The 72089-nt window shown below is 37.2% G+C and overlaps 2 protein-coding genes and 1 non-coding gene across 3 annotated transcripts; 1 reads left to right on the top strand and 2 right to left on the bottom strand.

The window, feature by feature from the left end:
• Window positions 1–12797: 12797 nt before the first annotated feature.
• LOC132047717 (terpene synthase 17-like) lies at window positions 12798–38135 on the bottom strand. Its single transcript, XM_059438722.1, has 7 exons — window positions 38129–38135; window positions 37590–37962; window positions 37093–37311; window positions 36680–36826; window positions 20951–20959; window positions 14091–14322; window positions 12798–13094 (listed from the first exon to the last, which is right to left on the bottom strand). The coding sequence occupies exons 1-7, from the start codon at window positions 38133–38135 to the stop codon at window positions 12798–12800; spliced, it is 1284 nt and encodes a 427-aa protein (XP_059294705.1).
• TRNAP-UGG (transfer RNA proline (anticodon UGG)) lies at window positions 22247–22318 on the top strand. The gene has a single exon. It is a non-coding gene; the product is annotated as a tRNA-Pro (tRNA).
• A 7347-nt stretch (window positions 38136–45482) lies between the features above and the next one.
• On the bottom strand, window positions 45483–49470 carry LOC132048164 (terpene synthase 17-like). The gene is made up of 7 exons (XM_059439078.1): window positions 49360–49470; window positions 48977–49259; window positions 48317–48689; window positions 47078–47296; window positions 46649–46787; window positions 46024–46272; window positions 45483–45779 (listed from the first exon to the last, which is right to left on the bottom strand). The coding sequence occupies exons 1-7, from the start codon at window positions 49468–49470 to the stop codon at window positions 45483–45485; spliced, it is 1671 nt and encodes a 556-aa protein (XP_059295061.1).
• Between the last annotated feature and the right edge of the window lie 22619 nt (window positions 49471–72089).

Raw genomic sequence — 72089 nt, forward strand, 5'->3', positions numbered from 1 at the left:
AGTTTCAAATCTTGCAAACTTAAACTAAAGATGTATATAATGTACAAAAATATTCTTTGAATCTTGTGATTTTAATAATAACACGTGAGATGTTATAAACTACTAGAAAATCATGATTTTCCGACAGCTGTTGTAGTCGGAATGTAGTCATATATAAGGATTTCCGATGCCCTACCGACCGTTTTCAGATCGTTGGAAAATGGATGGTCGGAAATGTTTTTCAACTACTGTAGTCAGTCCGTCAATGTAAAATTAGGGACGACCACAGAAATTTAAATATCCCGACTACAGTAGTCGGAACATTAATAAAATAATTATTTAATAAATGAATATATTCCAGACTACGTATCTAGGGTATCACAATGCAATAAGAACTGCCGACTTCATTTGAAGAAGCAAAGTCGAGGGCATTTCAATCGAGAAAGATTACAAACTCATTACCGTACTAATAAACTCGATAAAAATGAAGTCAATCAAAACAAATCGAATCAAATATAAGAGTAATTTATAGAATCTAAGCAGATCAAATATATTCACAACTATCAAAGAAAAAACGAAGCAAAATACAAGAGATGATGAGTACGGTAATGAGTTTACGGTAAAATCAGAAACACAATAGCAGTTTTCAGTTATTTGAAGCAAATATATGAAGTACAAATTAAGCGGATGATTAAATATAGCTAAAACCAACAATTTTAGGTAGAAATTATCAAGCAAAATTAAACGAATCATCAACTTTAGGTACAAATTAGAATTATGAAATGCAGCTAAAAACTTAGGTAGAATAATCAAATATACCGAAGAGAAAGTGAAATCGATTTTAGGTAGAAATTAGAATCGAATACCTTTAAAAAGTTGATGCTTTGATTGGAGAGGAAGTGAACCCTACTAGTGTGGAGAGGACAGGAGAGGAGCGGAAGAGAAATGTTTTAAAGAAACCTAGCAGTGCTCCGAATGTTTTAAAGAGATAACTTAATTATTGTTTTAACTTCCCGACTACAGCTGTCGGGATAATAAATACTACTCTCTCTGTTCCAATTTATGTGAATCTATTACTATTTGGAGAGTCTACGAGGTGGTTCTTTGACCACTCTTTCCTTACACTTTTTCAAAATTATTTGAATTATAAATTATCATGACTTATAGTACTTCTTATGTAGTTTCTAAATATATAAATTTTATTTTTACAAACTTGAAAGATCTATGTCAAAATTTATGGTCAAAGTTATAAAGTTTGACCCTCGTACTCCGAAAAGGTTCACATAAATTGAAACGGAGGGAGATATAATTGTAACTACAGTATTTTTTTTTTACATATTCCGACTACGTCTATCGGAATATTAATAGTATTTTTAATTAATTATTTTTCAAAATATTCAAACTACAGTAGTCAGACAGTCATTGTATTTTTAATTAACTTTTAATGGTGTTCCGGCTACAGCTGTCGAGATGTTTGGTCAAAATTATGTTGACTATTGCCCGACTACCATGGTCAAAATATTTCATTCCCGGAATTTCCCGCCAAACTTTGCGATTGCAGTGGTCAGAAGTGGTGTTGGATAAGTATTTTAAAAAAAATAAAAAAGAAAATTTGAATTTTCTGGCTACAATAGTCGGAAAATTCCGACTGAATTTTTGTTGTCGAAATTGGTAGTCTGGAAAAAATGATTTTCTGGTAGTGATAATTAAAGAGTTATCAAATATAGAAAGTCACATCCTTTTTATAAATAAAATAAAAAGAAAAGTCATACAAATAAATTGAAACGAAGTAAAGGGAAACTTGTAAATTCCAATAGAAATATCAAAATTACATTTGATAGCCTCATTTAAAAATAAGAGCAATATATGGATAAGTTGTCACTTAGCAATAATAGCTAGCTAGCTTTGAGGAGAAGATCAATCTTTTTAAGATCCCACCATCTTAGAAAGATCTCTCTGTATAAATAAGCCGTTAAGTTGTCCAGTAGATAATCAGATGAAGGTATTTCGCAATCTTTTATCCAACAATGGTACCATTTGATATTTGATTCATTTCTAACTACGTTATTTTCTTCCAATTGTGCATATATTTGGTTGGCAATTGGGAACACTTGAAAAATGTTAAATTAAACTTAAAATGAAAAGTTCCATGGTTCGCCGAAAGAAACACTTTTTATTTTATTTATTATTTATTTATTTTGTGAAAGAGAAATAACAACAAGACACTAGCTCGAAACTAGGCGACGGAATGAGATCCCAACTACATCTCCTGCAGCACGCGAAGAAATGCTAGAAGGCACGTGTGAATGTCATTCAAAGCGTGACTCTTGACTAAACGCCAAATTGGCTAACCCATCAGGAACCGAATTAGCCTCCTTGTAAATATGGGCAACAGAGACCACCCAGTTCCTAGCCAAGAGGTGACGAATGCACTTGACAATATCACCATTCCGATGAGGCACAGTTCTTCTAGCCCGCAGTCGAACTACACTAGCATTATCAATTTGCAAGGCAACTCGGCGTCAACACCTATCCCAAGCTTCCTGAAGGCCAGTGAGGACTCCTCATAGCTCTGCCCTAAATGATGTACAAACTCCAATTTTGACTGAAAATCCTCCAAGCCACATACTATCAGAATCACGAAATACACCACTTGTAGTTCCCATCAAAATACTCCTACAAAGAGCTCCACCTGTGTTCAAAGCTACCCACCCAACGCTAGGAGGTGACCAGCCGAACGAAATTATGTGCTTGTTGTTAGAGACTTCCCCAAAATTCTTCAATGAAAGCCAAGAAGTAGCACAAGCTCTAACCATACTAACAAGGGCTTTTATCTTTTTGTCCACCGAAAGATACTCATTTCGAAAAAGAGCATTATTCCATCACATCCAAATTTTCCAGCAGGTGTATCCGAAGAAGATTCTCCAATCATCTTATGTAACTCCCTTGAATTTAGACATTAAATTGTCAGTAATCCAATCATGGATACCAAGAGCAAAGAATCGAAACATGTCATATGGATCAAGAATGCGAACCCAAGTAGCCCAAGCATGAATACAATCCCGCAAAACATGCAACACAGACTCCTCTTTTGCTCCACAAGCCGTGCAAGCACCCTCTGAAGTAAGATATCTGCGATATATCTCCAAATTTGTAAGGATTCTACCTGTGCCACCCAACCAAAGGAACACTCAAATTTTTTCAGGCCTGGACCAACCCCAGATTAATTTCTAGACTCTATCAAAAAGAAGATGTTCAGAATTGCTAAGAACCTCATACATTGAGAAAACTGTGAAGGCACCACTAGTATTATTTCTTCAGAAAAATTCATCTGCTCCCAGTTGTTCACTAGGAGGGGGAAAATTGTCAAGTAATTTCACTACTTGTTGTAGAACATAGAGAGAAAGAAGCTGCAAATTCCCGTCTTCATTATACCCAACAACATCCACTAACCTCCAATCCAAAATATGATCAGGAATATAATAAAATTAGCAACAACCACAATTGGAGGTTTATCCATTAACCAAATGTCACACCAAATGTAGCAATTCTTACCATTAGCAATTGACCAACAAAGATTATGACGGACAAAAGGCCAAAGCTTGCACATACGATTCCATAAGGCTGTACCCCGAGAAGAAGGAAAAATCAAAGGCAGAGGCTTACTTTTGATCCCATATTTTCCTTCTAACACTGAGACCCATAAAGTCTGAGGTTCTGCGATAAATCTCTAACATAACTTGGCAATAAAAGCATCATTAAATTTGCTCAGACTTTTGTCGCCAAGACATCCTTTCTTCTCTTTCAAGTCAAGTTGGTCCCAATTTACAAGATACACTTTTCGAGAATCCGCGTTACTTCCCAACACAAATTTCCTACACAACTTCTCAATTTAGGGAAGATAGTTATGGGAATGACACAAGATTGCATGGCATAAAAAGGTACTGACATAAGAACCAAATTAACAAGATACGTCATGCAAAAGTGATGGAGTGAGACTTCCAAGCACTTAAACGACTTTTAACTTTATCCACCAAGTAATTAAAGTACCTACAACCAGCCCGACCATGAAGAATGGGTACACCTAAGTAGTGACCCAAATTGTCAGAATGTTTAAAGCCAGAAAGTTTTTGAAGGCTAGAAATAAGCTCAGGAGTGCAATTTTTTGAAACACAAAACGCGTCTTTTCCACATTAATTTTCTGACCAGAGCAAGTACAAAAATCCTCCAACACACCCAACATTACCTGTAACTGATCCAAAGAAGCCTCCGCAAATAAGACAAGATCGTCTGCAAAGAATAAATGAGATAAAGGGGGCCCGTGTCTACCCAAACGAATAGGACATCAAACACCATCTGTGACCGCTTTATTAATTCCATGGGACAACCTTTCCATGCAAATCACAAAAAGATAAGGTGATAATAGGTCACCCTAGCGAACTCCTCTAGAAGGAATAAAAGAATATGTGAGTTTTTCATTCCAAATTAAATTCGAATTACTTACTACCCAACTTTAAACAATCACATCAATCATGGCAGTAGGTAATCCAACCTCCACAAGTGTATCATAAATAAAATCCCAACGAAGATGATCATAAGCTTTTTCTAGATCGACCTTAATCATTATCCACCCCGTATTGCCTTGTTTCCTTCACATAAAGTGAACAAATTCTTAAGAAATGATAATATTATCCACAATTTGGCGTCCCGGAACAAAGCTAGTTTGTGTCCTACCAATCAAAGTAGGGAGACAAACTTGAAACCGATTGGTAAGGACTTTCATCAAAACTTTAAAGATTACAGCAAGCAGACTAATAAGTCTGAAATTAGAAATAACAGAGGGACTATCTTTGTTAGGGATAAGAGTAATGATAGCCTTACACATTTTATCTTCAAATTCCTTTCCATCTAGAGCCTCCTGCACAAACTCACATATAGAGCTTTTAACAATCTCCCAATTAGATTGGAAAAAAGCTGCACAAAATCCATCAACACCCAAACACAACTTTTTTGATATGTCCGACAATCTTGATATCAATAATTATCTAAGAAAAGGCAATATTCTATATATAGAAAGAAATCTCGATAGAAAATATTTTGATTGGAAAATTATCCATTTTTCTCTTAGACAAAAAAAGAAGATATTGAGGCTTTGGGTTAAGATCGATACCAACAGTAATCCAAATACTAAAATTGTTATTAATAATTATCAAATAATTAAGAAAATCAATAAAAAAAGGCCTTTTTTTTTTAATCTTACAACTCATCAAAATTCAGAAAAGACTCAAAAAAAATTCGAAATAAGCCTCTTTTAATTGTATGGGAATGAATGAAAAAATATCTAACCGTTGCATATCCAATCTGGAATTTTGGTTCTTCCCAGAATTTATACTACTTTATGTTGTATATAAAATAAAACCGTGGATTATACCAAGCAAATTACTTCTTTTAAGTTTGAATACAAATGAAAATCTTAGTCAAAATAAAAACATGAATAAAACCAAAAATCAAATAAAAAAAATAAAGAATCGAATTCAAGAAGCAAAAGAACCTGCAAGTCAAGGAGAAAGATAGCGCGGATCAAATATAGAAAACAAAGTAAATCTGTGCCCTATTCTCTCACTCTCAAGCCCTGTTCTCTCAAAACATAAAAAGGATCTTGAAAAAGATTACGCGGAATCAGACACAAGAAGGGTAAAAAGAAAAAATAATACAAAAGCAACACGGAAGCAGAACTAGATTTGTTCTTGAAACATTATTTGCCTTTTCAATAGAGATAGAACGATGCTTTACCTTGAATGGTTTCATCTCAAAAAGAGCATTATGAACTTCATCAACCGAAACCTCTTTATTAAGAGATATCATGTACTCATCAGATATAGGAGGAAAACAACCCCTAATAGGATAAGGAGAGGCAACGGTCATATTTGCCTCTCCAAATTAATTTTATCAAAGCATCACCCAAAGTCTTCAATCTTTAAACAATCCACAATAGCCTTTTTGCGTCGTACCTTAAAACGAGCTTGAAAGTATGACGTGTTTCGATCCCCAGAGACCAACCAGTCAGCATGAGATCTTTGTTTCCAAAAGATTTCCTCCTAATTCATAATAGTTTCATATTCAAGACGCAAATTAATTTCAAGATTGGAGAGATACCTTGGGTCCCTAGTCGCTAAGTATCTCTCAATACCTTGAAGACGAGCTAAGATGTGCTTCTTCCTTTTAAAAATATTTCCAAATGCATTTTTGTTCCAATCAGAAACTTTATGAGCAAAAAAAGAGAGAGCCTCATTGATATCTGTAGAAGAATCCCCAGTCGCCGCAGTAAACCTATGAAAGTCTTTATGAAGAAGCCACCGAGCTAAAAAACGGAATAGAGTAGGACCAGATCACGACTGAACACCATTCAACTGTAGCAGGAGGGGCCGGTGATCAAATAGAACTCTTGGCAAGTGAACAATCGAAGCATAATCAAACATCAAATGCCAATTTAGGACAAAAGACACCAATCCAATCTTTCCTAGACTAGTCCCATGTGCCAAGTCCAAGTGGGACCTTGAAAATCCATGTCAATCAAGATTGAAGAATTAATAAAATTCTGAACATACGAGCAAGGAAGACTCCCTCTAATTGCTCCACCAATATTCTCATGAGAGAATAAAAAAGAATTAAAATCTCCAGCTAAACACCATGGCTATAACACCTCGTACCTTCTAACTAAGCCTTATTCATGATTCAAGGACTTACCCCCTGTTTGGATGGTGGTTTCTCGTGGTTCATTAATGTATGGTTTTCTATGAAACCATGTTTGTTTTCATTGTTCTTAAAATTATGTTGTATGGTGTTGTAAACACGTGGTTCATTCCATGGTTATATAACCATGAAAAGTCCTAATTTTTGAAACCACCGATTTGGTGGTTTTTTCGTGGTTATGTATTTAATTTCTCTATTATACCCTACCCTCCACCATCCACCCCACCCTACCACTCACCCTCACCCCACCCCTCGCCACTCACCCCTGCCCTACCACCCACCCCCACCCCCACCCCCAACTACCCCACTCCTCTGCCATCCACCCCCACCACCCACTACCCCTCACTACCGCCCACCCCCCCATAACAACTCACCCCCACCCTCATCCCACACCACCCACCCCTTCACCACCCCCACCCACTACCCCTCACCACCACCTAACCCCACACCCACCCTACCACCAACTACCCCCACTCTCACCCCACAACCACCCACCTCACACCATCCACCTCTCCACCACCCCCACCCACTACCTACTTATTTTTTAAAGTTCCTAATTTATTCTTTACCTGAGTTTTATTAATATATATATATAAATTAATTTCTAATTAAGAGTTATGGGTATTTTAGTAAATTTACAAGTTATTATACAGTACCATACAGTCAAACAAAAAAATACAAATGTTATTAAACCACAACAAATGATACAGTCTATCCAAACATTATGTTCATTAATACAGTACAATACAATACAACACCGTACTGTACCATACCATACTGTACATTAATGAATCACGGGAAACAACCATCCAAACAGAGGGTTAGAGACCAAGACGGGGAGTGTTGGGATTGAAAATTTACCTTAGATCGATAAATTGAAGTTTTATGTTATTTATACAGGTCGTACATTTATGTAAGGGCCGTACTTTGAGGATGTACCTCACGAGGGAAGAATTCGAGGTTTCTGGAATTTGACATTCGTACGGCCAAATTGTACGGGCCGTACATTTATGTACGGACGGCCCATGGTGTCCGTACATTTCCCGACGCAGGCTCAGTTCTAAATTCTATTTTTCATATTCCCAAGCCCTAACACGAAATTTTTTTTCTCCCACCATTAAAATACACCAAGGTAAGCCTGTTCCAAGCCTTTCAAGTAAATTCTAACATATATCCATGAATTCTAAATAGAAAGTCATTGTTCCTAACAAGAAAATCCATCACAAGGATTCAAAATTAAAGCTTTTGGATTTCTTCTCAAGTTCAGACCTTTTCTAAAAGTTTTGGAGTTATTAAGGTATGTAGGGTTTCAATCCACGTGCAGGAACATCATTGTTCTTCCCCACACCACGTTCATCCATGAAAATACAAAGATTTACAAAGCCTATGGTTCTAGTCAAGTTCATGAAAACCCTAAGTACATGTACCATGATATACCATGTTCGTATTAATGATTTTTTATTGTGTTCTTAATATTCCGTTTTGGTTATTGGGAATCCTTCTGCAATCCATGAACACCAATGCTTTGCATTCCGTGGGTTTTTAAATGCAAGATATGAACTATTATGCTTATTTTCATGAAATTCTACATGCTTCCATGTCTTCATACCAACATATACTATATATATCCATGTTCATGCTATATATATTACTTACAATCATGTTTACAAGTCACGTTATGAAAACCATGGGCTTCTAAGCTAATTATATCCATGTTCATGTTTTGAGAGTTGCACATATTACCGAGAAGGTTTAATACTTGAAACTACGTATGCCAGCGTAGGATAAGGATCGCACCGCCCAGTTAGGACGATACCTTCATGTTACCCATTGTGGGTTATTGGATTCATTCATGTCATGTTCATGTCTCATATCCCGGCAAGGTATGAGATGACTTAGCTGATCGGGAAGAGATGAGACGCCACGTGCTCACATGGTGGTTACATGTCGGTTATACTAAGGCTCTCTCACTTAAAATGTTTTACTTATGTTATATATCTATATTCATGTCAGATGATGCTTATGTTCATGTTCAGCTTACAGTTTCAGTTTCAGTTCTTATTATTTCATATGTCATGTTTATTTTATTCAGTTGCTTTACATATCAGTAAAATTCAAATGTACTGACGTCCCCTATTATTGCTCGGGACTTGCATTTCATGACGAAGGTATTGATTTACAAGACGACAAATTTGCTCGTTAAGACTATTCACATCTCAGCTGTTGGTAAGCCCTACCCGAATTCATTCCATTCGAGGTGTTATCTTTACTTTATTTTCATGTTAGTTATGCAGTCAAGGTATGCGGGAGCCTTGTCCCGGTAAACAGTTTAGCAGTCAGACTCATGTCAGAGGTTTCATAGACTAGTCAGTTATGTCATGTCAGATGTTCAGTTGAGTTAGCCTCGTTGGCTACATTACTATATTTTCGCATTCATAACATAATAGTATTTTCAGACTTATGATTATTGAACTCCGTATTTTCACAAGTCATACATGTTTAACTTATATTCCGCATCAGTTCATGTCCCATGTTGATTCGGCAAGCCATGTGGTTCGCTCAGTCACATGCAGCAAGACACCGCGTACCGCGTTCTGTCCATGCCATAGTTCGGGGCGTGACAACGGCAAAGTGAAACAACTAGAAATACGAGAAAGCTCATCCCAAAATATTCTACAAATACCTGCTATTGGACTTGCATAAATAGCAGTAAAGATAAAATCTGATAAGCCTAAAATAGAAATCTTAAAATTCTCATACTAAAACGTGAAAGATAAAACCTCAATATCCAACCAGCCCACCAAAGAATCCAAATATCGCTAGAAATCCCTGTGCCTTAACCCGAAAAGAGCGGAAAAACCAATTCTTTTAATGGCTTTATCCTCTTGAACACCACTGATTCTGGTTTCTAGGTGAACCAAAAAAAGATATAGAGTATTGACTAATCATATCCCGAATATAATTATCTTGGTGGCTAAGCCCAATCCTTGACAATTCCAAATAAATAACTTACAATCCGTAAAAAAAAATATAGAAAAGAAAAACTAGCACATATGTGCATCAACAAGTCAAGTAGAGACTTTGCTTCCAGATGATGAACCTTCAGGAGCAGAAATACCATCAATGACCATATCAATATGAGACTGCATAACATCTGTTATCGAGACATTCTCTACACCAGCAGAGTTAGGAGGCCAAATTTGGTGGGAATGACCAACCTTTTTAGATCGCAGGTCAGGAGGTTTGCTACCGCTCAATTTGGAAGTGGCCAATTTAGTGGATTTATTAATACCTCAGTCACGAACTGCAATGTAGTTATTCTTTGACTAAGGTAATGGAGGGCGTGGAGTTGTCAATGCTTTATCCACTGAAGAGTCTAGGACCGAAGAAATTAAATTTGGCACTGTGGAAGACCTAGGCAAAGCATTGGAGTTGTGCTGATTATGGTCCACCACATTGTCCTTAGAAATCAAATTTGTGTCAACAATTGTCTCACTCACTTCAACATCAATCGGGCTATTTTCATTTAGATGCTCAACCACCCTAGGAGAGACTTGGAGGGACCCTTTTTGTTGCCTTTTGGTGACTTTTGCGCAAATTGAAATAAATGAGATTGCTTTGTATCACTGGAAAATACTTCATTTTCAAACAATGGAATCTTAACAGTTTGATCTTGTACCTCCAAACCATCCAGAGCTGCAAATCGAGAGGTGTTAGAATCATATTTAGTTCCTTTGTTAATTGTTGCTTGTTTTTCACTATTTCTGCCATTAGATTTCCATGGACGACATTGCACCATCATCCAGGGACCATAAATACTATCCTCTGTAGGGCCAATTTCTCCACCACCTTCACCAGAATTAGCAGCTTTGTCTGATTCTGGGAAGCGGCATCCGTTGATGAATGGTTATACAACGGTGGTCCTTATGAACTAATTGTTCTACACTTCTTTCTTGGAGTAGCTTGTTACATGGGTCATCGTTTGGAGGCTTATTCACATAAGTAGGATTATCCCACAAAGATTAATGGTATGCCCAAATTTACCATAATGAAAATAAATATTTGGTAGTCCTTCGTATGCAACTTTTTGAGTTTTTCCTTTAACCTCAAAATAAGAGATTAAGGGTTTAGTCAGACCTCCACCGCAATCTTAGCAAAACGTGCCCTATCACATTAAGCAATATTGTAGTCGATTTTAACAAGACGACCAAATTTATTTCCAAGCGCTCTCAAAATCTTCTTGTGGTATAAGTGGATGGGAAGCCCTGGAAAGCTAACCCAAGCTACAATAGAATTAATTCGATTGTCTATCACAGAAAAATTTGGTTTCCATGTTGAACGACCAATAAATAACCTAGAACAATCCACGGTCCATCCAACAAAACATGCATGTAGTCATCTTTGGAATCAAACTGTACTAGGTAATAATTTCGTTCAAGATCAATCACTTTCCATCCCTTTTTAGGCTTCCATAATTTTCCAGCCTTTTCTAGAAATTTAGAAAGCCAATTTCCTTGTCCGGCATTTTCACCACTACAGATTGTTGCCAAGGTTTTGCAATTTTCTTTTCGAAATCCTCATCCACTTCCATGGTGAAAGAGTGTTTCTTATCGTGGAAAATTACTTCTGGATTCACTTCGTCACCATTAGTTGGGACGGTGGGAGTATAAGCTAAGGTGGGCTATTACTAGAGCATCAAAATTGTCTAGGCAACTAAGCAAGCAAAATATTACGAGCCCAAGTATATAGTTGTTCTACCAATACACTTTCTATCCGCTTCAAGTGTAGCTTTGAGCAAAAGGGGGTGGGGGTAGGCTGGTAGGTGAACAAAAATGAAGCACTAGAAAAAAAAAACTGCAATCATATTGGCAGGGGTTTTACTACATAGGTTACTATTAGTACTGGTGGCAATACACTTTACTATCCACCTATTTATAGAGATAGTTACAGCTAGATGCTCTTCAGTGATCTAGTTTATCATTTTTAGCTCAATTCTTTAATTAGTAATTACCTTGTAGCCTATTAACTCTTCAGCCCCCTTTTTTTTTTTTTTTTTTTTTTTTTTTTCTCCTTTATCTCTCTCTGTCTCTCTAAAGATAGTCTCTTTTACTACTAGCTATTGTCAATTGTCATCTAGTATCATTATTCTTTCTTAACATAGCTCGTGAAGTATAACAACTGATAAGCGTACATAACAGTCATAACAAAATATTCATGTACACCCATATAGGTTGAAAGTTTAAACTAAGGATCGATTTTGGGAGAAATTTTTCTTATAAGGTGCGCCCCTAAATGGAATCAAGAGCACTTATGTGGCAGCATGTATAGATTACGTCGTTAAGTTCTCTTATATGTCGTAATTGTCCAAGATAAACCCAAATAACAAGATGAGATAATTACTAGCTCAGGTCATCTTCTCTCTGATCTCCCTCTCTCTCTGCATGTTCCATCTTTTGATCTCGGGTTAGCAAATTATTATCATATTAATTTCGACGAATTTGGATTGTTCCATATAAAAACTTATTATGTCTCGAACGGGAGTTGTAACATTTTGTTGGAAATAACTCAAGAAAGTCGATTTTGAAGTGTGGGTTTGATCGGTATTCAATTGAGTTGGGTTTGGTGATTATAGTGTATAATAAGGGCGTATATGTATTGTCTATTAATGTATAAGAGTGTACATACACTGTTATACGTCATGTTAAACATATTTAGAATTGGATAATGAAGAGATGAAGAGGGTTCTGTCGTGGCTCGAGGGAAGAAGGTAAAAGTAAATATTAAAAGAGATTTAGCTTTCCTAACATTCAATATAAACATAAGTTGGTTAGTTCAAACATAAAATAATTATAAAGCTATGTAAGGTGTGAGCCTAGTAAAAAGTTCTCTGCAATTAGTGAAAATTAAGTTGGATATTTGTATGTTGTTAAAACATAGGCTAATAATTAGTTAGAAAAGAATACTATAATCAATTAGCTGATTGACCTTAACGACCAAAGCTCATAATACATTTAGTGAGAAGTTAGATCTGACGCACCAACTTCAGCCATTTATATATGAAGTCCTCATGCTATAATACGATCAATTAGCACCATAGAAATGACGTCTTTCAAGTTATATTTGGAAAAACTATAAGCAACTTCATCTTTATAAACGAATTCTGCCGCCCTTGTAAGGTTGAACACAGACATGAGCAAAATCCTCGGTATACCGACTGTGTGTTTGAGGTAGTCTTGATTCAAATCCTTCCAACAATTCTCTATTATTTTCCTAATCCCCACTCGTGCTTCTTCCTTTGTGACTCCATATTCATTCATGTAACATTCGATAGCAGAAGCTGCATCTCCTCTTTCCTGTTCTACCTGCATCCACAATACAAATAAACAAACAAAATAAGAGACATAATTAATTACTTCATATTAAATGGTATGAGATAGATGCATCCTAATCCTTGAGCTACACTTGCAGAATTTGTTTAGTCCAACTTAATTAATTACTCTAATATATTAAGAGGAACCCATATATTTCTACATATATTCAAGGATTTCATTTTAAAAAATTAAGTTTAACTTTTATGCACTGACAATGTACAGTGCGGGTAATAACGCTCATCCCGTAGTGGCTATATGCTCGTTCCTGCGGGGCCCAACTTATCTGAGACCAAGTCAAAGAGATTAACGACCTGGTCACCAAGTGAGGAGCCATATTCTACATCATAAATTTTTAAGTTACATATACAATGGCAGTCAATTTTGAGCATTTCCAAATCAACCACTGCTATAGAGAAGGCAACAAGGTTGCAGACAAGCTTGCTAACTTTGGTGTGCAATGTCAAGATATTACTTGGTTCAATTCTCCGTCTCAATGCCTAAAGAAGCAATTGGAGAGCTTAATGTCGACAGGCTGCAAATTCCATCATTCAGAAGGAGAATCATTCAAAATTCCTTCTCTATAGATAGGAACATGGCTAGAATATATAATTTTGATGTTCCTTAACTTGTTATAGATAGAGGGGTGATATAACCTCACATAGTACATATCTGATTTTTGAGAGCTGTATTGAAATCCTACCATAGTGTGAATGGAGTGTGTTCCATTCGGTAGGTATCTGGGTAGTTAATACCCCCTTTTTGTGTACTCTACTTTGCTTAATAAAATGTCCCGCCACTATGATGGGGGAAAATTAAATTAAAAAAACATATACAATAGCAGCAGGTAACAATCATAGCAAGTCTATATGGTAACCTAGAAAATAAATCTATAAACAAATTGTAACAGGTTAATATATATACACTAATAGTATAGAAAATATTTACACAACTGTTAGTGTAAATAAATTATATACTTATATGATATACCTCGTGTGATACAATATCATTAAGTAATCTTGCAATGATACCGGAAGCAACAAGTATTGTAGGTTCAGTTGCTATCCAATCAAATGCATCCTTAGTTGCTACTTCTCCCATGCCTAAGCAAAAAGTAGTTGCAAGCAAATTATAAGTGCTAGATCGAGCTCCATTCTTCACATACTGCTCCATCGTTGGCACTTTCTTCCCATGATACCATTTTGCCTCTTGGAAGTAAGCCCTCAATAAATTAAATACTACAAAAGAAGTACATTCAACAACAATAGTACTGTACACATCCCAACGTTTACTTTCAACGGCTAATAGTTAAGCAAGTCTCCCGCACGCGCCTCCCATGGAACCGCCGGACAGCGCCGCCACGGCGCATCTGAAGGCTATTCCACCCCCCACAAACACCACGAACCCCCCCCCCCCACACCATCAATTTCCTCTCAACCCTCGTATGCACACACAATTGTGTCCCCCCCTTCTTCATCTACCACCCCTTCTCCCCATGGAAAGGAATCTGTGCAAGCTAAACAAATCGCTCACAATGGGGTTCCGGCCGTCATCTTCAAACATACAGAATACTATGGATTAATGGCTACAGAGTGCAAGTTCACTCTTGTAGGTCGATTTCTTAGAGCAAGACCCTAGATTGACCGCCTTAGATCGAGATTCAAAGAACTTATATCAGTAAAGGGGCAAGTCATAATTGGTGTCTTTGATACTTACAATGTTTTTCTAGATTTCACTAATGAAAGAGATTTGAATATGCGTTTGGTACAGGAGAGTCATTGATATTGAAGGGCAACAGATGTGGCTCCAAAAATGGTCGCCGAATTTTAAGCCGGAGGAGGACTTACCGATTGCTCCGGTATGGGTTCTCCTTCCTACTCTCCCGTTTCATCTTCACACTTGGCACTATCTCAAACAGATTGTTAGCAATGTGGGAACCCCATTGGAGCTGGATATGGCGACAAAAAGTAGAACAAGACCCAGCATGGCTAAGATTAGAGTTGAAATTGACCTCCTCAAGTCTCAACCAGATCAGGTTTGGATTGGAGTCGAAAAAGAGACCTCCCCTCTTAAGGGATTCTACCAGAAACTCGAGTATGAAGGAATACCAAAATATTGTAAACACTGTAAGAAATTGGGTCATATGATGGCTGACTGTCGTGTACTCGAAAGGAAGAAGGCTGCTGAGGCCAAGAAAATCGAAAACGACAATGCCAAGAATCAGAACCAAGAGATTAATACGGGTTCTAGAGCAGAGGAAGTTACAGCTGGTGCGGATGAGGAAAATGATAAGTCCATGAATACTAAGGAAGACAACATTAATAAGGGACAAAATGAGAAGCAGGGCGAACACTGCCCAAACTGGCATGAAGAAAGCTGTTCATAAGCATGAGCAGCCCGATTGGAAAGAAAACAAATCTGGGACAGGGAAAAAAACCAAAAAAAGGAGTAAGACTAACAAGAAACCCAGTGTACTCCTTAAGGTTATTCAGTCCACCAAGAGGAAAAAGCAAAGGAAGAAGGACAAGGAATCAGGAAAAGTCTCTACTGTTGAGGAACAGGTACAGCAAAACATGGGGGGAAATTGTTACATCCCGTATTCTCGTGCGTTAAGTTACATCATAGGTTAGTCACATAAGCTCAAAGGACAAGATTATGTGTGAAGTTATAAGTGTTTATGTTATGTTCAACAAGTGATAAGTAAGTGCCGCGAAGGTTGGAGGTTAAACGAATCGGAAAAAATAAAATAAAATAAGTTTCGCTGAGTTTGGGATGTTGAATAACTTATACAGACTGTATGGAGTTTTGGACATATCCAAGTATGCAAATAAAGAGATCGGTGTATAAAAGTTTTAGGTCTCGAAATAATTTTCGCGGATGAACAGTAACTGCTACAGTAGTCGGTGAACAGTACTGCTACAGTGACTTCGGAGCAACTATATAAAGGGGATTAACCCCTCATTTTCAGCCAAGAAAACAGCCCAAAAATATTTCCCAACAATTCTAGAAAGTTCTCCAACCTTCCCTCCATTAAATTTCAACGCGAGTTAAGTAAAAATCTCCGGATTCGGGTTCCGGCGTATAGTTACGATTATAATATTGTGTTGCGGTGAATTTGTGGCTTGGGAGTAAGGCAAGTATTGGAGATATCGCGGTATTAGCGGAAGTAAGGTATGAATCTTTCTCTTTTGGTATCATTTAAGGCTTATTTACGGAGATAAATTTATGGAATAATTATGTAGCGAATTCGTTTGTGGAGGAGTTGGAGAAAATATCATATGGTGTATTTGATGGAATATTTTGGTAGTAATGAGGTTGTTGTTGTTTGTTGTTGTTATTGGTCGTTGATTGTTGGTATTGAGAATTCGGGCTAGGCATATAAATAGGGGAGATGCTGTCCGAATTTCGGCAGACCTTAAAAGGAATTTATTTAGCGACTTAAGATAAGAGTGTCACAATGAGCCTAATGATAATACGAATGGTTGCCTATGTAGATTATGAGATGACGAACGATCCTAAATAAATCGTGCGACAGGAAGCAAGTTGGAAAGTCGGAGAGTAAGTTCCAAAGGTATGTTAAGGCTAGTCCATTTCTTCTAAAGGCATGATTCCTTTCTTATGAATCCAATAGGTGTTTTCCAAATGTCCCATGATCCCTTTATGTGAATCCATAAATGTTTTCCAAGAATATTCTTATTCTCAAAAGCTAGAAATTCATGATTCATAGAGTTCATGATTCAAAGGCATGACTTCTTTCTTGATAATCCATAAATATTTTCCAAAATGTCCCTATTTTATGAGTCAAAGATTTATGATTCTATAAGCTTTTATGACAACAACGGCGGACATATTTTTACAATATGAATGACGATGTTAAAGATGAGAATGTTTCTATGATGATTATGATGATGATGATCTTAATTCTAGAAATTCCAAAGCTTATGATGTTAACGCTATTATGAGATTATTGAGCTTATTTCATGATTGTCTCGATTTTATTCATTGTTGTTGATCTCACCTTATAATAATTGTTCCTTCAAGGTGGGATAAATGATAATGATTGATCCATAATATAATCGGAGGCTACCGACCTTACGTCACTCCGATATAGTTGTGGCTTTGATTGGGCTCTCATGCATGCTTTATATATATGTATGTATTTTCTCACACCGAGCCGCGCTATAGTCGGTCGGGTACGGCACCTATTGTGCAACCACTGATCAGTTGGTATTACACACTGAGTCCCAAAAAGGCTGGGTACGCTACACACCGAGTCCCGAAAGTGTTACACACCGGGTACGTTACACACCGAGTCCCGAAAGCGGCCGTACGTTACACACCGAGTCCCGAAAGGGCCGGGTACGTTACACACCGAGTCCCGAAAGGGCCGGGTACGTTACACACCGAGTCCTGAAAAGGCCGAGTACGTTATGATGATGATATTATATATATGTATGTAAGAAAAAGTTTTTTTCAAAAGCTGAGCATGCATGACATCCGCCTTACGAGGCATCTAGATGTACGGGTTATCTCTCTTATTCCAGGTTACCTTCCATATCTATATTATATTATTCATGCCTTACATACTCAGTACATTATTCGTATGCGACGTCCCTTCTTGTGGACGCTGCGTTTCATGCCACGCTGGTGTATACAAATGAGTAGAGGATATTAGTAGAAGATGTTCCAAATGGATTGGCGAGCTCCATTTCCTTCCGAGGGTCTTTGCCGAGTCGGAGTATCTATGTTATGGTATCTTGATTTATGTTAGAGACTTTGCGGACGAGTCACGTATATAACATGTCGGTTATTGTAAGTGGCTCTGTAAGCGATGTATCATTATGCATTATGTTACAAATTTCATATGATTCTGATTTTAATTGATTTGAGAAAGACGAAAAGCATGTTTTTGAAAAGCTTTCATTATGCACTCATTTCATGATTTAAGAGTCCAGTAAGATTATGAGTATAACGAGAACCAGCGGGTTCGCTCGGCCCTAAGTAAGGGTCGGGTGCCCATCATGCCCTAATAAAAGTTGGGGTGTGACAGAAATCTCTGTTGAATTTTCCCATCACTAGTGTTGATTTTAACGATGAAGAGAAGGAGAGTAGTGCTAGCTGTCAACACCAGCAACATGGAAATACTAGTCAACCCGATCCCAAGGAATCAGAATATGTTAGCAACGGCAACATGGATACCAATAACAACACCAGCAAAAGCCATCAAAATATGCAACTCTACCTCTCGGATATTGATGGAGGATCTGTTAGTATTCTCGCAGAGATCAAGGCGCTGCCAGGGATACAACTTACGGTGGATTTGACTACCACTCAAGTAGATAAAAGGCAAGATGAATAACAAAATCAAGATCAAGAAATCCAAGTTGAAGCTAATAAGCAGCAACAGCCAAAGACCAAACAAAACAAAGTATCTCATCACAGACAGATACAAAGCCGACTCTCCTAACGTAATTACAAGTTGATACCGAGGCCCAAGTACAATCAGAATCTTGTGAGAATAACGACAACGATGGTTTTTCTCCTGCTAGGAAAATCAAGCATAGAAATAGAAACAACAACAGCAACAACAACAATGCCAACAAAAACAACAACAACAACAACAACAAAGACAAAGACAAAGTTTCCTCCTTAATTAAGGGGAGAAGAAAAAATTGATCCCCCCCCCCTTATGTTTTAATGATCAGTTCCATACTTTGGAATATAAGGGGAGTCAAGTCTAGGAAAGCTATACACAGACTAAAAAAACTCATTCAAATGAACAAGGTCGATCTCACTGTCATCATAGAACCCTTTGTCAACATGAATAAACTCAGCAAATACATGAGATTCTTAGGCTACCATCATAGCATCTCTAATACCAATGGTCAAATTTGGTTATTCTGGACTGGGGATCATCGCACCTCGGTAGTCGATAGCTCAGATCAACAAATTACCATCAAAAAGCACTACAGCCCGTATAATGGTGATCTTTACATTACCGCAAAGATATGCCAAGTGTACTTCAGTTGAAAGACAGAAGCTATGGACCAACCTGATCAATGTGCATCAGGTCATTCAAGGGCCTTGGTGCATTGGAGGCGATTTCAATATCATCCTGGACCCGGATGAGAAATTAGGTGGTAAACCTCATAGGATGAGAAACAGTTTTGATTTTGGCACCTGTATGGATGAATGTGAAGTTTATGATTTGGGTTTTGTGGGCCCTAAATTCACTTGGTGCAACAATAGAAAGCCAAGGAAAAGAATCTGGAAAAGACTAGACAGAATCTTCATCAATGATGATTGGGCTCAAATTTTTCACAACTGTCAAGTCACTACTAGAAATTTGGTCTATGGTAACGGTGCCGTTACCGTTGCAGTTGCTTGTTTTCCCATTGCTATAGTGATAATGCAACGGTTTTAGTTACTGTTACAACAGCTTGCGTTACAATAGGTCTATTGTGACGGTTAATTGTGACGGTTTGTAAAACCGTTGCAATATATTATCCTACCGCAACGGTTTGCTCTTCACGATTATTGCAACAGTCATGTATCTACGGGAAGTATATGAACCGTTGCAATATAATTTTTGCATCGGTTATTCAACGCTATTGCAACGCTCATTTCGACTATTCAACTACTGCTTCTTCCTATTGCAACGGTTGTTATAGAGCTAATGCAACGGCTATATAATATTGCAACGATTATTTTTAGGACTATTGCAACAATTATTAGAATTCTACTGCAACGGGTTTTGTAGGTCTACCGCAACATATATTATGGGGCTACCGTGATGCTTATTGCGGTACTCGCAACGAGTATTATGATGCTACTGCAACGGATATTATGGTGCTACTGCAACAGACTATAGAGGGCTAACACAATATAGACCACATATATATCCGACATCACTAAAATAATAACTCAAGATCCGACATCACAACGAAATAATAATTCAAGATCCAACATCATACCAAAATAATAATCTAAGATTCGACATCGTATATACCAAAATAATAATTCAAGATCCGACGTCATACCAAAATACTAATACAAGATCCAACATCGATCATACCAAAATACTAATACAAGATCCAACATCGATCATACCAAAATAATAATCCAAGAGGTCAAGTAATATACATAAAAGCAAAATATCAAGATAATGTTTGACCATTCAAGAGGTGGAACACGAAGTCTTCAATTTTCCAAAAAATTAACCCAATCCTCCTTAGTCGATCACGTATCTTCACTTCTTTCATCCCCTTGTTCAATTTCACCACCTACAAAAAATTGATAAGGAAAAATGATTTAGAAAAGCTTTCATAAAAGAATTTAATCTCTACAATGCATACATACTAATGATGACAAGACTAGAAATGAATATACTCTTAGTCATATTCAAAGGTATTAGTGTTCACTTGACAACCATATTCAAACACACACCCTATTCAAACACACACCCTAATGTCTTTGATGCAAATGTATCTCTCCGAGGTATAATCAAAGGTTGCAAAATGAGAGAATGGATGATATATGAATATTTCTCCGCTCAGCCAGCAGCCCGCAAATGAGCAGCCGCAGCAGCGATCCGGCCCGGCGGCCGCGACGGCCAAAGACACCGCGCAGCCGGCCAGCCCGAATACGCAAAATAAATTTATCAAGAATAATATCGAAGAAGCACAACCAAACAAGTTGTTTGTGGCCCGATGCAGCGAAAGACACCAGCTAATAAAGGAGGGAGTGATAGGCATATTATCATAGTTAGTAGCTATTCTAACAACACATAGAATCGAAAACTTTAAGATGCGCAAATAGTCTTAGTCATATTCAAAGGTATTAGTGTTCACTTGACAACCCTATTCAAACACACACCCTAATGCAATTTGGACGGACCATATCTCTGGTATAATCAAAGGTTGCAAAATGAGAGAATGGATGATATATGAATGTTTCTCCGCTCGGCCCGATGGCCGCGGCGAGCAACCACAGCGGCCGCCAACGGCGGCGCAAAAGGCTGCAGCCATCAAGAAGAAGACCGCAAAAACAAGTCATCGCCAGTGGCCATAGCGGACACCGGTAAACAAGTCATTTGTGGCGGTGACCGCAAGCGCACCAGCTAATAAAGGAGGGAGTGATAGGCATATTATCATAGTTAGTAGCTATTCTAACAACACATAGAATCGAAAACTTTAAGATGCGCAAATAGTCTTAGTCATATTCAAAGGTATTAGTGTTCACTTGACAACCTTATTCAAACACACACCCTAATGCACTGGACAGCCATATCTCGGTATAATCAAAGGTTGCAAAATGAGAGAATGGATGATATATGAATGTTTCTCCGCTCGCCAGATAGCCGCGACGCAAATAGCCCCGTAGCAGCAACAAATAGCCGCAGCAAGAACAATGGCAGCCGCATCAAGAAGAACCATCGTGCGACCCACCGGCCAAACAAGGCGTTTGTGGCCGCAGCGATAGCGGCCTTAACCAAACAAGCTGTTTGTGTGGCAATGACAGCGCACTTACTAATAAAGGAGGGAGTGATAGGCATATTATCATAGTTAGTAGCTATTCTAACAACAACACATAGAATCGAAAACTTTAAGATGCTCAAATAGTACTACACATTCAGGTTAGACCAAATAATATATGCCATTCTTCTTAAACATAATATTAAAAACATGATGACTATTCAGATACTTAAAAACACCGAACTATCAAGAAAATCAGTTAAATTCATTATATAGCGAGATCTTATATGAGGTCCCCTTTAAACATATACTATTTTACTCGAATATACAAATAGGTATGCACATAGTTATAAAACGGGGCACGTAACATACATATACAACCGAAACATGATTCGAAAGAGGATTAGGACATACATTTTAAGACAAATGAACACACATTTTTAACATAAAAAGCAAAGCATAACTTTTTCTTTCCTTCACTTTCCTTTTGTCAATACCTTCATATCAACCTTTCGGCCTTAAAAAAAGGGAAAGAAAAGGGGACCCCCGAAGACACCGAGAGAATGCTCATCAGTCATTCCTCCTAGAAAATTAATTCATAAAATGGTACAAAGCTGTAAAAACGAGATGAAACTTCCAACTATTGTTTAGACTGGGGTACCAACAAAATCAGGGCATTTGGTCTAGTGGTATGATTCTCGCTTTGGGTGCGAGAGGTCCCGAGTTCGATTCTTGGAATGCCCCTAGTTAATACAAGTTTTTACTTCAATTTTACTACTTGCAACTTGCGGCTACGATCCTTCACTCTATATTCAAATAAAGCGAGCCATTAATTGCTAACCTAATTCGATTGGCTAGGGATCTCTAAGATACACTTCATATTTCCTTTTAACGGCCTTGGAATTATCAAAAAAATGCTATAATTTATCCTTTTTAGTTTGCGGATATATATACAAGCAACACACGGATGTGCATGCAACTTATCGGCAACTTTTTTTTTTTTCCAAGTTTTAGTTTAATTTTACCATGTTCATTGTATAGCAATTTGTAGAACCAATATAAGTCGGCTATATCGCAACGGAGAAGAAGTGAGACTAACCTTAATTGTTGCTATCTACTTGTGGGGCGACGTAGCTTCTCCCGGTGAAGGCGCACACAATGCTGCTAGCATGTCCGGACTAATTAATCCTCGCACGTTGGAGTTTTTCAATTACTTTTGAAGTAATGTCTCGGTAACTTCGCAAAGAACTTCGCTCGCATAGTTCTCTTTTGTTCCTCCATTTGTTCCTCCATTTTTTGGATCCTTTCTTGCATTTCTTGCACTACATCATTTGTGGCATTTGAAGTTGGTTCAAAAGTTCCAAATTTTCCTTTCAAAGAAGTCTTTGTAACCCCCCGTCCATATAGTCTTAGACGTCCGGATGTTCGGACCCATAACGGTGAGTATGCATCAACACCGACTACCATCCGCGCTTAGTTGTGTTTCAATTTCCTCCATTTCAGCCTAACAAAGACAATCCAACAACCGCACTCAAGCAAACAAAAACTAACAATAAATAATAGATTTCAATAAAAACTTGCAATACATAATATACATACAATTTTACTAGTTGTGTCTTCATTTGACTCCTTGTACAAGCGCCCGGTTTCCTTGTTCTTGTTTCCACAAAAATCTCCTTAAGTGATACATTTCCCTTGGTTTTTTTCTAGTCACATCAAAATGGATATAAAAAATCGCTTAAAATGACAGGTTAAGACTTAATAAAAAAAAAATAAGAGAACACACCAATTTATTGCGGACTAAAGCGAAACTTTTTTTGCCGACTGTGTGCGGATTCAACAACTTCTTCCGATTCTCAGCATTTGTTTTAGACATTTTCTGCAACAGAGACAAGAAGATAAGAAGAGAAATTACAAGAAAAAAGAAAGCGATGCGATACGATTAGAGAAGAGAAAGGTAAAAAAAAACCTACAACGACAGCCATATCGCAGCAACGAAAGAGAAGACAGAGAGACAGAAGGACACTTGCACCAGAGAAGACAAATGTATTCTGGAAATATATTTTACCTGGAATTTCTCAGACTTCCAATATTCGAGGAGCTCTTTAAATTGACATTCCAATATGACCCGGCCTTTTTGCCATTATGATTTCATCAGTAACTTTTGGTTTGTAACAAAGTTTCTTCAAGTCACTTTTATGCCTTCTCCAAGCAGCATGAATTGCATTCAAAGTCCACTTTTTGCCAGCTTCCGGAATATCATATTTCTCCTACAATTTTGTGTCATTTTGTTAGCATAAACAATACTTTTAACAGATACTTAAATATTGGAAACTTCAAACCTTGGTATATATCCATAAATCATCTTTTGTGTCCATTTTCCTCCAATCAAGTATATCAAATGGGCAAAGGGTCGCGATGTCTCGCTAATGTACCGAGGAAGCTACCAAACTTTATTACAACATCTTCAGTAGGACCAACAGGTTGATTGAGCCTATTCAGTAGGATCAATTTACGCTCATGTCGTCTATGCACACTATGCATTTGCGTTTTTTTTTCTTTTCTCGAGTCGAAGGGCCTAAAGTTAAAAGAAAATGTAAGAAATTAGAAGTCATGGATGAATTTAATAAGTTCGTAAGCTATGTGTTACCTTCTTCGATTGTTCATTTGTGGGAGGAATTGTAGAATCCATTTGCATTTCGTCCTCGACGGGCCGTTGCTCCTCGACGGCCGTTGCCCTCGACGGCTCCTCGACGGGCTATTCTACATGTTGCTCTTCTACAAGTTGCTCATTTTGGTTAGCTTGTGGTGCTACCGTTGTCGTTCTCCAATTAATTCTAGCAGATGATCTCTCTCGACCTTATAGCTTGAACGAGCTTTCGTTTGTGGTTAATAACCGCCGTTTTTTATTTGTCAAGTATGACAATGAACCAGGTTTAGCATATGCTCGTTTGAGCTGTTTTGCTTCTTGTTGAAGGCCCTTGTTGATTCATGACTATCCGTATCCGTGTAAATCTAAGACTGAACAAGTGAGAAAATCGGACGACAAAAATAATAAGCATGATACATATTATTAAAAATCGATATAACACATGATGAAGATGTTGAAGATCATGATAAGATCACTGATCATGATAAGGTTACTTACGATAAGTACAATCTTATTATTGTTATTGTTAAGTAGTTGTGATAAGCTTAAGTAATAGAGTTTAGTTAAATGTATAACTCTATCATAGACTAGTTTCCTTCATGCATTAGAAGTGTGCTATACGAGTGGTGCATGTGTATAAACTATCACAGGGCAGCAATGGTAAAAGCAAAGGACAAAAGCTAGTGATAAAAGTTGTGAGAAAGCCGTTGATAGTAGTGATGATTGGGAACAAAAGGATGTGTTCGAGAAGTTGGATTTAATTCTATCGAAAAAACCATGAGCCAATGTTTCCAGTCTAAGGTGATCACAACACCAACATCTAGATACCATGCTATATCCCTAGTGATGTTTGGCATGCCAGACTTGGGCATCCAAACTCTAAGTTTTTAGAAGTTTTAGACAAAAATAAGTGTATCAATATCACTTGTTAGAATAAAAGTCCTACCGTTTGTGTTAGTTGTCAAATAGGAAAAGGTTGTAAATTGCCTTTTGGCTTGAGAAATAAGATTGAAAAGGAACCTTAAGAAAATCGTAATTGTTTGAGGTGTTTGTCAAGTTCCGGAAAATGGTTGACAAACAGTTTTCTAAAAGCATTAAAGTGTTTCAAAGTGATGGAGGGGGGTGAGTTTTCTAGCATTGTAGGAAGCCCCGCAATATTTGACACCGACTGCACCGATATAACTCATGATGTCAACCTTGCTAGCCGCCATGCGTGAATCCTAACTCGTGCACTTTCGATATATAAGAGGATACTAAGATATGTACAAGGAACTATTTCTCATGGGCTATGTATTATATCTCAATCCTCATTCGACCGTATGGCTTCTCGTATGCGATCTTTGGTTCTTTGGTGTGCAACAACAAGAAGATCCACCACGGCTACAGATATATGTTGGTGCAAATTGTGTATCCCGGTCCTCTAGGAAGCAAAAGACAGTGGCAAGGTCAAGTGCAGGGCGTGGCAAGGTCAAGTGCGCGAGGCCGAATATAGAGCCTTAGCTGCCCTCCGCATAACGTTAGTTTTTCCGAACTCACATGGATAACTTATATTTTGCGGATATTGGAATCTACCTCAAGTCCGCTCCTACACCGTCTAAGAAGCCCAAACACATATGTAGGATCAAGCATGGTTCTAAGAAGACATATAGAATAATCAAGACAGACTTAACCACGAGTAGTTTAAGCCCTTTCAAACAAGTTCTAAACTTAAAACAATTTCAAACACTACTTAAACAAAGTTGTAGGTTTAACAAGCATTCCGGGTTTCAATCAAGGTTTGTTGTAATCAGCTTTAGTCATTTTTTTATTTCTTCAAAATCACCTCGATATAGCAAGTTTGACGTACTAACAAGATGGGGTTCTCTAGGACACCATAAACTTGTTCTATTTCCCGGAAGTTGCACAACAAAAAAAAAAAAAAAAAAAAAAAAAAAAAACATATACAAGTAAGAACCTATGGGATCATAATGAGTGCATGAATGCTACCCTAAGCTAGGAATGAAATGCCAAGTGTAACATGGTTGAACAGTTTGCAAGGAGGAAAAATGTATGTGAGACAATTCAAATTTCCTAAGCAAAAGAAAGGGGGGGGAGGGAGAAGGATCACCTAAGCATGGTGCCGCTATAAACTATAAGCAATATCGAGTAAGACACAATGTCAGCTAATACGGACACTATAATCAAAGTTGCAAACGGGACGCGAGGAAGGAACAGATAAAATCACCAACAACACTAATCCTTTGGTCAAGAACATAAGCCCTTCCCCGACAACCTTGAAATCAAATGACAAAGGTAAGAAGTTAAAGCACATTTTAGAAATTCTTAGCATCAAAAGAGGCTCTATTTTGTCTCTCGATTTTAAGACTTAGGGTGAAACAATCGTAGCTACAAGTTCCAAAGTGTCTTATGGCCACGAGCTGAGTATCCTATGGTCAAAACGGTTCATTTTGCAACTTTTAATCCTCAAGGCCATGCATTGGCTAGTTACGTGCCTCAATCTACACAAAACAAGTTCTATGGAGTGTCAAATTTTAAATTGAAGCAAATAATAACATTAACAGGCCATTATCATCTCTGAGCATCTATTTACGCAGAAGAAAAGAGATATCGTTTATCAATAACATGATAACAAAGTTTTGCTTCTTGTTCTTAGATTTGAAGGAAAATACCTAAGAGATAGAGTGAAAGACTAGAACCGAATTTTTGTTGGTCTCTGTGAAGTTAAAGATTCCTCGGGGATATTGCGAAATATGGATACCGCATATGAATATAAGAAAAAAGACTTAATAAGTTTGTCATCAATAAAAATCTCAAACATAATATACGAAAGAAAGATAACATAATGTATCATACGTGTGTGCACTAATTTAGAGACAAACATGAAGGTAAGCACATTAACGAAAGAGAATAAGAAATAGTAAACGGAGTCCACTTTTCAATTCACATCATTATAAAAGGGAATTTATTATTCACTACCATAATTGATGAAGGGTATATATTTGTACAAGTTCAAAAGATCCTTTGTCAATCATCAGGCTCCATCCAATCCCAATCGGTATCATCGAAGTCGCCTCTCTTCCGATGTTTCCATAGATACATCTTGTGAATGTTGTGCAAGGGAAGACACATCAATGATATCAACGGAGATCTTCTCTCGACCATCCGACATCGACATCTAGTAATCTTTCGATGAGCCAATGTCATCATTAGGCTCCCTCCAAAATGTTTCTTCAATATTAGGACAATTCTCTTCCTCCAATTCATACAAATCAACGGGACTTTATTTCTTGAATAATAAACCCCTTTCTCAATTGGATCCTCCACATAAAAACTTGATGCACTTGAGATGCTTGCTAGTACAAAAGGGTCGTCGATCCTTTGCATTTTTTATTGAAGTATACCCGAGTCAACCCATAGCCATCGACTTCATTATGAAACCAATCACATCTAAATAGTACAACACTAAAACAACCCCAATAATCAATCTCAATGATATCTTGAATAACTCCATAATAGGCAACCATTCCATCAACGGGATTTTGGTCTCTGGCACTAGCAAAACTATCAGTTGTTGCTGACAAACTCACTCCACTATTTTGAGTCTTGCATGAGGCATCCCGTTTCATCGTATGAAATCGATCCATTGATGAAATATCCGGTATCTTTTGGCCACTACATTAGGCCCATAAGATAGCCATATTATATCATTGGGCACTTTAACTCGTTTTAACTTTCTCTTTTAACCAATCACCAAATTCTCGACTATGAATTCGTGCTTTTGCCCATACATTTCCTCTACCACGTTTATCAATTATACTCTTATGTTCCCTGCAAGCATGTATGTTATATTAATCATTAGGTATATAAAAATGAAATTTATAACACATTATCATAATAAATAAAGTTCAAAATTCAAATGACTATTTTTTCTTACTTGATAAACGTCTCTACATGTTCATCTCCAGTATTGAACAAAGCATACCGATGTGCTTCAACCCACTGATGACTATCCATGTCAAATGTCTTGCCTTTCCTTTTCTTCTTACTTCCAATTGGATGGCTGTCTTAGGAAATATATGTGAAAAATCATTTCCCTTTCTTTGAACATCTTCATCCTCGGTCGATACCTACTAAATCTTGTCTTCACCCCATCATGTAGGTATCTTGAACAAAATGTCAAACACTCTTTCGGCCGAAAAACTCTCCGCTATTGATCCTTCGGATTGGATCGATTCCGAACGAACCCCTTGTACTTACACATGTTTCTCTCATTAGGATACATCCAACGCAAATGAACCGGACCCCCAAGCCTAATTTCATCTACTAAATGGATAGGCAAATGTGTCATTATATCAAAAAAGATTGGAGGAAAAATCTTTTCAAGGTCACATACTATATCTATGATTTCGAATTTCTTCATTTTATCAAGATCTCTTCTTCTTATAACCTTACTACATATGGTTCTAAAATAATTCCCCAACCTAATCAAGGCCAAAGACACATTCTTGGGTAACACTTTTCTAACCGCAACCTGAAGCAAGTACCGCATTATGAAATGAGCATCATGGCTCTTATAACCGATACTTTCATCTCCTCCATTTGCATACGACGTGATATATTAGAGGCACCCCTTTGGTAATTTGACATTTTTTAAAACGATGCAAAACAACCTTTTCTCCTCGGTTTCATAGAGAAACAAGCTTTAGCCGTATGAATTTTACCATTCTTATCATCTTTAAATGGTTGAAGCTCCTTGCGTATCCCCATCTCGTGCAAGTCATAGCGAGAATTTACATGATCTTTGGACTTTCCGGTACATCTAACAAAGTCCCAAGCAAACTATCACATATATTCTTCTCTATGTGCATCACGTCAAGATTGTGCCTCAATTTGTTATGTGCCCAATATGGCAATTTAAAAAATATGGATCGTTTCTTCCATGGACCATCACTCTTCCGAGCCCTTTTCTTTCGACCCTTCCCAAAGACATTATTGAATTCACGTAGCTCTTCAAGCACTTCTATGCCTGATAACGGAGTAGGTGCAGCTTTATGCTCCTCTTTACCATCAAATGATTTCTTATCTCTTCGGAATGGATGATCAGGAGGTAAAAATGCTCGATGACCCAAGTAACACATCTTACGACTATGTTTGAGATATTGAGAGCAAGTATCATAATTACAGAGGGGCATGCCCATTTCCCCTTGGTGCTCCATCCGAAGAAAGCATTGCTAGTGCTGAAAATCACTAGCTGTCCACAATAAAGCCGCACGCATTAGAAATGTTTGGTTAGTTTCAGCGATCGTATGTTTCCACTCCCATTTCCCATAGTTCCTTCAACTCGCAATTAGCGGTTGTAGGAACACATCTATATCGTTTCCGGGAGACGATGGACTGGAATGATCATTGACAACATTATATACTCCGACTTCATGCAAATCCATGGTGGCAAATTATAGTTCATTAACATAATCGGCCATGTACTATGGGAAATGCTCATGGTTCGGAATGGATTGAAACCATCACTTGAAAGACCCAATCGAACATTACGAGGATCTTTAGAGAAATCCGGTGCAATGAATCAAAATCCTTCCAAGCTTCCCCGTCGCCAGGATGTCTTAAATTCCCATCTTTGGGTCGTTCAGTAGCATGCCATCTCATGGCTACAGATGTTTCAGAACACATAAATATCCTCTGAAGCCTAGGCTTTAAAGGGAAGTACCTTAAAACCTTTGCTGGGATTTTAGTGTTCTTATTAGTCAAATCATCACGAACATTCTTCCATCTAGAAGAACCACACACGAGCAATTATCTATCTTCGCATCGTTATTCCAAAATAGCATACAGTCGTTAGGGCATGCATGAATTTTCTCATAACCAAGACCCAAATCTTTTATCACCTTTTTTGCCTTGTTGAAAGACTCGGGTAGCTGAGCAAAGGGAAATGCCTCTTTTATCAAGTCTAATAAGTCTGAAAAGGCTACATTACTCAACCCGTGAATGCATTTAAACAAGTACAACCGGATGGTGAAACTCAACTTAGAAAAATTCTTACACCACAGATACAACTCTTGTTTCCCTTCGTCAACTAATTTGAAAAATCTCTTTACATCTTCAGATGGTCCCTCTCTCACTCCTTCATGCAGCAGATCACCCTCTACATTCCTAAAAGTATCATAAAGTAGTCCATCGATATCGTCATGCATGTCGGAAGTTTCATCATCATTGGTTGGATGCGGCATATTTGTTGAAGAAAATCCTTCTCCATGGAAAACCCATTTGGTGTATCCATTAACAAATCCATAACCAAACAAGCGATTCTCCACCACCGTTCGAGTATGCCAATACCGATTAAAACACCTTTTACAAGGGCATAGTATTTCATTTCCTTGAGAAGCTCGTTCAAATGCCTTATCAAGAAAATACTTCACTCCACGATCATACTCATTGGTGGATCTTCGAGATCCATCCAACTTTTATCTATAGTATCCATTGAATATCCTACGTGACACGAGCATAACATCAAAATCAAAATTCAAATAGCAAATTTCAACATAAATGCATACAAAAAGAGAAAAGTATCACTTTTCCCCATCAACCCAATGTTTTGCTTTGAAGAATGATCCAAGAAAAAGAATAATTCCATGGTTAGACTACATAGAGATCACATTTTTATCAAATCCACAAACAAATGCAAATGATTTTTTTCCCATATGATAAATATGTGATTTTTTGGTGGTCGATGATGGCAAAGTAAGATGAAGAAGAAGATAAAATAAAAATTAAAAAGGAAATGCTTAATTAGATTACCCTCCTCACAAAAAAAAAAAAAAAAAAAGGTTACCCTCCTCACGCGCTTCAACTAAGTGCAACACACACATTATACCAACTCGAAAAAAGTATTCAATAGGTACAGGTTTTGAAGAGTTCGAGTGTCAAATTGAAACAAGCTTAGGTTTAGGTGGCCATGAGGAATTTGTGGACAAGTTTAGGGGGGCAGTCTATGACTTTTGCCTTAAAAATAAGGAAATTGGGCCACTTCTATTTACAACTCGAAGCTACCTAGTCAAGAAAAACATACTTTCAATATAAGTGACGGAACTAAAGTGTTTCAAACATCAAACTGATTAACAGATATATCATGAGCATAAAAATTCAGTACTTCAGTTGTTGCAATGTACAGCTCCAACAATTTGAACAAAACAATTTAAATCCACTTTGAAATATCCCACATTTACTTCGACATGTCTCCTAATATTGCTCGGTTACTCGTACTTCACCGCCGAATAGATTTCCCTATCGGATATTTATCATATCCAAACTAAAATCCACAAACAAATGCAAGATATTTTCTTTCTACAAAAACCTAGACTTTCAAGAATGATTCAACAAAATGGAAGAAAAACAACAATTCCATGGCTAGACTACATAAAGTTCCCATTTTTTTCAAATCCACAAACTAAAATCCACAAACAAAAACATGCAAATGCAAAAGACCCTTTCTTTCCTTAAAAATCCAGTTCTGAACTTTGAAGGATGATCCCAAGAAAATGGAAGTAAAGATCACATTTTATCACACCCATAAACTAAAATCCACAAACAAATGCAGAAGATTTTTGTTTCCACAAAAACCCGCTTCACAAATTTCAAAAATGGTCCAAGAAAATGAAAGAAAAAGGTAAATTCTACAGCTACACTACTTAGATATCCCATTTTTTTTCACACCCGAAATTAATTCACAACCAAATGCGAGATATTTTGTTTCCAAAAAAAAAAAAAAAAAAATGCGAGCATATAGATTCAAGTTGTCACGAAAATCAACAATTCCATAGCTACGCTACATAAAGTTAACATTCTTATCACACCAAGAAACTAAAAATCCACAAACAAACTCATAGAATTTCTGATTTTTAAAAATACTACAACAATAATACATGTTAAGAGAGACAACGATGAAGACAACGATGATGCAAACCTGTTGATGCAAAAGGCTAGAACACTAATTAGCTGAAGACAACGATGAATTTTGCCTGACAAGCTTCAAATCAGAATAAATTAGTCACATTGCTAAAGAAAACCCATTGTTAAAAGCTTCAACTGAGAAGAAATATTAGATGAAATGTTTCCACTGATATGTTTATTCAGATACGGTCAACTTTTTAGTCAATATTTTTTATTTAGTTGGCGGGTCCAATAGAATAAGTGGAGGGAAAAATATTGGGGGGAAATATTGGGGGAAAGAAAACTGTCCCAATAGCTAAATTTTCTTATATGATCGTTGCAATAGAATTATCTATTGCAACGGTTCCAATACCCGTTACTAAATGTACGTCTATAGCATCGGTATCCGACTAACGCGACGGTTTAATTTTAAAAATGTGCTGTTAGGTCAAAGTGTACTTGCAACGGTTAAAACCGATGCAAAATACACTCTATTGCGACGGTTTATTAACTGTTGCTAAAAAACCGTTGCTATAGGCCTATTTTCTAGTAGTGAGTTAAGCATCTAGCTAGGACTGGCTCTGATCACAGACCTCTCCTCATTAAATGCAACCATGAGCAACAAGAAGGCATCAAATATTTCAAGTGTTTGGATTTCTGGACAAGTCAACCTTCTTTTCTCCAAGTGGTTGAACAATCCTGGAATATAAATGTTATTGGAAATCCAATGTGGAGACTTCAAACCAAGCTCAAAACTCTTAGCAAAAATCTCAGTAAATGGTCCAGAGAGGCTGTTGGAAATGTCTATGATCAAGTTAAGGCCTGGGAGGAGAAAATGCTCAATTTGGAAGATCAGGATATTAACCACAACAGTGATCTTACCAGAGAAGCCCTTAATAAAGGTCAAACAGAATATGTCAGATGGATGAATATGCAGGATATATTGTTGAAACAAAAATCCCAAGTAGATTGGTTCGAAGAAGGGGACTGCAACACCAAATACTTTCACAGTGTTATCAGAGACAGAAAGAGAAAGCTTCACATTCACAGAATCAAAAACCACAATGATAACTGGATTCAGGGAGATGACAGAATAGCCAATGCCGCTATTCACCACTTTAAACACCTTTTCACTCTACCTCACTCTTTTACTGACACTAATATAGTGGATTATATTCCTAGAATTATTACTAATAGTGATAATTCACTCCTTGCAGGTGTGCCAGATTATGATGAAATCAAAAGTGTTGTTTTTAGTATGAGTGCCTCTAGTGCTGCTGGCCCTGATGGATTCAATGGCACTTTCTACCATAAATGTTGGGACATCATTGGTAATGATGTCAAAGACTTTGTCCAGAGTTTTTTCCTTGGCAAAAAGCTCACCAAATATTTCACGCATACTTGTCTGGTACTTATCCCCAAGGTGAACCCCCCTATCACTTTCTCTGATCTCAGACCTATTAGCCTCACTAACTTCTCCTGCAAAATTATTTCCGTTAGGCTTAACCCTCTTGTGGATAAAATCATCTCTGAAAATCAAAATGGCTTTGTCAAAGGTAGGCTTATCACTGAAAATGTCCTCCTTGCGCAAGAAATTGTCAATGGTATTAAGAATTATAATTGGGGGGGGGGGGGGGGGGGGGGGTAATATGATTATTAAACTTGACATGGCTAAAGCCTATGATAGAATGTCCCGGGATTTCTTATTGTTTGTCATGGAAAAGTTTAGGTTCTACGATGATTTTCTCCATATCATTAGTAACCTGCTTGCTGGGGTTTGGTATTCCATTATCTTGAATGGCACCAGAAGTGGTTTCTTTACCTCGACTCAAGGGCTTAAACAAGGTGACCCTCTCTCACCCTCTCTCTCTCTATTATTGGGGCCGAAGTATTGTCTAGGGCTTTAAATAGTATTAATCAGCATGATCACTTTAACCCTTTCTCCATAGACTCCAAAGGTCCTATCATTAACCACCTTGCTTATGCTGACGACATTGTTATTTTTTGTGGTGGTAACAATAAGTCCATTAAGCTTATCATGCATCAAATCAGGAGATATGAGAAGGCTTCTGGGCAAAAAGTCAATAACAACAAAAGCTTCTTTATCACTATTCCTAACACTTCTGTTTATAGGATTAACAGGATGAGAAATATCTCTGGCTTTATTGACAAACCGTTCCCTTTCACTTATCTTGGCTGCCCTATCTACTTTGGGAGGAAGAATGCTCCTCTCTTCGATGGCATGCTTTCTAAAATTGTTAAAAGGTTAAATGGATGGCAAGGGAAAATGCTATCTCATGGGGGAAAATCACTCTCATTAAGCATGTGCTCCAATCTCTCCCTGTCTACATTATGTCTGCTATGAATCCCCCCAAAGGAGTTTTAACTCTTATGGAGAAGCATTTTGTTAATTTCCTTTCGGGGTCCAATAATGGTAAGAACAATTACCACTGGTCTGCCTGGGATAAACTATGCCTACCCGAGGAAGAAGGTGGAATTGATATAAAGAAAATGGAAGATGTCTCCAATACTCACATAGTGAAAAGATGGTGGAGATTCAGGACTCAATCGATGCTCTGGGCCAACTTTCTACAAAGCAAATACTGCAACAGAGCTCATTGCGTCACTAAAGTTGCAATCTCAGCCGATTCCCACACTTGGAAAAGTCTTGTAAAAATTAGAGCCAAGATTGAATCACACATTGTTTGGAAGATTCGATCAGGCAACTCTAGTTTTTGGTGGGATAATTGGACAGGTAAAGGAGTTTTAGCTAAAATCTTCCCTGGCATAGGAAGATCAGCTAAGCTCCTAGTTAACTCTTTCTTTGATAATAACAATTGGAACTTTGCTAAACTTCTAAACGTTCTTCCTATACAGGCTGCCCAGAGCATTGCTCAGATTAACATTGGTGAACAAAATGGAACAGATTTTCCAATTTGGCAACTGTCAAAGGACGGATGTTTCACTAACAAAAGTGCTTGGCACTCCATAAGAGCCTCGGCACCAAGCTCCCCTTTCCTCAACAGCCTGTGGCACAAAAGAATCCCTTTTAAAATTTCTTTCTTGAACTGGAGAATTTTTAAAAGAAAAGTACCATTTGATGACACTATTGGCAAGTTTGGAACTGATAGAAGGTCTATGTGTGTGTGCAGCGGGGTCCCTACACACGAGACAATACAACATTTCTTTGTTGAAAGTGAAGTCGCCCATCAAATCTGGAGCTTCTTTGGCAATCCTTTGGGAATTCGACACACCGACCAACCTGTCCCTGTAATATTTAAAAAATGGAGGGATTGTAAATACACTAACAATGTTCAAAAATTGTTTCTGCAGGTCACTCCCCTCATCATATGCTGGGAATTATGGAAGCAAAGATGTTCATGCAAGTATGGGAACCAAAGGAAGATACTCATAGGGAAGATGCTCTATCAAGGAATTTGGACCATCAAATCAGCTGCAAGCAAACTTTTTCCCTCCATCAGAGACATGACCAGATGGACCGAGATCTGTTACACCATAGAAAAACTAAGACCCATTAAAAAGTGGTGGCAAGTCCTTTGGGAAATGCCACCTGTTGGCACCATGAAGATGAACACGGATGGAAGCTATATCGCTGAAGAAGGAAGAGCTGGAATCGGAGGCATCTTGAGGGACTGGCGTGGAGACTTGATCATGGCATTTTCTATCACTATGCAGTGCAGTAGCAACAATGTCGCTGAAGCTCTCGCGGCAGAATTTGGAGTGATATGGTGTCATCAGTTGGGGTACACTGATTTCATCCTGGAACTAGATTCCATGGTGATAACAAACATGATTGATAGACAGAATTCCAACATGAAGCTAAAGCACATCATCGACAAGATTCTGAAAATCAAACGGGAAACAAACTTCCAGGTGAAGCATTGCTTTAGAGAATGCAATCAAGTAGCGGATAGTTTGGCAAAGCTAGCCTCTAGTTCTAACCAAAACTGTCATGTACATTAGTACTCTGACATGCCTAGACTAACTAGAGGCCCTTTCCTACTAGATAAGAACCAAATGCCTAGCATTAGATCCAAGTTTGATAAAGCTAATTTTTATGTTAGTTAGAATGCTTACGACACCAGAATTTGGCCTTCTTGTCTCGGCCTATTCTGGAATTTTGTGGTGATGGGATCACCAAATAATGTGTTGTAATGGAGGTTAGGTCCAGCCCCCCTCCTTGTAATATTTTGCTAATACAACACTGCCCAGAGAAAGACTGGGCAATTTGATTAAAAAAAAAAAAAAAGTAAGCCCTCAATAACTTTTTCATCTGAAAGATCAAATAATAATAATAATAATAACAACGGATAAATTTTGTCATTAAATAGCAAAATCAATCGTTAGTACTATTTAGTGATGGATTACCAAAAATCCTTTATGCTACTGCAGGAAATTTAAAAATATGTTAACAAAAGATTCATATAGTGTTTTTTTTTTTTTTTTTTTTTTTGGTTGGGGTTGTTATCACTACATAAGTAATTGCTAGCGACTTTATTACCTCATTTATGGAATAGTTGACTAGAAATGATTTGTTTTCATTTGCCAACTCTTTCTCTATTTCATTGTAGAGATCTAAAAGAGCACGGTAAGTAATCTTCATATATGGTGGTAACTGTTCTGAAGCATCAATATTCCACCTACATAAATGAGAAACATCACATTCAGTCAAATTATATTTTACTGTGTAAAAGAGCGTTGACAAATTGCTTACTTTCTCAACCTAATTCTTCTAGCTTCTGAAATATAAAAATGTTGGAAGCTATAAATAACAACAATAACTATGCCTCGTACCCAACCAAGTTGAAATCGGCTATATGAATCTCAACTTCTTCATTTAAGATGTCATCCTCGAAGTAAATAAAATAAAAGTGAAAAAAGATATCAATATGACCCAAAAAAGTACCTTTCAATTCCCTCCATGAGGAGAGTAAGTTCCTCTAGTGTCCCATATGTATCAAATGTATCATCCATAATAGAACAAAAGCATAAAACTTTTGTTAATATCTCCCTCGAAACGCTATATTGGGGCTCAAAGTTTACTGCTAAACTCCAGAAATATAACTCAACCAATCTGTCCCTTGCATAAGGTACTACCTTCACGATTTCCAATTCCTTCCACCACCTAAAATGTCAAACCAACAAATTGTGTGTTTATTTAGTAGACGTTTGAATAATATTTGGTTGAACTTGAAAAAATAATACTAAATTAAGAAATTGAAATGGAGTATATATATTTGGAAGTAAAAGTTGTGTTTCAAAATAAAATTTAATTATTTGGAAAAATTTGAAGATTAACTGCGAGTGAAAATCATTCTTTTACTTCTCAAAGTTGAACTTCAGTATTGTAAGGTTATGTGTATAGGTGAATCACTGTGAATGTCTAGGTTGCCAGTTAGTTACCTTGTGATATCACATAGCTCCTTTTTATGCAACCTCTGCAAGATGTTGTAGTCCAATATGGCAAAGTTTAATAATACTTCATTTCGTGATTCATCGTTTTTGTAAAAAGATATGTACTTCTGTGTTCCTACCCTCACTATACCATCTCTAATTGAAAACTTCAATGCACTACTGACTTGTTTTGCAAGGGAGTTACTCAATTTTGGCAAAAGTGGTTTCAATTGGGTGGTGGTGAAACTTAGTGCATCATCCAGAATTTGTTCACCATGTACTCTAAATTGTGCTGCCTCATACAAGCTCAACATTCCTTGCAAGTCGCTAACCAATGCTTCGTTGAAATTTCCTTGATCGTCAGTAAACTTCCTAAAAGCATCTGATCGCTAACCATTCTTCATAGTTTTCACCTTTCAATTGGACTTGTGTCACTACAATTCCAAGGTTATCATTCGACGTAATGTCATAAGGAGAGATTGTTTTCCTTTGGGTTTTGTTTTCTTCACCGGCAATTCCTTTGCTTTTATCGCCGGTTTTTCCGTTACCTGCCATTGTTTTGGAGTTTTTGTGTTCTTTCTAACATGGCTCTGATACCATGTTAAGATAGAGACAGGGACGTGATTAGAGAGAAGAAAATTGGGAGAATTCTTTCTGCATTTCATTCATCATAATGACCTCTTTATATACAAGTAAGGTCTTCCTTACCCTAGTCCAATAAGGTAACCCTATTCCAATAGAACTACAAATTCTATATTACCATTAATTATAAATTCACCATAAATAAAATCAAACCTATTACAATTAGACTAGAATAAGATTTCCACCGACTTAGGGATTTGCCAACTTCATCGACGTGACCGGACAAACTGGTCCGGTCACACCCGGTCTCAATAGCATACTGTTATAAAAAATGTAAAACTATATTGTCTAGGATGACTAGATCTCAAATAGGAGTAACAAAATTGAGAAGGAATAATTTATGTCAGAACAATATAATGGCAAACAGAATCTAATACTGATATATTAGACCATCAATCGGAGCTGATAGAGAATTGTAAATTCAGAATCTAATACTCTCGCTATCCTAATTATGAGACACTCTTCGCTTATCAAGAGTCAATTTGACTAGTTTTCGAAGCTAAATTGAATTTGATCAACTCAATATTTAAAAATAAAATTTTAATATTCAAAAACTATATGAAAAATACGACAAGTTGCAATTCTTCTCATACCAGTATGATGAAAAAAATTATTTTAAATGTTGGTCAAAATTTACATAGTTTGAATTTCGCGAAAAGTATCATATAAATCAAGATGAAAGGAGCCTTCAAGTCTTCAACCATGATCGGCGAACCCAAATTAAAAACTCAAGAGTCAAAGTCGGGCTTTTAACATTTTTAGCAGCAGAACGATAATCCACTTAGGGCACGAGAGTGACATGACCTAATAAAAGATTTAGAAATTAGTGGAATAAATACACCTAGTTTTTTACGGGGAAAAAAATAAAAGAATTTTGAGCCAACAACAAAAAGATTCTATTTTCGGAAAACTTTTTTTCTCCCTTTGTTTTCTTCTTCCTCTCAAAAGAAAAAAACTTGCCCCTCATCTCTTTGCTGCTCTCTTCCACACGACCCGGCCATCTTTTACTAATTATTTGGCCAAGACAAATAAATCAAATGGCCTAACAATTTGTATTTACATTAAATCATGTCACTTTCCAAACGCACATAAGAACAAACGTACTATGTCGAAGGTACTTCATATTATTGGTGGTGTGCAAACAAAGCTTTTACGAATGAAAGAAATTTGTAGAGACTGCAAGGATAGAAAGTGTAAGAGAAAAGGAGCAAAGTAATTTCTTCCCATTGATTGGTTTTGGGTGGAATCCGCGAAAAGAAAATGAAAGCTATATAGCTCTCTTTTATACGATTTTAAGTTTATAGATAGGAGAGAATCAATATTATTTTCTACTAAAATCAGACAAGAAAGGAGAAAATTCTGAACCTATCCTTCTTTTATCTCCGTTTCTTTATTTTCAAGACAAAAAAGAGAAGAGAAAGATGAAAGGTCGCATAAATTTTACTTGCTTTTTCCTCCCGAAAATACCTTTTTTATATATACGTCACTACTAAAAACAAACGGTTTTCCCATCGACATAGATTTTCCATCTCATTTCCACCGAACCAGTTCACTAGCATGGTGAATTCATTAAGAATAATTTTGCATACTCCGACCAAATGATCTATGAATTAATTAAGATAATTTAATTTCATCCTGTAAAAGCAAATTATCGATAAATCTAATAAGATGTTCTTGTATACTCAAATTGAATCGGGTTTATAGACTTGAAAGGAATAGAATCTCATCCTTCTGTTCAATCTAAGGGTAGAGCACCCGAAATTACTAAATACTATTATATGATGTATATAATATGAGTTATTTTAAGTGAAATAATAATATTTTTCCAGTGAAATTCAAGTCCAAACATGATACATTCAGATACTCTTTTTCAATTTTAGTTTCAAATATGCATTTTTTAAATTTCAACCAAATATTATCAAAATGAGCTGTAAATAATTCAAAATAAACATTCTTTTGTTCTTTCTTATGCTTTTTGACAGATTCTCAAATTATATAAAAATACATGTATGAGTTTACTCAAAGAAGTAATCTCTTTCTCAATGTATGTGTCTCACTTTTTTTTCTAATATATTTGAAAAAATTACATATTTCTATATTAGTAAGTTTCTAATCCTACTTTCTATTTTAGCATAATAACATATATAGTTTTTTTTTTATATAGAAAAGACGTGTCATATTTAAAATCACAAGATTCAAATAAATTTTTTTATATGGTATATATACCAACTTTAGGTTAAGATCACTAGATTTAAAAAAGATAGTGTATTCTCAAACTTCATATCATGTCAAATTAAAATACACACAAGAAAATGAACAGAATATATTTAAAGGCTTTTGATAAGGTTTTAATTTTAAGCCACAAATTCTGTTAAGCCACCCCTGCTCATAATTTACACCCTACTGGTTCCCTCAACCCTCCTTTCTTTTTCTTTCAATCCCCACCCCACCCCACCCCCAACCAACATTATCTGTAAAATGAATTTGAAGAGAATATGGTTAAAAAGATTTGTTTTTTTAATTGGTGGTATAGATGGGCTGTTTATGGCGAAGATCGATGGACGGAGATGATGGAAATTTTGGAGAAGATGGTGGGGTTCGCATGTTATTCTAGAGAAGTATAAAACTAATTGTAAGGGTCTTCATACGCTCATAGATGAGTAAAAAATAAACATTTTTGATATATCAATATCAGAGATTCACGAGACACATATTTATATCAAGTAAAGATATCTATCTGATCATTATGTATTTAGCCTTGTATAAATGTTAATCAAAGAAGAAAACTCAAATCTGACTTCAGAAAAAGAAAAAAGAAAAAAGATCAAACAGCATACTATTATCACAAAAAAATTATTCCTTCTCAATTTTATTTACCCTATTTGAGATCTAGTCATCCTAGACAAAATAGAAAAGATGTCGAATAATAGAATGGCAAACAGATCTATTATCGAATTCAAAGGGCATACTCTACAGATATATTGAACCATTTTTTTTTATTTTTTTTTTTTATTATTTTTTTTTGGTTGGTAATGATCTATTGAACCTTCAATCAGAGCTGATTGAAAATTTATACTTCTAAAATTGTGAATTCAGAATCTAATACTCTCTTTGTCCTAATTATGAGATATCTTTCGCTTATCAAGAGTCAATTGACTAGTTTTCAAAGTTTAAATTGAATTTGATCAACTCAATATTTTTAAAATAAAAATCCCTATATTCAAAAACTAAAAAAAGGTTGCAATTCTTCATAAATATATTTAAAACATTTAGTCAAAATTTATATAGTTTGAATTTCACTAAAATTATCATATAAATTTGGATGAAAAGAGCCTTCACGTCTTCAACCATCATCGGCGAACCCAAATTAAAGACTCAAGTGTCAAAGACGGGCTTTTAACATTTTCAACAGCATATCGAACACGATAATCCACTTAGGCACGAGAGTGCCATCACCTAATAAAAGAAATTAGTGGAATAAATACACCTAGCTTTTTACGGGAAAACAAAGAAGAAAGAACTTTGAGCCAACGACAAAAACGTTTTATTTTCAGAAAAAAAAAACTCCCTTTCTGTTCGTCTTCTTCCTCTCAAAAGAAGAAAAAACATGCCCCTCATCTCGTTGCAAATAATGCATGAAACGACCTTTGATTTTTGTGGCTCAGAGTTGATTACTTACTACTTCCTCTGCGTCAAATTATCGGTCATGATTTTGATGTCTCAAATTATTTATCATTTTAGAAGTTCAAGACAAAATTAATTTTTTTTTTTTCATTTCACCTTTACTAATTATTGTTCTTGCAAACTGCAAACACTTCAATTATGGAGTAATGTTATGATGGTTCAAATAACGAGAGTAAAATAGCTAAAAAATCCTCATACTTAATATTTTTTAAAGAGCTTGCAAAAGAGAATCACGACAAATAGAATATGAGACGATAGATGAAATGAATGGTTTATGTATCTCAACGTGTTCACCAATGAGGCAACGCGTGAGAAGATAGTAATTAATCATGTTTTCATGTTTAATTCACGAGGGCGGCTGCTTATTTTGTTTCTTTCGAATTCGGAATTATTTGTGAAGGGGGCCATATACCTAGCAATAATCTGTGGATCATACAAAGCTTGAGATACGAGATTGAGAAGATAAAATACCAAAAATATGAAAGATGTCACATCTACCTTTCAAGAAGTTAATTTCGAAAAATAATTAGTAAGACTTTAGGTGCATGAACCATAATAAGTTCTCTCAAAATTTTAAGGCGATCCTGAAAATTTTCCATGGTCTCCTAAAAGAAATAATTTCTTTTGTTGTTGTAACATGTTTGTCATTTCCTAAAAATCGGTGTTACATTTTACACCTTAAACTTAAAGATTTGCATGTTAATTAAAAGGCCAATATTGAAGATATATATATCAGATTTATCTAAATGTGATGCTCTTAAAGTCCATAATGTTTCAAGGTGGGTAAGTGTATACGCTATGATTTGCTTAAGAAGTTAATAATTTTTTTTTTTGTTATAATATTGAGGGATAATACTCAAAATACCCCCAACGTTTGACCAAAATCCCAACTACACACCTAACCTTTGCGTTGGTCCTATTACCCCCTGGACAATTTTTTTCAGTATTAAAATACTCCTTTTTTGCTGATGTGGACAAGAGCGTGACTACACCGCTTAGTGGCGCGTTATAGCCTTTAAAAAAAGCATCTGACGTGTTTTACAATGCCAAGTGGACTGCCACATAGATGCCACATAGATAAATTTAAATTCCCGTCATTTTTAGGCTACTTCATCTTCTTCTTCACCCTATTTAATACCCATCTCCATTTTTTTTGTCAAAATAATACCCATTATAAATTTAGAGCTAAATAGTGATTATTCGATAATCCTTGTTTTCCCAAATCAAATTCAAAAAAAAAAAAATCAAGAAAAAAAAAACGAAAATCTGGAAAAAAAAAAGTTGAAAATCTAATCTTGTTAAAGAAAATCTGATTGGAAGTTGCTTGTTTGGAGTTGTTTAAGCACTAATTCTTTGAGTTGATTTGGGGAGAAAATTAAACTCCATTGCTAGGAATTTGGAGAAAGCTATGAAGAACACCAAGTGAGTTTCTTTAAATTCTTGATTGTTTGATCAAATTAATGGATGAACTTTATTCTACTTGGTGTTAGGAAGCTTCCTTTCACATTTGGATTTTTTTGGATTAGATTTGAGGAAGTTGGTGTGATTTTTTTTTTTTTTCAACTCCTAATGAAGATGATGATGATGATTTTTTTTTTCAACTCCTAATGAAGATGATGATGATGATGATGTTGATGAAGATGAAGGAGAATTGGGTATGGGTTTTCGGATCCTCATATTGAAAATGGAGTATGGAAAATTGAGAGATTTTTTTTTTTTTTTGAAGAAGAGTAGATGGATGGAGGAAGGGGGGAAATTAATAAAAAATGGAGGGAAATTAAAGATGTGGCACGTGGGCCAGGCTCGTGTGGACAAGCACCTGTTAATAATTGGAGGTTGTCATATTGGACTGCCACATCAACAAAAAAGAGGCATTTTAATATTGAAAAAAATTGTCCAGGGGGGTAATAGGACCAACACAAAGGTTAGGTGTGTAGTTGGGATTTTGGTCAAACGTTGGGGGGTATTTTGAGTATTAGCTCATAATATTGACTATCGAATTATCAAATTCCAGAATTAGGTTCTATTGTTCTAATAGCTTGCTATTCTCTTTTAATTTCTTTCCCTTTTAATTTGAAAATTTTTACTCGCATTTTAATATACGTGACATACTTTCTTTATTAGTCCATTCTGAAAATAACAACTAGCAACTTTGCATTAAAAACCTAGAAAAATACACATCAAATAATATATGCATGTTTTTTATTAAAAAAAAAAGTTAAGAACCTCATGTTGAAATTTGGCTTTAGGCCACTAATCAAGTTGAGCCGCCTATCAAAATGTAGGAGCTTTACAGGTAAATTATAAATTTATTCCAAAATTAATACGTATAGCCAATATTTTATTTTCATCTTACTATTATTTTATTCCATTTTCAATGAGAGTTATTTCTATTTAGTTACTTAATATTCTTCGTCACAATTTCCAGTTAAAACAAATATAATGAACTAATAGGTTTTTATCATTTGTTTTTTCATTATGTGGAAGCATTTATGAGTTATATCCACAGTACTTAAGAAATGAAAATTAATTATTCTGTAAGAAATAAGGAGCTTTTAGCTACAGTAGAAGTGTATATGATTAACATATTAACGTATATTTTTGCCAGGCAAGATAGATCCTTTATCCGCGTCTCTCAACACGACCTCCTTGATTTGTAATTTGTTCAGCGGACAATTCAGTTGATGTTCCAAAAGATATGTAAAGAACTGATCTTTGGGGACTGTTTGTTTAGCCAACCCAAACATTTGTTTTCCTTAGGACTATGATGATAAAATTTTACTATCTATGAGGCATGCACCGTAATATTTCTGTGAGGACTCATTCCGTGACAAGTGGACTGTGGGACCCTGAATGTCCATACAATTTCACCAACCAGATCCTCAAAAAAAGACGCTCAGCCTAGCTATCTCCTCACTGATTTATCAAGTTTGGTTTCATTTCTACATCCATAAACACTAATCCAAAAAACCAACCGACCCTACGTTCCATAAAAAATAAAAATACATAGGAATCACCCATTGTCACAATTTCATACAAGAACAACATCAAAAATCAATTCACCTCTAAGGAACTACCTTTCCACAACGAAGATCACCTTACAACTACTCCATGGTGACACAACCGTAATAATGGTTGTTTAATACGTAATTTCAAGTTTAATTTTCTTTTTGGCAGTGAAAAGGATTTTGGGGGTGCCCTGGTGAGTCTTTGGACTATATAATTTGGTACTTTTGCTTTCTGAAAAAAAAAAAAAAAACATAATCATGATGAAATGTAAATAAACTATGAAGAAGAAGAACAATAGTAGAGAAATTGGGAGAGTGATGATTGCTTGTGGGCCCACACACTTGTCAAGAATAGAATATGCCCTCACACACTTTTTGTTAGGTTATGTCTCACCGATAGTAAAAAAATTCAAGATTAATACAAAGTTTAACATTGAGATATTTTATAAGTAATACAGGTAACTAAACAACCATTTATTAACTTATATCCCAAATATACAGATTCTAGAGAAAACGAAATCAAATCCTTCTTTTAATTTCTTGTTCCTCGTCTTTCTCTATGAAGTTCTCATGCTATAATTGGATCAATTAGCACCATAGAGACGATGTCTTTCAAGTTATTTTTGGAAAAGGTATAAGCATCTTCATCTTTATATATGAACTCTGACACCCTTGTAAGATTGATTATAGGCATGAGCAAAACTTTTGGTATGTTGACGGTAGGTTTGAGGTATTCTTGATTCAAATCCTTCCAACAATTCTCTATCACTTTCTTCATCTCCCTGTGTGCTTCTTCCTTTGTGACACCGTATTCTTTTATATAACATTCGATGCCAGAAGCTGCATCCCCTCTTTCCTGTTCTATCTGCATCCCACAAAATAAATAAACAAACAAAATCGAGTAAGAGGCAAAGTTGCTACATACTAAAATGAGCTAATATGTAAAACCCATTGATAATTGCCTGTGTAAATCTACTAAATTGGGTGAAAGGAAGTAGGTGCTTGAGCACCCACAGCTCTATGTAGGTCGATCATTAGTGATAGTGTAGAAATATTTATATTATCAGTGTGAACAAATTAAATTTAAAAAGTTTATATATCATATATACCTCATGTGTTACAAGATCATTGAGTAATCTTGCAATGATAGAGGAAGCAACAAGTATTAGAGGTTCAGTTGCTATCCAATCAAATGCATCCTTAGTTGCTACTTCTCCCATGCCTAACCAAGAAGTAGTTGCAAGCAATTGGTAAGTGCTTGATGGAGTTCCATTCTTAACATACTGCTCCACTGTTGGGATATTCTTCTCATGATACCATTTTGCCTCTTGAAAGTAAGCCCTCAACAATTTCTTCATCTGAAAAAAGGATTAAATAATTAACGAAATAAAAGTTGCTAGTAAATTCTCCCAAAAAATTTAATCTGATTGATCAATTATAACATTTGATTAAGATGAGCTTAAGTGGAGCGATATGAATAGTGAAAATTCATATAACCAATCCAATTGAATTAAGGCGTCGTTTTCATTGTTCACTATACAAAAAATAAAAAATATGCGACGGACAAATTTCATCACTAAACAACAAAAAATCTGTTGCTAGTAGTATTTAGTGACAAATTATCAAAAGCCCCTCTAAGCTACGACGGGCTATTTACTGATAGATTAACAAACAAAAAAATCTATAGCTGATTCCTGTTTTTATAGTAGTTGTTTGCTACTCGTATTTTATTACCTCAGTTATGGAATAGTTGACTAGAAATGACTTGTTTTCATTTGCCAACTCGTTCTCTATTTCATTGTAAACATCTAGAAGGGCACGGTAAATAATCTTCATATATGGCGGTAAATGTTCTGAAGCATCAATGTTCCACCTACATATACAACAAACATCAAATTCAGTCAAACTTATTCTACTGTGTGAAACAGCAATGATAAAATTTTCTTTGTAGGGATCAAGTAGCTCAGTTGGTTGGCTACCTGAACTTTCCCCTTATTGGTGAGGGTTCGAATCCCCACATTATAATCTCCTCCCTATTTCCCCTTCCCCTACCCCCTATGTAATAAAAACAATTTTAAAAATTAAAAAAAAATGATAAAATTTTCTTTTAAATTGTGAAAATAAAAATGTTGTAAGCTATCAATATGACCAAAACAATGTTACCTTTCAATTGCTTCTGTGAGGAGAGTAAGTTCCTTTAGTGTCCCATAGGTATCATAAGTGTCATCCATAATAGAACAAAAGCATAGAACTTTTGTTAATATTTTCCTGGCAACGTTATACTGGGGCTCAAAGTAGACACCTAAACTCCAGAAGTATAACTCAACCACTCTGTCTCTTGCATAAGGTAATGTCTTAGGCATTTCCAATTCTTTCCACCACCTAAAATGTCAAATTAAACCGACAATTATTGAAGACAATATTTAGTTGAAATTAAAAACAAATTAAATTTGAAGGTGGACAGGAGTATAAACATTTAGAAGATTGGAAATGAATTATGGAAAATGTTTGAAGACTAATTGTGAGTGAAAATTACTATTTTATTTAAATTATTCCTCAAACAAGTCTTTTTTTTTTTTAATTGTTTTTATTATATAGGGGGTAGGGGAAAGGGAAATGAGGAAGAGGATTACAATGTGGGGATTCGAACCCTCACCAATAAGGTGAGAGTTCAGGTAGCCAACCAACTGAGCTAGTAGATCCCTACTCAAGCAAGTCTTTTGATATTTCACCGGTACTTCAAAAATCGAACTTCATTGTCGTAATGTTAAGTGTATATAAGCTATAGCTGCTAAACAAGGAATTTTATGGTGCACAGAAAGAGGATTCAATAATTACCAGGTGGAGTTAGACTCTCAACTAATTACCAACATGATTAACCAAAGAACCACTTCCAACTTGAAGCTAAAAAGGATCATCACAGAAGCCATCAGCTTAACCAAGGATCACAATTTGACAGTATCACAATCACATTGCCCAAGGGAAGCTAACCAGGTGGCTGACTTTTTTGCAAAATTGGCATCATCTAGTGGGATGGAAACCTTATATAATCCTTCTCAACTTCCTAGAGAGGTTAAAGGTTTAATCCAACTAGACAAATGGCAACTCCCTTCGATGAGGAGAAGATATGATAAAAGCAATTTTTTTGTAAGCTAACTTTGCTACTCTTTGTAAATGAAAGGGATCTGTATAGGCTTCATCCCTCTCTATTCCTTTTGACTCTCAATGTAATCTGTAGTGTTAGAGGTTTTGGTACATGTCCCCCTCTAACTATGTAACCTTTTTGTGCATTGAAATAGACATGGTAGAGGTCAAGCCTAACCCCCCACATCAAGATCTTACAACCCTTGATGATGGCTTAATATAAAAAAAAAAAGTGTATATATTGGTGAATCCAATTACCTTGTGATATCACATAGCTCCTTTTTATGCAACCTTTGCAAGATGTTGAAGTCCAATTTGGCAAAGTTTAGTAATACTTCATTACGTGATTCGTTTTCTTGGTAAAATGATATGTATTTCCTCGTTTCTACCCTCACTATACCATCTTTGATCGGAAACTTCAGTGCACTACTGACTTGCCGTGCAAGAGTGTTACTCAATTTTGGCAAAATTAGTTTCAATTGGACGGTAGTGAAATTCACTGCTTCATCCAGAATTTGTTCACCATGTACTCTGAATTGTGATGCCTCATACAAGCTCAACATTCCTTGCACGTCCTCAACTAATGCTTTCTTGTAATTTCCTTGACCATCAGTGAACTTCCTAAAAACATCTGTTTTAAAATATTACCCAAAAACGTGTTAGAATTCTGCACAAGCAATATCGATCTATTGTCACAATCCAATTTGTAATTAGGTTTGGATCGGGAATTATAGTAGTTTTAAGGCTTTAGATTGTGCTCATAAATACTTTCTATTTTGTGTCACGCAATGTATGCCTATCGTATGTATACGTATATTAAAAAAATAATTACTTAGACACATGTATAAAGAAAATTTAATTATCTGAAGTGATGTCAGATGTCACCTCTTATTAGAGGGTGTCCCCGCCACTACTTACCACATGAAGCACAATAACCTTGTTGCCTAAGTAATCGAAAGCTTAAAGCAATATCATGAAGGTTATAACTTGCATCAACTTCACCAATCCATTCTTCATAACCGGCATAGAGGTAACTCAATGATTCCTCGATCTCACGTTCAAAATGACAATCTATTCCAAGACGTTGGGTTGTATTGATCAGATCAATCTTTTGCAAAGATTTTGAAGGAGCCTTCACTAACATCTTTCTCACTTCTTCTTTTAGGTATTCATGTTGCTTCTCTTCCTGTTCATTGGCTCCCTACACAATCGAGTACAATTCGGAATATGTTATATGAATGAATATGGAGCAAAAATTAAATTAGTTCATTTATGTACCGAACGGTGTAAAACATATTTACCAAGAGATAAGCATATGCAAGAAAATGATCTCCCCACACAGTAGGATGATGTTTGGCAGAACGACGTGTAATAACCTCATCAGCCGCAACGGTTTGAGTGCACAACTCCATTTTTCAACTTAATTCTCCTGTTGAATACAAAAGATGTTTGGTAAAGGAAATTAACCAAAATTTGAACAAATTAAAGAGTTAGTGCAATGACGAACTCAAACGGCCCTTAAAGGACCATTAACCTTTTAGTACTCTTCACGTGAAGAGGAAGGACTTTTTTTATGTTTTGACTGAGGGGTGAGAGAATTAAATAAGAAAGAGGGAGGATTCAAAATATTTACACCAAAATGGAGAGACAACTTCCATAAAAGGCTGAGAAAGAGGTTTGGAATCTCGTGTACAATAGGAAAAAGAAATGGGGTGTGCAACTGCTTTTGATCAGATTAAAAGTTTGGTGTTTGATATAAGATTAGATTAAATAGGAAAGAAGAGTTGAAAATCAGGAGAGAGAATTGACAAGAAAAAAAAGTGAGTTTAAAAAGAAGAGAGAGAGTTGAAAAAAATAAAAGGAAGTAGTTTGAAAAGAGAGAGAGTTGGACGGGTGAAAAAAAAAAAGTAAGGGGAGAAAGTCAAGAAAAAGGGAAACATGTGGGGCATAAGTCAAGAAAAATGAGGGGAGAAATAAATATGGGATAGATGGAATAGTAAGTGGGGTAGATAGAATTATCAAGAATTTGCCCCTCATAAAATAATATTTTGACGAAATAAAAATTATAACACGTCGTTTTAAAATACGAGCTTCAAAACGAGTCCAATATTGATATACTTCCGAGCAATATTTAAAAATATGAAAAAAATGCGGTCAAAATGAGCCGTAATTCATACGTCATTTTTAATTAATAATTTTTCCGAGTTAGACGGGGCGGGATACGTATCTTCTCTTCAAATCACGTTTGTAAAAGTAAATAACTCGTAATTACTTGTAATTGTTAATTTTTATGAAAAATAATAATTAAACGTCAATTTTTGTAATTTTCTCATGATTTTTAATTTTTTAAGGGCATCCTTACTCCGTCTTGGACTCGAAAAATTTGAAAATTAAAATACGCAGTTTATGAGGTGAAAATTGGGTGTCAACAGCTGCCCCTTCGGAGTTCGAGGAAGGCAAGGCCATCCTCGAGCTGCGAATTTGACAAACCTAATTTTCACCGAATAAAAGAAATTACAGCTTTCTTTTACGCAAAATTTCGAAAGTATGGCCGAACCCCGATTTCTAGGCTTCCTACATATCTCAGGCCACATGAGAATTTAGGCTGTTTGTAGTTCTGACTCTATGAGGACTATGAAAAATAAAAGTTTTCTTTAAACTACCTAGAGGTGTCTCGAGATAATTATAGGAATATGGTCGAGCCTCAAATTTTGAGCAGCCTACATATCCCTAGCTTTGGGAATCAAGCCAATTGTAGTTCGAAATTTACGTTGGGAGAGTGTTATTTATGGATTTATAACTTTGCGGGGGTTGTAGATAGGTGACAAGAATGTTCGAGAATGGAACATATGCTTATAGCCTCCTAATTATAAATGTGGCGCGCAACACACCTATAAGTAGGACTCTACTAGACACGATGTAGATTCTCAAAAATTGCCCCAGTGTTGAGTTATGGAGACACTGGGATATAGAAAGGGATACAAGATTTTGAAAGAGTTGATTGAGTAGAGTTTTAGCGGTGGATGTGAAAGAGAATTTGGATAACCAACATATCACATGTTTGTGGACATAGGCGGAGTTGAGTTCGAGAGTAGATCCGTGACCTTTGCTTGTGAGTTTGATATTCCTCTTCAAAGATATTTGCCCTAGTTCACTGCATAAGATAAATTTCCACATTGTGCTGCGTTTCTTGTAGATTGTATTTCCTATCAAAACTTAAAGTAAATAATTAGCAAATGAAGTACATAAGGTAAAATATAAATATAAATGAAGTTGTGACAAGTCGAAATAATGTCTCTAAAATATTGACGTGGTTTCCTCAGCAAACGATGTGTTGTAATGTCTCAAGCAAAAATTACCTGAGATTCATGCTAAAATCATTAGTAAAGCCTGGGGTAAAGTTGAAAGTGTAAAATTCATAAAGAAAATGTAAAAATGATAATAATTATGAGTGTGAGAATGAGGATGAAGCCGCGTGGCTTAATATTGTATCTGGTTGTCTTCAGGGACTTGGATGATGAGTGATATTTATGCAAAAGACTTAATAATCGCTCCGGTTGTCTTCGGAGACTTTAATGATAAAAGAAGCCTCCGGCTGTCTTCCAGGACTCAATAATAAATGATGTCTGTAAAATTGTAAAATAGGCAACGTGAATGGTAAAGTAATTGATAAAGTAGAGAGTAAAGTGATAGTGCAGCCGTTTGGCTTATGCAGATGAGGCTGTATAGTCAAATAATGTCTCCGGTTGTCTTCGGGGACTTGATGATAAATGATGTCTGTAAAATTCAAGGTAAAGTCATTAAAGTAGGTAAAGTGAATGATAAAGTAATTGATAAAGTAAGGAGTAAGGTAAGAGTGTAGCCGTTTGGCTTATGCAGATGAGGCTATATAGCCAAATGACGTCTCCGGTTGTCTTCGGGGACTTGATGATGATTCCCGTAAAGTTCATGGTAAAGTCGTTAAAGTAGGAAAAGTGAATGATAAAGTAATTGATAAAGTATAGAGTAAAGTGATAGCGTAGCCGTTTGGTTAATAATGTTGATGAGATCGTGACAGGTCAAATTAATGACGTCTTCAATTTTCAACATGTAACCCTGATTTAATTCGCCTTCGATCTCGGCAACCTATAAAAACAAGTGTATTTGTTAATAAAGTCATAAAGTTATTGTGATAAAAAAAAATTAAAGATAAAGTTAGAAATAAAGCCGTTTGGCTTTTAAAACGAGACCACAATAGGCCAAATGACGCTTTTTTGGCCACGATTGATAGACTTGACTGTTGATTTCGCAGTCTTTTATTCCTGCACTCAAAGAAAATTTTTTAGTTTGGGAGGGGAAGTTGATTCGCGTTGACTCGAAGCTTGACGTTGTTGGCGCTCCATTCGTCTTGTTTGTTGGGATCTTGTGATCTCCGTTCAAGCCTCGGTAGATGAATAGTAGTGAAAACAATTGAAAGAAAATATTTCATTTGAAAGATATATATATATAAGTATATGTATATAAGGAAAGATATATATATAAGTATATGTATATAAGGAAAGATGTATATGTAAATATATGTATATAAGTTGTAAATTTTTTTGCCAACTTTTAGATTGTGACACTTCTGAAACAATTGAAACGTCATTTGTCTATAATACTTCTTGTTCGGTAGCCTTAATCTTGTCGATGTCCAACCATTCTCTTGTCTATATCTTTCAAAATCTGCCCCAGTTTTGACTTCGGGATGGTGCACTAAACTTGTGTTGTGGTGTGACCGAACCTTATATAGGTTGCCTACATATCCCGCCAAGGGAATCAGGTCAGAACGTAGTTCGTAAGGTACACAAAAATGGTTTGAAATTTTTCTAATAAAAGGATCGAACCCGACATGGATTGCCTACGTATCCCACCAAGGGAATCAGGTCAGCGTAGTTCCATTACATAAATAGTAAAAGGTTTGTTGGACACTTGGACTTCTACCCAAATATGACCAAACCGTATGTCGATAGCCTACATATCCCACCGAGGAAATCAGGTCAGGCGTAGTTCTCCTTACATACAAATAATAAGGATTTTTTTTTGGATTTTCTACTATAATGCAACCGAACCCTATGTGGGCTGCCAACGTATCCCGCCAAGGGAATTAGGTCACCGTAGTTCGTATTAAGGGAAGGTTACAAACTGAGCAATCTAATCTAATGTCGTCCTTTGATTTCTTCTTGAATTGATAGCCTTCATGCCTGTGTCATTATCCATCGCCTATTTCAATTTCTTCCAAGTGGAATCTTATCTTGTCCTTCAATTTCTCTGTTATTCTCTCGAGATGCATGTTGCCTTCATGTTCTTCATAATCGTGTTCAAGACATAAACTTTATTCATTCGTTTCATTATATGTCGCAATCATAAAATCGCGATTTGATAATTTATATACTAAATAAAAATAGAAAATAACAAATAATAGACAGCTAAAGAAAATAAGAAATGCATTCATAGATTTTGCAATTAAGCTTCCAAAAGATGAGGCAAAGCAACAAAAGTTTGGGGCACGATTCAGGCCTCAATTTTTAAAATCGTGCTATTTCAAAAGCTCACTACATGGTCAATCTACCAAAACTCCCGGCGAACCAAGGACGGAGTACAAGTCCAATTCTTCAAAGTCTCTCCTGGTTCGGCACCCCAGATGGTCGGTGTCTCGGTGTTGTGAGTAGTTGTTGAAGTAACCTTCATTGGTGCTTGTGTTTGGACTGTTTCCACGGGAGCAACAAAAGTTGATGACGCGCCCTTTTCCACCTTTCCAATTGGCATGATGGCTCCTTTCAAATCCCAATCTTCCTCAACAGTTATCATATTCATATTGGCATTTTCGTGAGTAGGTAAAGGGTTGTTGTCTACATCGGGCTGAGCCCCAGTAAGTTGGATCGCTCCTTCCTTAATCAAGGCTTCGATTTTGTTTTTGAAACCATAGCAATCCTCAGTGTCGTGCCCGAAAAACCGTAATGATATGCACAACGCTTGGAACCATCAAACCATCTCGGAATAGGATCCAATTTTCCCTTCAATTGGTTGTATCACGCCTGCTGTTTTCAATCTTTCAAATAATTGAGCCAAAGGTTCGGCGAATCGGGTGTAGTTGCGGGTATTTTTGATTTCAGGGTTTGAACGGTCTTTAGGTGTAGCATGTGGTCGATTTTGGTAAGTTGGAGCTTGAACGGATTGATATGGACGTGAGTTTTGATAGGGAGGTGCTCTGGATTGGTAGTAGTTTGCTTGGGCATTGTAGACAGGGTAAGGAATTAGTGGAGCTTGGTAGGGTTCAGCATATTGGTAAGGGTAGAAAGGTTACTGTGGATGGTTAAGGTATGATATGGCTTGGCTTGGCTTACGTACTTGGATATTCATGACTGCAGCTACATCTTCTTTTTTCTTTTTGGTCCCGCTAATAGAACCAAATTGAATAGCTTTGCTTGTAGCTTGCAAGGCAGTGAGATCCTGAATTTTTCCCGATTTGATTCCTTCTTCTAAGGCTTCTCCCATTCTGACAACTTCTGTGAACTTTTGTCCCATCATGTCTATTATTTTCTCATAGTATATATACCAGCTTGGCATTCAATGAAGGTAGCAGTCATTTCTCTATCACTCATCGGGGTTGAACCACAGTCGCTTCTGACCTCCAACGTAGCACATACTTACGGAACGACTCAGTTGACTTCTTAGTTACCTTAGTCATGTAGACTCTATCTGGTGTGATATCGGTATTGAAACTAAATCGGTCCATGAAGTCTTGTGCCATATCACTCCAACCACGCCATTTACGGACATCTTGTTGCGTATACCAAGTAAGAGCCTCACCAGATAAGCTTCTTATGAATAGCTTCATCCTTATATTCTGATCTCTACCTACTCCAACCAATTTGTCACAATAAGCCCTTAAATGCGTATGAGGGTCGCCTGTTCCATTAAATGTATCAAATTTAGGCGGCTTGTAGCCTATGGGAAAATCAACGTTAGGCTGAACACACAGATCTTCATACTCTACACTTTTGCTTCCCCTAGCAACTTGAAGGTTTCTCATTGCTTTTTTGAGACTGTGGATCTCTTTTAACAATATATCATCCGCCCTTGCTTTTGCATCCTTTTCCATTTCCTCATATTGATCCACCTCGGGTTGGAACCTGACCGTTACTGGGTTGGTAAAGGCTTGTGTTTCCGCTGCATATACCGGAGGAACATATTGCGCATTAGGAGTGACAAAATGTGCCCCTTGTTTATGTTGGGCTAAATAAGTTTGGATGGTGGGAGCTTTTTGGATTGGAGGTGGTGTGTTATAAGTGGTATTTATAGGTAGTTGGTTTGGTGGGTTTAGAGGAGTAGTTGCAGGTGGTGGCCTTTGGAGTGTGATGGACAAATTGGTCAAGTCCCCGACCCGAGGTGCATTATTTTGTGGAGGGAAATGTTCGGAACTGGAGATTCAAGTCTCCATGGACTTTGTATGATCCTCGATCTCTCACGTGAGTCGGGCGGGCGATATGTTTATTATGTTGAATAGTAGTTCTATGTTCGGAAGTCTTGGGAGGATCACTAGAGATCACGATGTTTTCCAAACCAGTTGAAATAGATGCGGCTGGATCAGACATAGTAGCTTTTCTTCCTTGAACAACCCAACTACGTCGAGGTAATGCTGACGTCTTTGACCTTGTGAAGTAAGGATGGTCGGACAGCTCGAATGTCAACACGAATCAACTCTTTTGAGAATAAAAAATAAAAAGGAAGAAACATAAAATGCAAATGATATTAGTCTCATATTAAAATATCTAAGTGAAGTCATGATCACGTAGAGTCAAATAAGTCATGTAGCAAATAATTCATCAAATAAAGGCAAATAAGTTGTCAAGAAAAATGTAAACAAGTATATCAAATAATAATAACGCGTCCTAATATGCATGTGACCTCTTTGTGCCAGAGGTAGGCCTAACGTTTGTTTGAAGGGTAAATGTGTCATAATACGTCATCCCATTGCTCTTGGCTAATTAAATAAATTCTATTTCCCAAAATAAAGTACAAAAGTAATGTAATATTTATTACATATCAAATGAATACAACATAAAGTACTTCCTAATCTAAGTAAAGTAAATACAATTTGTCATGTCTAAATTTCTGGCTCCATTTTGTGATGTCCTTGGTTCTCGTCAGTTGTTGATCACAGACGTACTCCAATGTAAAACCCATACCTGTCATAGAAACGTTAGTCATTCCCTCCCTCCTAAAGTTTAATTAGTTAGAGCAAATGGTCAATATTTAGGCACAATTATCCTTCAAACATGCACATAAAGTATGATTAGTGTCACTTAGGGTCGTTGACCCACTTGGACGTTTGGGTAAAGTCATATAATGGGCTTAATACACCAAGGGTATTAAACCTCCTACGTCATGAAATGTATGATCCTAATAAAGGTTGTTGGTTTAGCTCTACTCTAGGTTGACTAAGAGCGGGTTCACTAGACGCAAGGTTCCTGAGCGGACAACTCGAGTGAGAAGGCTACGCGGTCACACGAAAAATCCGGACACCCCGCGCATATGCCAACTCTCTTAAAATTTGGGATTTTGAAAGAAATTTGCCGGTGCACAAAACACACCTCGCGTGTACGTGTGATAGTGTGAATTTTCAGATGTGGAGAAAAGTGAGACAAGATGACAGTTTATATCAAAACAGTAACACTTAAACAATTTATATCAAACAAACAATAAATAGCATGTAAAAATAGTTAACAACAAATAAAGTAATTAAAACAAGCACACAAAGCCTATTTAAACTAAGTCTGTTATGGTTAGAACCTAAGTAGATCCCCAGCAGAGTCGTCAAGCTGTTATACCCCATTTTAACCGGAGTCAAAATGGTTTACAACATTCCGGTAATTCCGGGGTTAATTAAAGTTAAAGAGTCGCCATCTAATTATTTATGGTGAATTAGGACACCTAAAGTTTATTAAAGTAATTGTCCAAAGTTAACTCTATTTTAAAATCTACGAAACCAAAAGATTCTAGGTAAGGGTTTAATTAATCTAAAGGGAAGGTATTAAGCATCCTTTAAGATCCATTAACAATGGTTAACCGGCCGGACTTAAAGTTAATTAAAAAGGCTAAGAAAGTCACTGAAAACTCTAATGTTGAAAATGGGTGTCATTTGAAAAATTCAGCTTTTAAATTAGACTTAATTCTCAAATGTGGCTACTTGAAGTAAACATAAGCAAAAGTTAAAGAAAACGTCATTTCCAGGAAGAAGGTTAGACTTTGAATATTTTAACCAGAAGAAAGATAAGACGTGTTTAAAAAAATATTTTTTGACTCAAAGTTGGTGGAAAAGAATCACCCCATCAAAGAAAAAACTCATTATTGATTTTTTTAAAGCTAAGGTCCTGCCTAAAATTACTTAAAATCTAATTAAAACATGGACATTGATATAAGCTATTGTTTTGTCCTAAGTGAGATAAAACTGAAAGCGGTATAAAACTTATAAAGCAAAAAAAAGGATAAACAGTGGTTAAATGTTAATGAAAATAGCTAAAGCTTCACCCGACAGCCAAAATGAAGACTCTGCTATTTCTTCCACTGTTTATACGGTGCAAGAAAAAATAAAGAGATCTTGTGCAGAATAGTAAAAGCGTTGTAACAAGAATATGCAGCAGACTCCAAGGATGTCGAGTCTCATATCGAAACTCGAGGTACTCCACCCGTGTACATGCAACGAAGAGGTAACGGAAAATTGGAATTAGAAAGGATACTATTTAGAAGAGCAAAGAAATACATGATTAAATATTTAGCTGAATTAAAGCATAGATATGTTTCTAAGTAATCATAACTATTCAGTTCATAGCATGATACTCAAGTTCAATTTTTTAACTAAACACTACTTAAGTTCTCAGAGTTAAAAAAAAAAAAAAATAATAACGAATGGTTTCTACGTTATCAGCATATTTTACATAATCAACTGTCGAAGAAAACAAATTATGCATATTCCGAGGATTAAATCATGATACCTAATTATGGGAACAAAATCATGAAATCACATAAAGCAAGCAGAACATGAGCAGCGCTTATGAATATTTTTAAAGGATCATTATTCCTAAACATAATCTCTATTTGCACGAATAATAGCCAGATGATTTCTTACATACTAATACTTAATATTGTTCCTACTAACAGATTTAGTCTGCTTGAAGCAAAATTAAGACATGGTTATTAGTTTTTACACATAAAACATACAAATAACTCAAAGTAAATTGAGTAAGGTCTAGATCTAACCTCTTGTGGGTACAGTGAACTAGAGCTTTGAGGTCTCAGATCTACTCTCTTTTGACAAAATAGAAATGGATAGAGATTGAGAGATAACAAAATGTTAAAGTTTTCTTTGAAAAACAGTTAAAAAATAGCTTAAATGAGAGAGTTTTCCACAGTTCAAGCTTCTCCAAAAATAAGATGTACACCCGCTCAAAAAAAAAAAAAAACCCTCAATGACTGCAATAACTGGGTATTTATAGATGCAAATAGGGTGTTCCAAGAGGGAATTCAAAATACAAACGGTCAAAAGAGCCGTTTGAATTGAGGAACAATTAGCCAAAGTTGAAGGGACAAAGCTCTGCCATAGCAGATGGAGGTGATGACGCGTGTGGAGAAAAATGGAGAGAGGCTAAGAAAGAGACAACGTATTCTCTCAAGTCAAAAAATTTCTGAAAGAATAGTACTCTTCACGTGAAGAGGCAGGACTTTTTTTGATGTTTTGACCGAGGGGTGAGAGAATTAAATAGGAAAGAGGGAGGATTCAAAATATTTACACCCAAATGGAGAGACAACTTCCGTAAAAGGCTGAGAAAGAGGTTTGGAATCTCGTGTACAATAGGTAAAAGAAATAGGGTGTGCGACTGCTTTTGATCAGATTAAAAGTTTGGTGTTTGATGTAAGGTTAGATTAAATACGAAAGAAGAGTTGAAAATCAGGAGAGAGAATTGACAAGAAAAAAAAGTGAGTTTAAAAAGAAGAGAGAGAGTTGAAAAAAATAAAAGGAAGTAGTTTGAAAAGAGAGAGAGTTGGACGGGTGAAAAAAAAATAAGGGGAGAAAGTCAAGAAAAAGGGGAAACATGTGGGGCCTAAGTCAAGAAAAATGAGGGGAGAAATAACTATGTGATAGATGGACTAGTAAGTGGGGTAGATAGAATTATCAAGAATTTGCCCCTCGTAAAATAATATTTTGACGAAATAAAAATTATAACACGTCGTTTTAAAATACGAGCTAGTCCAATATTGATATACTTTCGAGCAATATTTAAAAATATGAAAAAAAAATGAGGTCAAAATGGGCCGTAATTCATACGTCATTTTTAATTAATAATTTTTTCGAGTTAGATGGGGCGGGATACGTATCTTCTCTTCAAATCACGTTTGTAAAAGTAAATAACTCGTAATATAATTTTAAGGGTCTTCAAACCCTCACAAATGAGTAAAAATAAACTTCGTGATATAGTAATATGAGAGATTGACGAGACATATTCATGTCAAGTGAAGGTATCTTTCTGATCATTATTATGTATTTAGCCTTATATAAATGTTAATCAAAGAAGAAAACTCACATCTGACTTCGGAATAAGAAAATAGAAAAAAGATCAGACATCATACTATTATCACAAAAAAATTATTCCTTCTCAATTTTATTACTCCCATTTGAGATCTAGCCATCCTAGACAAAATAGAAAAGATGTCGAACAATAGAATGACAAATAGATTATCGAATTGAAAGGGCATACGCTGTCAGATATATTGAACCTTTTTTTTTTTTTTTTTTTTTTTTGGCAATGATATATTGAACTTTCAGTCAGAGCTGATTGAAAATTTATACTTCTAAAATTGTCAATTCAAAATCTAATACTCTTTATCCTAATTGTGAGATACTTTTCGCTTATCAAGAGTCAATTAGTTTAAATTGAATTTGATCAACTCAATATTTTCAAAATAAAAATCTCTATATTCAAAAACTAAAAAAAGGTTGCAATTCTTCTTATGTCAGTATGATGAAAAATATATTTAAAACTGTTAGTCAAAATTCATATAGTTTGAATTTCGCGAAAATTATCATATAAATTTGGATGAAAGGAGCCTTCAAGTCTTCAATCATTATCGGCGAACCCAAATTAAAGACTTAAGTGTCAAAGACGGGCTTTTAACATTTTCAACAGCATATCGAACACAATAATCCACTTAGGGCACGAGAGTGACATGACCTAATAAAAGAAATTAGTGGAATAAATACACCTAGCTTTTTACGGGAAAACAAAGAAGAAAGAACTTTGAGCCAACGACAAAAAGATTCTATTTCAGGAAAAAAAAAATCTCCCTTTGTGTTCTGTTGCGACATAGAATCCTACATGCATGTTGCATGCAATATTGTAAGAGTCTAGTAGGCATAGAACTCTTATGTACTTATCAAGTGTTTATTCAGTTGAATACTTAGTACGCGAAGTGTACTAGGAGTAATATACAAAGTATACTAGGAGTCTTACATATTGTATTGTAGTTAGACTACTCTAGTCGAATGCGTATAAATAGATGCACAAACTGTACGAGATCATCATCAAGCAATATACAATTCTTTCTTCCCTTTGCTTGTGTATTTCTACATGGTATTAGAGCGTATACACGCATAAAAATACGCTGCCCAAATACTCTACTCAAAATACAATGGCCTCAACTTCTGTCCCAACCTCTGTCACTTTTTGCATCTTCATTGCACCATGCGATGGCTGCATATATATCCTATCAAGCTTAAGCCTACCAATTACCTTATTTGGAGGACTCAAATTATCCAATTGATGCAGGTCATGAAAGTGACAAAACTAATTCAGGAGAACAAACCTGAGAATTGTCAAACTGAAGCCAAAGATGACATTGCAAAGGCTGTCGATGGAAAGAAAAAGGAGAGGGATCATGAAATTGTTTGGGATGAACAAGATGTACTAGTGAGGACCTGGATCTCAGGAACTATGACTGAAGAGAGTATGTATCTTATTGTGGGTTGTTCAACAACCAAGGAGATGTGGGAATGCTTAGAAGAGGCTTATCTTCAAGCAACAAAAAGATAAGGAGTTCCAACCTAAGCAACAGTTGCAAAACATTAAGTTAGGAACAGAGAAGCTTGATGAGTACTTGAAGGAATTCAAAGTCATATGTGATGGACTTGCTGCCAGACACAAGCCAGTTGATGAAGATAGCAAAGTTATTAACCTTGCTAAAGGTTTAGGTTCTAAATACAAAACTTTTAGAACTGTTATGTTGGGAAAGGCTCCTTATCCCACTTTGAATTGATTTATCAATGCTCTTAGAGGTTTTTACATTAGGGAAAATGAGGATGAGGTGCCACAATAGAACTATAACATGGCTTTCACTACTCAAAGAGGTAGAGGAAGAGGTAATTACAATCAAAGGAGAAGAGGAAACTCAAACTTCAATTCAAGAGGCAGAGGTTTCAGGCTTGCAGGACAAGCAAATACAAATCAAAATAATCAAAGTGTGCAAACTCAAAACACTGGAAAGATAAAAACAACAGCAGAAGCATGCCAGATCTATGGAAGGAACAATCACTCTGCCTTGAATTGTTTCTACAGATGGGATTACTCATATTAAGCAGAAGAAGATCTTCCTCAGGCTCTAACTATTGTCAACTTGTAGAATTCCACAGGAGAAGATGATGCTATGTATGTGGATTCTGGTGCAATAGCACACATGACGAATACCACAGGTAATTTATCTGATCTTCACCCTAATAAGGAACCGACAAAATAATTGTTTGAGATGGATCACAGTTAGAAATCACACATATTGGAAACACCAAAAAGTCGGTTTGAAAATTAAGGATATATTGGTAGTTCCCACAATCACAAAGAATCTTCTCTCAGTTAGTAAACTTGCAAAGGATAACTGTGCAAAACTTGTGTTTGATGAGTTTGGTTTTCTTGTTAAGGACAAGAAGTAAGGGACACTACTGACCAAGGGAACTAACACAGCAGGACTTTATTAATTGGAAGACGACAACCTCTTTGCTTTAACAGCATCACAAGATTGGAAGAAGTCACAAAGTATTTGGCACACTAGATTAGGTCATCTTAGTTTGAAGTCTTTAAAAATTTTAAGTAGTAATAAGAGTATTGATGTTAGAAGTTGGAATAAGGTGCTTGCTATCTGTACTAGCTATCAGTTAGGGAAAAGATGTAAGCTTCCTTTTGATTCAAGAAATAAAATTGAGAAGTTTTCTTTGCATAAGATACATTGTGATCTATGGGGACCAGCACCAGTTGAGTCCTCTCAACATATGAAGTACTATGTCATTTTTGTGGATGATCATACAAGATACACCTGGCTTTATCCCTTAAAGAAGAAACCTGAGTTTTGTGAAGTCTTCTTTTAAGTTCCAGAAAATGGTAGAAAAACAGTTTTCAAGTACTAGCAAAATCTTTCAATGTGATGGAGGTGGTAAGTTCATGCAAACTGAGTTTGTTAAACACTTGGAAAACTATGGCATTATTAGACATATATCTTGTCCACATACCCCTGAACAAAATGGAATATCTGAGAGGAAACACAGACATATAGTGGAAACAAGCCTAACACTACTGTTTCATGCTAAACTACCTCAGTTCCTATGGGTTGAAGCTTTTTTAACTGTTATTTTTCTGATAAACAGAATGCCCTCCTCAATTCTAAAGAAAGAAATTCCATTTGTGAAACTACATGGTGCTTCTCCTGATTATAACAGTTTGAAAGTGTTTGGGTGCAGGTGTTACCCCTATATAACGGGACAGAACAAGTTCTCTCTAAAGACATATCCTTGTGTGTTTATATGCTAGAGTCGCTCACACAAAAGATACAGGTGTTATCATCCACAAACCAGGAGAGTCTATTTATCTAGACATGTCATCTTTGATGAGCTTAATCTGCCTTATGTTCAAGCAGATCAGCCTGGCAACAACAAATCATCTTCCCTTCATCTTGCTACTTTCCTTCAATTGTTTTCTGATGTGTAGGAAAAAGATGACAGTATAACTAAAATTATCATATAAATTTGGATGAAAAGATCCTTCACGTCTTCAACCATCATCGGCGAACCCAAATTAAAGACTCAAGTGTCAAGACGGCTTTTAACATTTTCAACGAGATATCGAACACGATAATCCACTTAGGCACGAAATACCGCCATCACCTAATAAAAGAAATTAGTGGAATAAATTCACCTAGCTTTTTACGGGAAAACAAAGAAGAAAGAACTTTGAGCCAACGACAAAAAAGTTTTATTTTCGAAAAAAAAAAACTCCCTTTACGTTCGTCTTCTTCCTCTCAAAAGAAGAAAAAACATGCCCCTCATCTCGTTGCAAATAATGCATGAAACGACCTTTGATTTTTGTGGCTCGAGTTGATTACTTACTACTTCCTCTGCGTCAAATTATCGGTCATGATTTTGATGTCTCAAATTATTTATCATTTTAGAAGTTCAAGACAAAATTAATTTTTTTTTTTTCATTTCACCTTTACTAATTATTGTTCTTGCAAACTACAAACACTTCAATTATGGAGTAATCACTACTAAAAAAATAGGGATTTTCGACCAAAAATTTTGACCACACGAGGTCGAAAAAGCCTTTATTTCGACCAATTTTTCGACCACACGCGTAGGTTGATAACAGCTTGGTCGAAAAAAAAATTCAACCACGTGTGGTCGAAATCACATTCTACCGAAATTAAGGGAAAAATTGTTTTCGACCACATGTGGTCGAAAAAAATATTTTTATATTAAATTATATTTAACTTTTTCGACTACGTGTGGTCGAAAACATTATATATATTTAAATATAAAAAAAAATTATTTTCACAATTTCGACCACATGTGGTCGAAATCTGGCAAGAATCTTGCTAAATTTCGACCACAGGTCGAAATTGAATTTTTCTGGGTACAATTTCGACCTCGTGGTCGAAATTGTGAAAATATCTGGGCGATTTTCGACCACAAAATGGTCGAAAATCTGAATATTTTTTCAGCATTTGCTGCTTTTTTGCAGCCCACCCGCCAATTTCCAAATAACCAAATTCATCAACCAAAACAGTCATCCAATTCATCAACAATGCAACACAACAACCATAAACAATGTTCAAACACTTGAACACTTAAACATTATCCATTCAAACACTTATAAACATCATTCAAACACTTAAACATTATAAACTTAAAAGTACTTCTAATTCGAACTAAAACTGATCTTTGCCGAGATAGGGTAGTACTAACCTGTCTCGGAAACCAAAACTGCTCCTATTCCGACTCCTTTGAAATTTGATCCGTCAAAGAACATCCTCTATCCTGAGTAAGGCTCTGAAATATCTTCTCCTGCGAACAGTACTTTCTCATCGGGAAAATAGGTTGTAAGCGGCTTGTATTCATTGTCTACCGGATTCTCTGCAAGGTGATCCGCCAATGCTTGTCCCTTGACGGCCTTCTGAGTTACGTACACGATATCAAACTCACTTAACAAAATCGCCATTTTGCTAATTTCCCCGTAGGCATCGGCTTCTGGAAGATGTATTTGAGTGGATCCATCCTTGAGATCAAGTACGTGGTGTATGCGGATAGGTAGTGCCTCAACTTTTGTGCGATCCAAGTCAAAGCACAGCACGTGCGTTCCAACAAAGTGTACCTCGCCTCGTACGGTGTGAATTTCTTGCTTAGGTAGTAAATGGCCTGCTCCCTTTTTTCCGTCTCATCGTGTTATCCCAACACACATCTAAATGCACCATCCAGTACGGACAAGTACAGCAATAGAGGCTTTCCTGGTTCTGGCGGGACCAATACCGGTGGATTGGACAAGTACTCCTTGATTCTGTCGAAGGCCTTTTGACACTCTTCCGTCCATTTTGTGGCAGCATCTTTCTTCGACTTAAATATAGGTTCACAAATAACCGTTGATTTATGCGATGAATCGACTAATGTAATTGAGCCTTCCGAGGAAACTCATTACATCTTTTTTGCTCTTCGGGGGAGGCAAGTCTTGGATTGCCTTGATTTTTGAAGGATCCAACTCTATACCTTTTCTGCTAACAATGAACCCCAATAATTTTCCAGCGGGAACTCCAAACGCACATTTTGCTGGATTCAACTTCAAGTCATACCTCCGCAATCGTTCAAAGAACTTCCTTAGGTCAGTAAAATGATCTGAACTCCTTCGGGATTTGATAATGACATCGTCCACGTAGACTTCGATCTCCTTATGAATCATATCATGGAACAAAGTAGTCATGGCCCTCATGTAGGTCGCACCAAAGATTCTTGAGGCCAAATGGCATCACTCGGTAGCAGTATACTCCCCATGGAGTGGTAAACGCCATTTTTTCTGCATCATCCTCATGCATCAAAATCTGATGATATCCTGCAAAGCAATCGACAAATGATTGCAACTCATGTTTTGCACAGTTATCGATGAGTATGTGGATGTTCGGAAGAGGGAAGTCATCCTTAGGACTAGCCTTGTTGAGATCCCGATAGTCCACACATATCCTGATTTTCCCATCCTTCTTTGGAACGGGCACAATGTTGGCCAACCGGAAGGGTAGTTTGTAACCCTCACAATATTTGCTTCAATACGCTTGGTGACTTCCTCTTTGATCGTCAAACTCAAATCGGGCTTGAACTTTCTTGGCTTTTGCTTGATCGGCGGCGGGTGGGATCGGTTGGTAGCACAGTGAGAAACGATGTCGGTGCTCGGCCGGCATGTCATCGTAGGACCAAGCAAATATGTCAACATACTGCTTAAGCAATTCCAACAATTCCTGCTTCCGTTCAGCTTCTAAGTGTATGCTGATCCGAGTTTCCTTCACTGTTTCGTCGTCTCCCAAGTTAACTATCTCAGTTTCATCCAAGTTCGGCTTCTTTTGATTCTCGAGTTGCTCGATCTCTTGCGGAAGATTCTCAGGCATCATGCTTTCGTCGTATTCCTCGTAATCTTGTTCGTCGTTTGTACTTTGCTCAACGGTTTCGTTACATGTCATAATCATAGAACGAATATTTTTACTAGTTTGAGTCTTCCGAAAAAGAAAGGCGAGTATAAGTAACATATGATATTTTAACGAAAAATAAAAATACATTTTCATTAAAGAAGCATTCAACGCTTTTAAAGAAAGAGCGGATGACAAAAGAGCACGAGCATGATTCAAGCCTCGATTGATCATGCTATTTTGAAAACAAACTACAATTCCACACTACCAAGACTCCCGCGAACCAAGGATGACGGGCCGACAATCCAATTACGCAAGATCTCTCTGGTTCGGCATCACGAATGGTCGGTGTCTCGGCATCTGCTTGGCTTTCCACAATACTCCTCAATCATTGTCACGAACGAGTTCTCCATTCCTTCTATGATATCTTCATCGACCTCCGCACAATCATCCGACCCCGGACAGAACTTGCTCGGCACAAAGATCCCCTTGGTGCCGCTAGTTTCTCCAAACATAGATCATCCCCGAGCCCAAAAGTACCCTTTTGTTGCTTAGATTGGTTCAATTATGCCATCGATTTTGGGCCTAACTCGACTTTGGTTGGTAGCCGTACTTCAACATCTCCGACGTTACCATTTTTTGCCGCGCTTGACATCTTCACTTCATCGATCCGGCCACCTCATCTATTTTTACAAATTTTGCATGATTTCCACAGCATGAAAGGTGGCTCCATCTAATTCTCCCATTTCTTCAATAACCGGAATAGAGCGTTCAGAATAGACGGGGTGACTAAGTTCCCCCTGAACTACGATTTGCTCCCAGCCCCATTCGAATTTCAAACACTGATGCAAAGTGGAAGGAACGGCTCCAGCCATGTGGACCCATGGCCTTCCTAACAACAGGTTGTAAGTTGATGATATGTCCATCACTTGAAAAAGGATCGGGAATTCCACGGGCCGATCCGCAAATGTAGACAAATTTCTCCAATGACACCCTTTGTGTCCCGTCAAAAGCTCGGACCTTCATACGGCTTTCTTTCATGTCTCCCGTGTCCATCTTCAAACTTCTCAGGGTGTTGAGGGGCAAATGTTACACCCTGAACCTCCATCGACAAGTACCCTAGATACAAACTTATCTCCGCACCTCACAGTGATGTGAAGTGATTTGTTGTGTTCGTTCCTTCGGTGGAAGTTCATCATCGCAAAAAAGAAATCTTGTTTGCTTCAACCATCCGCCCGATTCTTTGCGGCCGTTTCACTCGTCGTCTCATTCGATATGCTTACTCCACTCAATACCTTAACTAAAGCGTCCCTGTGAGCTTCAGAACTCATCAGCAAGGACATGATCGATATTTGGGCAGGTGTCTTCTTCAACTGTTCCTCAACTGAATAATATTTGATTTGCATCTTTTCCAGAATTCTGCTGCCTCGGCATCAGTAATGTTTTTCCTTTGATGGTGCTCTTTGCCTGAACTTCCTCTGTTTAAATCCTCCGGGACGTAACATCTTCCTGACCTAGTCATTCCATGGGCGACTGCGGCCTCCATCATCTTAGCCTTCCCTTTCAATTGATAGTCCCATGGGACTGCCCTAGAATCATAATCGTGCTTTCTTGCTACAACAGTGGTCACCACAAATTTTGGTTGGTATGCCCGAACGATTCTACGCCCTTCAACCGTACCGTGATGATGGGAGTAGTTGGGGATGTTGCGACAAGTGCCTCAGTGTTTCCAACGGGCACAATGGTTCCCTCCAAGTCATATTCCTCATTAAATGATATCATATTAACTGCTCGGTTCCCATGATTTGGTAGCGGGTTGTTGTTCACGTTCGGAGGTTTGCGGCGCATTGAATTGCTCCACTCTTGATTAAAGCTTCAATTTGGTTCTTCAAACCAAAGCATTCCTGTCATGTCCCCCGAATTCACGAATGATATGCGCGTTTGTTCCCATCAAGTTTCGGGGAATCGATTAGATTCTCCTTCAACCGGTTGCAACAATCCTGCTGTCCTCAACCTTTCAAATAACTGGGCCAAAGGCTCGGCTATGGGGGTATAGGTTCGGGTATTTCTGACTTCGGGAGCTGGGCGAGGTCTTGGGGCATATGGTGGTCTATTCTGGTGGACGGGTGCTTGGATAGGGGTGTAAGGTCTTGGAGGGTTTTGGTAAGTGGGGGCTCGTGGTGGGTTGTAATGTGGTTGGGCGTTATAGTCGGGTATGGGACATAAGGGGCATGAGCAAAGATTTGAGGGTTTGTGGGGTATCGGCGAGATGACTCTCCTCGCCGGTAGTAAGGTGTGATATTGGATATGTCCTCCTTCTTCTTCTTCTTAATTCCGCTAATGAAACCTGACTGTATCGCTTTGCTTGCGGCTTGTAGCGCAGCCATTGATTGAATCTTTCCAGACTTGATTCCTTCTTCCAAAAAGTTTCCATTTTGACCAAATCTGCGAATTTTTGGCCCATTGATCCCATCATCTTTTCAAAGTAGATGCCTTCCTGAGCTCGAATGAAATACTTGCTGAGCTTGCTTTCATCTAGTGGGGGCATAACTTGGGCAGCCTCAATTCTCCAACGTCTTGCGTAATCCTGGAATGATTCAGTCGCCTTCTTTTGTATGTTACTCAGAGAAAATCTGTCCGGTGTGATCTCAGTGTTAAATCCAAAGCGATTCATGAAATCCCCAGCCATATCCTGCCAGTCGCTCCATTTGCGAGGATCTTGGCGAGTATACCAAGTGAGTGCCTCTCCTGACAAACTTCTAATAAACAATTTCATCCTCAATTTCTCGTTCCTTCCTACTCCTACTAACTTGTCGCAGTAGGCCCTCAGATGTGCATGAGGATCACCTGTCCCATCAAAAATATCAAACTTGGGAGGTTTGTATCCTACTGGCATGCCAATATCCGGGTGTATGCATAGATCGTCATAATCCAAGCTCTCAATTCCCCGAGTGACTCGCATGTTCCTCATTTCTTTCCTTAGATCGCGTGTACCGATTCATGATTGATTCGTCTTCTCCTATCTTGGCATCTCTCTCCATTTCGCATACCGATCCACCTCGAACGGACCACCGACCGTGGACAGAGCGGTAAAGGTTGGAGCCCCACTGCATATACCGGTGGCACATGTTGCTCGTAAGAAGTGTCAACGTGTGCCGCTGGTATGTGTTGCACGGTGGGGTAAGCAGGTGCGGTAGCAGTTTGGGTTGATAGTGGGTTTTGGGGAGTATGGGTGTAGTCAGGGACGTAAGGGGTTTGTTTAGGCAAATTTGGTACATTCGCCGGAGCGACTGGAGGTAGGTTGGAAAAAGAAAGAGGTATTGGAGGTGGACGTGTGGATGGAGGGAAGTGTTCTGGAATCGGCGAATCCAAAGACGGAAAGTGAGGTGGGTTTGGAAAAGCAGTCACAGTGAGATGGGTCAGGTCCCGAACTTGGCGCGCCTCCTCTTAGTTCGTCAAGTTGTAGCTTTAGCAAGGCGATCTCTTCTTCATCGTTCAGATTAATCCTCTCTCTTGAGCTTTTACGGATTTTCATTTGTTATGGAAAGGTTGGCAGTTGGGTTGACTTCGTTGGTGATAGTCATTTTTCCCCTAGATCTCAAATTGTAGTATGACTCAGCCAGTTTGAAGATCAACACAAATCAACCTCTGTTGGGGGATAAAAACTAAAATAAAGACAATTGAAGAACAAACGTTAGTCCGGGAAGCTTTAGAAAGGGTAGAGTAACACATTTGATCACATAATTACGTCAAGTCGACGTGCAAACAAGCGTGTCCTAATTGTGAAGCCTCTTTTTGCCAGAGGTAAGCCTACGTCACACACAAGTTGATGATGATGATCCTTTTTGACACATTCTGTGACTTTTTAGAACAAACATAACTTCCATTCCAACAAAAGGTGCTCGAGAGCTTACAAGGATAGGCCTATGGCAGCTTGAAATGATAGAACACAAAAGGGATGGCCATAGAGGCATACAAAAGGAATGGGTCGATGGAAATTAAAAAATGAAAATGCAAAGGGTGGCCACGAGGGCGTACAAAGAGATTGGGCCATACGGCACTCTTTTGGAATGTAAAGAAAATAAAAGTGGAAGGAAAATAGTCTAGGGCCATGTCGGGCCGTTATTGTCATCCCCATCATAGGCTGGATCATAATTAGGCCCTGGGTCGTACTCAGGTTCCTCCTCTGGGTCTGTCCAACCTGCCTCTGGATCATACTCAGGTCCTTCCTCTATGCCATGTACTGTAGGCCTGTGCTCGGACTGCACCTCCAGATCCTCCTCGGAAGGTCCAGCCGGAGTATACTCGGGTGATTTCTCAGGCTCCACCTCCATTGCAAGGTCACGTTCTGCTTCCCACTCTGGATCTTCTTCCGGATCCTCCTCCATTGGTTCGTCTGACTCTCGACTCTATCCTCCTCCTCCTCTACCAAAGCCGTATCAAGTGGTTTATGGTTTGATCGAACCCGAACTACCATGCTGTACATGTCATTGTTGACGTTCATGTGGGGCAGTACCTCAACTGTAAGCCAATCGGCTACATCATAGTCTGTGAACCCGTCGAACCCGTCTTCGGTCGGTAGAAGTGCCAGGCCTCCCACATTATACCAGGCATAATATTCGGGTGTGCACCAACTCTCGTTACCCATACCGATTGTGATCATGTTCAACCATTCTCTTTGTAGAATTCTCACTCGTGCCATGGGAACCACCCGGTCATAGTTACCTTCATGCAGTGCCATGCGGGACCAGACTGGGACATCCTGCGTAACTCCAAATTGCCTCAGGACCCTGAGAGGCGCATACGGTTGAATCCCGTCCAACCCGATTAACTCGATGAAGTATAGATTTGCGGTTCTCACCAAAGGTCTTCCCGACAGCCAGGGGTATTTCCACTGAACAGCATCTCCCGTGAGCTGTACCAAGAATGTGCGCCACTCACTCTCGCTCCGTAGGTTCGGATATGGCGATATGTTGTGACCTCATTCTTTTCGTATGGCTCGAATTCCGCTACGAGCATCTATGCAATAATCCATGATAGGGGGCGAGTATAGGGGTGTTCCACGGCCCATAATTGTATGCAAAGAGATTACACCCTCAAAAAAGTTATGCCCTCTTGAACAGGCCGATAGAGCTCGGAGCATCTCCGCGAGAATCATAGGGACCAATGTCAATTCATCCGGTCCCGAGAAGATATTCATAACAGGTGGCAAAAGGTTGATGTTAATTCGGTAGGCTCTCTTTGGGAAGACCAAGACTCCCAACAATGCTACGGCGAAGACTCGTGGCCGCATTTTCTCCCACCTTCCGCGGTCACATGCAAACTCATCCCGATGTTGATCAAAGCTTTCTCGACGCCCAAATCTCTGAAACAGAAAGTCAAACTTCACTCGGTCATTTTCCACGTTCCTCAAGGCCGGGTAGACATTAAATCCCAAAATGTGCAAGAATTTCTCTCCCGATATGAAGGATGGTAACACCGGCATTCTTCCCTCAAATGGCAAGTCGGTGAATCCACAAATTTCCTCTAGAGTAGGGGTCATCTCGAAATCTAAAAAATTGAAGGTTACACTGGCGGGATCCCAAAATTCTATCAGCAGCTTGGTGAGAGTTTTGTTGGCCCGGATACCCATTAGCGACATCAGCGACCCCAGGTGTTGCCTGACCTCTTCTCCATGTGCCACTCTTATGTTCCTCCCAAGTTTGCAGGTCGTGAGGAGGTGAGACTATCATTTGGATGTTTGGTAGGTTTTGGTTGATTTTCATCTAAAAAGAAGGGTAAAGGTTATGATAAGTATTGTTTGTTTAAAAAAATCATCTTGTGTCTTTTAAGGATCATTTCATCAATTCACATAAAGGGTTATGTCATTCAGGTTTCAAACCTTGTGACAAAAGGGTGGATTCCTAATTTGCAGCAACAATACCTTGGATTGTCCCCGCCTAAGGTGTATGCGGCATGACTTATTTTTCTAGAATAAGATTTTTTCCTAAGAGTTTCGGAGTGGGGATCGAATGTTCGCGAGAAGGTACGT

The sequence above is a fragment of the Lycium ferocissimum genome, chromosome 2 (assembly GCF_029784015.1).
Source record: "Lycium ferocissimum isolate CSIRO_LF1 chromosome 2, AGI_CSIRO_Lferr_CH_V1, whole genome shotgun sequence".
In the NCBI taxonomy this organism is placed as follows: domain Eukaryota; kingdom Viridiplantae; phylum Streptophyta; class Magnoliopsida; order Solanales; family Solanaceae; genus Lycium; species Lycium ferocissimum.

Bases quoted from the DNA above. Each gene is read 5' to 3' on its own strand.
- LOC132047717 (XM_059438722.1), bottom strand. The intron at 37,312-37,589 runs GTAACTAACTGG...TTGACATTTTAG, and splicing joins GAGCTATGTGATATCACAAG to GTGGTGGAAGGAATTGGAAA. The intron at 36,827-37,092 runs GTACTTTTTTGG...TCATTTATGTAG, and splicing joins CTCATGGAGGGAATTGAAAG to GTGGAATATTGATGCTTCAG.
- LOC132048164 (XM_059439078.1), bottom strand. From the start codon at position 49,470: ATGGAGTTGTGCACTCAAACCGTTGCGGCTGATGAGGTTATTACACGT. The intron at 46,788-47,077 runs GTAACATTGTTT...TTGTATATGTAG, and splicing joins CTCACAGAAGCAATTGAAAG to GTGGAACATTGATGCTTCAG. The intron at 45,780-46,023 runs GTATATATGATA...TGTGGGATGCAG, and splicing joins ATGATCTTGTAACACATGAG to ATAGAACAGGAAAGAGGGGA.